The sequence below is a fragment of the Vigna unguiculata genome, chromosome 2, assembly GCF_004118075.2.
Source record: "Vigna unguiculata cultivar IT97K-499-35 chromosome 2, ASM411807v1, whole genome shotgun sequence".
In the NCBI taxonomy this organism is placed as follows: Eukaryota; Viridiplantae; Streptophyta; class Magnoliopsida; order Fabales; family Fabaceae; genus Vigna; species Vigna unguiculata.
Genome location: NC_040280.1, coordinates 7627657 through 7699745, shown reverse-complemented (window position 1 = coordinate 7699745; position 72089 = coordinate 7627657). Strand labels below are relative to the sequence as shown.

The window sequence follows — 72089 nt, the reverse complement described above, 5'->3', positions numbered from 1 at the left end:
CTAACCTTGTTTATTAAAAGAGTAGATGAGCATATTTTGCTAGTTCAGATTTATGTAGATGACATAATATTTTGGTCTACTGATAGTTCACTATGTAAGGGCTTCGCAAGTATAATGCAGGAAGAATTTGAAATGTCAATGATGGGACAATTGACATTCTTTTTGGGTCTACAAATTAAGCAAATGGAAAATGGAACTTTTATTTCTCAAACTAAGTACTGTAAAGAAGTACTTACGAAATTTGGAATGGATACTACTAAGGAAGCAAGTACTCCTATGGGAACCTCCTGCTATCTAGACAAAGATGAATCAGGAATAGAGGTAAATCAGACTATGTTTAGAGGCATGATAGGTTCTTTGCTATATCTTACTACAAATAGGCCTGACATTATGCAATTTGTATGTGTGTGTGCTTGTTTACAAGCCAATCCTAAAGAATCACATCTTATTGCTATGAAAAGAATCTTAAAATATTTAAAAGGAACTGCATGCTTTGGACTTTGGTATCCTTCAGGAGCATCTCCTAATTTGATAGGCTATTCAAATGCTGATTATGGTGGTTGTAAAATAGATAGAAAAAGTAACAGTGGTACTTTTCACCTCTTAGGAAGTTCATTAGTCTCTTGGCACTCTAAGAAACAAGCTTGTGTGGCTTTGTCAACTACAGAGGCTGAATACATAGCAGCTGGAAACTGTTGTGCTCAAATTCATTGGATGAAACAACAATTAGAAGACTATAATATCTTTCTAAATCATATACCTCTGAAATGTGATAATACCAGGGCTATTAACTTAACCAAAAATCCCATAATGCACTCTAGGAAAAAGCACATTGAAATAAGGCATCATTTCCTAAGAGATCATATAAATAAAGGGAACTGTGAGATAGAATACGTAGATACAAAGCATCAATTAGCTGATATCTTTACCAAACCTTTAGCTAAAGATAGATTTTATTAACTAAGAAGAGACTTAGGTATATTAGAGATCTCTTAAATTGCCAAAAACTCAATTTCCTTCAAAAATTCGAAAAATAGCGTCAATAATCGATTATGTGTGTCAATAATCGATTATTAGCCACCCTTAAAAATCCCAAACCATTCTGGAATAATCTATTATTTGGGGCAATAATCGATTATCCTTAATTTTGAGCCAAATATAAAAAACTCTTTGGAATAATCGATTATCTTAAATCATAATCAATTATCAACTCGTTAGGATTCATATTTTACATAGTTTTTGAAATAATAATCGATTATCACCTTGTAATAATCGATTATTACACGTCATTGGACCAAATAATTTCAAAAACTAGCCAATGTAACAGGTAGATTTGCATTAAAATGGGTGTATATGTGATGAAGGATTATCTTGTTTCTTTTTAAGATTATTGAATATGGCGTGAGTTGATTAAGAAAGCTAAGTGAAATCCCCACTGGACATTAAGATAGCAAGCTATCTAGATGTGAAGGTTCCTTTCACAAAGCTCAAAAGAAGAAGATGATGAATTGATTCAAAATGAAAAGGAAATGGAAAGCACATAAATCATAGAAAACCAAGAACAATTAAAGGAAGAAGAAAACATAAAATGGAAAGGAAAGAAATGGTAAAAATGTGAGAAGCACGCCACTACAAGGCTAGGCTAGAAGCCATGGCAACCTTGAAGATGAGTGGATGTGTGTCGCCACTTGCTATGCAAGATAAGGCTTAAAAGTTTCACTCCCAAGGGAGGAAACTCTCACAAATGGTTGAGACACAAGAGTGTTTTTACTTCAAAATCTTCAACCCTTTTACATGTCTAGGAGCACCCCTTATATAGAAGAGTTTAGGGGCCTCCAAGCAAATAAAAGATACCTAAGGATGTCTCTACAAAAACCTAACCCTAGCTTCTAGAAACTAGGTCAAATAAGGTTACAAAAATGAGAGACAAAAGAGCTAACTATGGTGTGTGCAAGGCTAATTTCGTTCTAGCACAAAAGGAGACAAGGAATGTGTCTCATATGTCTCTAGAAAGTGGCCATAGTGTGCTAAAAACAAAGGAGACCAAAGGTACATAGGTACACTTGCTTTATGCCTTTTTCTTTATGCTTTATGCCTTTGCTTTACTCTCTCATCCACATCATTTATGCTCCCCAATCACCATGTGCCACCTAGCATCGCTTTCTTACTCCTAATTAACCTACAAAGCAAATAAACATAGATTAGCATGTTGGCTTAAGTCAAGTCAACTATAGTCAACAAGTCAAACCTAGTCAAAGGTCAACAAGTCAACTAAAGTTGATTCAACTAAGTCAACTTAGGGAATCAAAAATAACAAACATAAATGAAAGGGATGAAGGATTAGTGAACTTCCTTTCTAAACATGCTTAGTCTTCTTAAGCATGTGCCTCCATCCTTGGTTGGGGTCAATCCTTCATCATTCTCTCCTCCTTGGAGAGAATTTGACCACAAATTCTTTAAGCCTTTGTAGATGGAGCTTGACTTGATTTGGGGGAGGATTTGCATCTCCCTTTTTTGAGCTCTTGTTCCATCCTTTCTAAGGATATTACCCTTAGCTTTGGTTAGGCCATCTTTATTTTCTAGAGTACTCTTCCTCTCTTGCTTGTGCTTTGGGCCTTCCTTTTTGGGTTGGGAAGAGAAGGAAGAGTGATGCACATCTTGCTTTGGAAGAATTTTTTTGTAGGCAAGTAACACCTTAGTGAAAGCTTGCCCATTTTCTTTTTCTTCTTTATCTTTTCTTATTATATTTCTATCCTTATTAACTTCTTGAGGTGATAGAGGTTGTAAAGTGGTCTTTTTCCCATTTATGAAGAAAATGTATTGGTTGGTATGACCATCATGTAAAGATTGTTTATCAAATTGCCATGGCCTACCTAGTAAGATATGTGTGACTTCCATGGGAACAACATCACATAACACCTCATCTTTATAGCTTCCTATAGAGAAGTTAATTAGGACTTGTTATTGACATCTATTTCTCCCTCTTTACTTATCCAAGCAAGCTTGTAGGGCTTAGCATGAGGAATGGTCTCTAAGCTAAGCTTTTCCACCAACCTTGTGCTAGCTACATTGGTACTACTTCCTCCATCAATAATTAGAGAGCAAACCCATTTGTTAATTTTGCATCTAGATTGAAAAAAGTTTTCTCTTTGAGTTGGCTCAAGCTCACTTTGATCTTGACCTATCATGCGCCTTAATAACATAGGGTCTTTCTCAAAAATTTTAGTTTTATTAGAGGAAGAAGATTCTTTTGAAAGAGAATGGGGAGATGAGTGTTCACTTTCAACATCATTACTCTTCTTTAAGACCATGGTCCTCTTGGTTGGGCAATTTAAAGCAATGTGATTATAACCCAAACATTTAAAACATTTAATGGAACTTGATCTTGAAGAAGTGGAATGGTGAATGTGATCAATTGGAGATTTACTTTTACTTGGTGGTTCTTGATGAGAGTTAGAAGGGAACTTATCATGTCTCTTTTTATCCTTTCCCTTCCATGAGTGACTAAAGTAGTGGTTGGGTGAGTAACTCTTCCTTGCCCTTCTTTTTCTTTTCAATTGAATTTCAATCCCAAGGGCAAGTGTGAAAACATTTTCAAGAGTGGAGTACTCATACAACTCTACTTGGTCTTGTATGTCTCTCCTAAGACCACTCACAAATCTTTTTATTTTCTCTTTGTTAGTTTCTTTTATTTCAACCCTATGTATTTGAGACTCTAATTCTTTAAAGTACTCACTCACACTGATAGAACCTTGGTGAAGCCTTTGGAGCTTCAAAAGAAGTTCCTTCCTATAGGAGGGAGGAACAAATCTAGCGCGCATAAGAGTTTTAATGTCCATCCAAGAAGCCGTGGGTGGCCCTTGGTCATAATTCTTACAAACTTTATGCCACCAAGTATTGGCATATTCCAAAAATCCTAAAACTACTAGATCAACTTGTGCTTGATCCTTTACATGATTTTCATTGAAAATTTGATCAACTTTAGCTTCCCAATCAAGGAAGATTTTGGGATCACTTCCTTCATAGAACTTAGGAATCTTTGGAGTTTGCTTCTCTTGTGATGGGTTGTGCCTAGAATGCCCTCTTTTCCTAGCCTCTCTTTCTTGCTCCCTAGCTTCAAGCCTTTGAATGTGCTCTTGGATTCTTAGGTCACTTTGCTCCTTGTCTTTTCTCAATTGTTCAAGGGCCTCCTTCCTAGACAACTCCAAATCCCGAAGCAATCTCATCAATGTATTGTTTTTGTTTGGTGTAGGTGCATTTGATGAACTTGCCATGATTCCTACAAAAAAACACTCAAATCCGAGACAAAATAAATGGATTAGAGGTTAGACAACATGAAAACCGAGACCAAATCCAACCCAAAATGTAACCCAAGTGTTTAGATCACTCTTCCAAAGTAACAAGACAAGGCTAGCACTCAAAATCCACCAAAGGAGTGAAGTAAACACTTTTAAAACTTGTTCAAAACCTTTCAAATGCAAAACAAGTGATTCGGCCACAACATCCCAAGAGTTTCAAAAAAAGAAAACTACTAAGACAAAACAAAGAACACCTAGTGACAAGCAAGAAAAGCACAAAAACAAGGAAAGCTAAACTCTAAAGAAGAAAAGTTTGAGACAAAATTTTTAACAAGACTAAAACAAGAAAAGCACATTTTAAAGACTCTATGGAAAGTACTTAACAAGCATCTTCAAGTCTTAAATCATGCATACACCAAGAAAGATCATAACCAAGTTAAAGCATGGAACTAATTAGCCAATATCACCCAATTCTCAAGTATGAAAACTAGTAAGCATAACACCTAGTGAAAAACACACTTTTAGTTCACCAAGGAGCAAGGTTGCTCTCAGTTTTTAGGCAAAAATTAGTGCAAATTTTTCTTCTTTCATAACTAGTTTCATAAAATGGTGAGAAAGAGTTTTAGGTGGCTTGGACACTTAGTTCCTCAAGTTTTAGGCCAAAATCAATTTCATGGAGCATACATCAAGCAAGACATAAAGTGAAAGCAAGATTCAAATACTTGGAAAAACAAGAATAAGAACACTTCAAGCTACCATATGACATATGACTCAAGCAAAAGTTAGGCACATTTAAAGACTCAAACATGTAGCTATCATGCATTTAAACTTTTGGAAATGAAGGTCAATGATTAAGCACACAAAGACATGTTGTCCAACAATATTTAGGAGTAAGAAGAATAACAAAAACAGTAGCCAAAACTGCCCAACATAACTTGAAAAACGTTGATTCGCGGTGATCTCGGCAGCTCTGACCTTTGCTTACTATTTCAATCATAACTCTCTCCACAGAACTCCAAATGCATTGGTTCTTTTTTTGTTAAAAACTAGACTAACAGAGCTTTCTTTGGACATCAAGAACGTAATTTTTGGACGACTGAGCAGGTGCAGTTTAATCTTTTAAAATCGTGAACAGTTTATGCCAGCATTGTTTTTATGTGGACCATTCAAAGATAGCTACACAAGACAAGGTTAGAACATGAAAACACCATATTCAAGGACAACCAATGCTCTAGATACCAAATGATGAAGGATTATCTTGTTTCTTTTTAAGATTATTGAATATGGTGTGAGTTGATTAAGAAAGCTAAGTGAAATCCCCACTGGACATTAAGATAGCAAGCTATCTAGATGTGAAGGTTCCATTCACAAAGCTCAAGAGAAGAAGATGATGAATTGATTCAAAATGAAAAGGAAATGGAAAGCACATAAATCATAGAAAACCAAGAACAATTAAAGGAAGAAGAAAACATAAAATGGAAAGGAAAGAAATGGTAAAAATGTGAGAAACACGCCACTACAAGGCTAGGCTAGAAGCCATGGCAACCTTGAAGATGAGTGGATGTGTGTCGCCACTTGCTATGCAAGATAAGGCTTAAAAGTTTCACTCCCAAGGGAGGAAACTCTCACAAATGGTTGAGACACAAGAGTGTTTTTACTTCAAAATCTTCAACCCTTTTACATGTCTAGGAGCACCCCTTATATAGAAGAGTTTAGGGGCCTCTAAGCAAATAAAAGATACCTAAGGATGTCTCTACAAAAACCTAACCCTAGCTTCTAGAAACTAGGTCAAATAAGGTTACAAAAATGAGAGACAAAAGAGCTAACTATGGTGTGTGCAAGGCTAATTTCGTTCTAGCACAAAAGGAGACCAAGAATGTGTCTCATATGTCTCTAGAAAGTGGTCACAGTGTGCTAAAAACAAAGGAGACCAAAGGTACATAGGTACACTTGCTTTATGCCTTTGCTTTACTCTCTCCTCCACATCATTTATGCTCCCCAATCACCATGTGCCACCTAGCATTGCTTTCTTACTCCTAATTAACCTACAAAGCAAATAAACATAGATTAGCATGTTGGCTTAAGTCAAGTCAACTATAGTCAACAAGTCAAACTTAGTCAAAGGTCAACAAGTCAACTAAAGTTGATTCAACTAAGTCAACTTAGGGAATCAAAAATAACAAACATAAATGAAAGGGATGAAGGATTAGTGAACTTCCTTTCTAAACATGCTTAGTCTTCTTAAGCATGTGCCTCCATCCTTGGTTGGGGTCAATCCTTCATCAATATGGCCGTTGGAGACATCCCTCTATAAATATCAGCTATTTTGGTCGTTGGTACACTCTTTTCTCACCTTCAACACTCAAGAACCTCTCATTTTCTCAAAAACTCTCAAAGTTTCCTTCTCCTTCACTTCAACAATGGTTGAACCTTCTCGTAGGAAGATTCCTACCCGTAGAAGAATTGCATCTCGTGCCCCTCAACCCTCAACTGCACCTAGGACTGCCTCCATTGAAGGTTGGATTTCAAATGAAGATAAAAGATCTGAATTCATCACATTGTGGAAAGACAAGCCCCTTATCACTCCGAAATTCATCAAATCTCAATGGTTTGTCAATCGACGTTTCACAATTCCTACTTTTCTTGCTAAACAAGGGGTCAAATTCTTCACAGAGATTCAAGGCACCTACTACCCCGATATGGTACGAGCCTTCTACTTCAACTATAAATTCAGAGATGGAGTGGGTTTTACAAAAGTAAAAGGCGTCGAAATCATTCTGGATGATGATATTTGGGAAAATGTTGCTCAATTTCCCATTCATGATGGCACATCTCCAATCCTCACTGCTGGCATTGAAGGGTTCAATAGAATATTCGCCTGTAGATCCTTTATGCAAAGACCAAATCAAGAAATAGGCCGACAATTGCTAGCAGGACCTCTCAAAGTTGATGAGCGTCTACTTCACTATCTTATTGTCTGGATTTTATGTCCACGTGGTACAAATCACGCACAGTGTAGTGAAGCAGATCTCATGATCATCTATGCTATGCTCAATTACATTCCTATTCATTGGCCAAGCATCATTCTTGACATAATGCTCAAAGCCAAGAGATTGCCTCAATATCCACTCTCGTATTCCCTACTAATATCTCGTATTTGTGAGTACAAAGGTGTCAATGTCTCTGATGAACAATCTCATAACACCATTGAGGCAAACAAAATTGCGGAAAACTCCTTGAAGCAGATGAAATTTATTCCTTTTGGGAATACTTAGATTCACAAGGATGATATGCCTCCCTCAGACCATGAAGAAGAAGAGAATCCTCCCACTGCTCATATTCCTCCTGTTGACACAAATATTGGATCATCCAATGGTGTTGGTGGCTCATCCTCTTCTTTAGAGGATCACATTTTAAACTTAAACAAGAGACTTGAAGAATTCTTTCTCCTCTCCACTCACCGACATGAAGAAGTCACTGGCTTAATTAGAGGATTAGATACTAAAATTTCTAATTTAGAACATAAGTTTGATAAATATGATGAAGATGATGACATGAGTCAAGCATTTTAAATGTCTACATCATTGTTATTTTTTATTGCCTATTGTAAAGTGCTTTCTATTGTTATTATTTCTTAATAAAAATCCATTTTATTTACCACTGTCTAATTGAGGGGGAGCTTTTCTATTAAAACTTTTTTCAAATGATCAAAACAGGGGGAGAAAAAGTTTAAAAGTTTAAACCAAACAGTGCTACTAACAAATCTACTTGTAAGATATTTTGATTGCAGATACTTTAAACATATTGTTTTGATCATCATCAAAAAGGGGGAGATTGTTGGCAAAAACAATACAAGTCTAAATGTTGAAGCAAGATTTTGATGATGATAAAAGAAGCCTGAAAGCCATTTGGAAGTCAATATGAAGAACATGTGTTGTTATGTTTAAAGCTATCTTGTAAAGTGTAATTAGAATAGTTAGAATCAATATGCAAAAAGAAAATTCTAGTATTTCTCGAAAAATCAAAGTGATAATCGATTATCACTTAGGATAATCGATTATCCTAAGCTAAACCAATTTTTTCAAGAAAGCACTGGAATAATCGATTGATAATCGATTATCCTGATCAGTTGGGTGCGACTGTTTAGTTTTTTACCTAATTTTCTGGAACCCCTATTTAAGGAACATCAGAGTTACTTCTCACTTACCTTTTTAAGAAGCTAGAGTGCTAGTGTTGTGACTGCAAGAGAGTTCTCTGAGTGTTCCCAAAAGAAGCTTTGAAAAACCTAGTGTGGGTAGATCGATAACTTTTCCTGAGAGGTGTTCTAGGAGATTGAGTGCTGTTGTTGTTGCTAGGAAAGCTAAGGTCAAGGTTCTCTGTGTGATTCAGAGAAAGGTGTTCATCTCTTGTGTGTTCAAGAGAGGTGTTTTCTTTCCTTACTCTTTTATTATCTGATTGTAATATGTTATTTGTTAGTGATTTAGTTAATCTCGTTTTTGAGAGATTAACAACTGGACGTAGGGTCTTTTGATCCGAACTAGTATAAATACTTGTGTTCAATCTTCTTCTTTATCTCTTTATTTCATCTATTATTGTGTTTAAAGAAATTAATATTTGATTTAATCGATAAATTTTGGAAAATTTTGAAGTTTTAATTTTATTACTTAAAACCAATTCACCCCCCTCTTGGTTTTTATCAAAATGATTAAACATTCCGCTGCGCGATACCAACACTCATTTTCGTCAAATTATGGTCAATTTGATCCTTTTCACTAACAGTGTTTAAATAGTTAACGTTTTTGAATAGTACATGCCACGTGTCAGCTCCTGGTTTTTTTATTTGTTTTTAATTTGTTTTTATTTTTTTAAAATTTTTTTAATTTCAAAAAAAATTGTCCACATGTCAAGTCACAATTGTGCCACGTGTCAATGCGAGTGCCACATGTCAGTTTATGGTTGTATTATTTCTTTTTGTTCAATTTAGTCCCGATATTCGTTATTTTTGTTCAATTCAATCCCTATATTCGTTATTTTTGTTTAATTTAGTCCCAAATTTTGTTAAAATAGAACCATTTAACTTTTAAAATTGACATTATTATTAGTTATTTTTTAAATTCAATTATAAATTATAATATTTAATTATAAATTCAATATAATTCTTAAATTCAATTGTTAAATAGAATATAATTATCTAAATATTATTAAAATATAATTATTAAAATTTGTAAAATTCACATTTAAATTTAAAATATTTAATATTTTTATTTAATTTTAGATATTAAAATCTAAAACATTTTATATTTAAATGTTAATTTTACAAATATTAGTTTACTTTTCTAAACTATTTTGAATATTTAAAATATTTTTATATATCAATATTAAAAGTATTTTAGAATATAAATATTAGAAAAAAAATTAATAATTATATTCTTATAATTTAATGTCAATTTGAAAGGGACAAAATTGATTTATTTTAATAAAAAATGAGACTAAATTGAACAAAAATAACGAATATATGGACTAAATTGAACAAAAAATAATAATACTACCACAAACTAACACGTGGCACTAGTATTGACATGTGGCACAATTGTGACTTGACACGTGGACAATTTTTTTGAAATTAAAAAAATTTAAAAAAAATTAAAAAAAATAAAATAAAAAACTAGGAGCTAACACGTGGCATGTACTGTTAAAAAACGTTAACTATTTAAACACCATTAGTGAGAATGACCAAATTGACCATAATTTAACGAAAATGAGGACATAATTGAACACAAAACGAAAATAGGAATCAAATTAAATAAAACAACAAAAATAGAGACCAAATATATATTTAAGCCAAAATTGAATTTTTAAATGGGAAGTTGAGATAATTGATTAAGAAGATGACATGTGTTAGGATTTTGCGATTTTTGTTTTCTTTTATATTTTTTATTTTATAAATATTATAAAAGGTAAAAAAATTTGTATTTTAAAATGAAAAGTTGAGATGGTTGATAAAAAGATGACATGTGATAGGATTTTGCTATTTGTATTTTCTCTTTTCTATTTTTTATAGATATTATAGGTTTCTTTTATCTGAGGACACTTGTTTCCAACGTTGAAACAAAGTTGACTACAAAGACCGAAAGGCCAGAAAAGAAAATACGGAGGCATAATTGTTAAACCGAAGTGGGAAATAAAAAAGAAAGAAAGAAAATATCGGTAACAAGTTTATTGAAAAATATATTGCATTTTCCTCTTCTCTTTCATGTCATCTATCACTGTAATTTAAACAAACACATAATAAAAATCATTAATCTTAAAATAAATATAAGAAAAACTATTTAGTGTAATCGAAGATATTAATAAAGTTTATTTAATAATTTTGATTCCGAAAAATAAAAATGTTACTAAATTACTCTCAACTCTATTTATTACATGTGATGTAGAAGTATTATTAAAGTAATGAAATTAATTGTGATTGACTCAGATTAAATTTTATATTTAAGTTAATTAATGTAAAATATAAATTTAAATAAATTAAATATTGTTAAAAATATGTAATAGAAATATCACTTGTAACATTCCAATTTTAGTAGCTTAAAACTAATAAAAATATGGAGTTTCATCGTAGTTCCAAAACAGATAATCCAGTGTACACAATATATTAATACAATCTTACAAACGATATGACTATAAAAATATATCACTTATACACTTAAACTAAACTAATAAACTCTATACTTAAACTGACCACTGCTAAAGCTTCCATTGGAAACCTCTTCATCAACCTAAAATGATGGCTTTTCATCCTCCAGAAGCGCCTTTGACGCTGCAATCACATCTGCTCTCACTGAATAGGTGATCATCGCAAAAGAAAAACATACAACACGAGATAGACACACAGAAAGTAAGGGTAAGCTAATCTGATTAAAGGAATCATACACTTCAATTATAAACAGAAATCATGCAATCTTTCTCATTTTCACCAGAATCACATAGACCACCCCAAACACAATGCAGATATATTACTCTAGACTCGATAACCGGATTGTGTAAGCGACATTGGATCTTTGGGTGGCTTGCACCTGTGAAGGTTTCCAAACTCTACAGAGTTTGGACACAAGGGGTTATCACCCAACCACTCCCAAGGTAAGTCCCCTTCGCATCTGTGACTGAATCGGGTCCACAGACTAGGACCTCCTGCTACTTCTCACGACATAATTCATTACACTCTACATGAGCCTTAATGATTATTGGAGCGTCAGGATACCAACCCATACGGAGTCCTCATGTCCTTACACACACTAACATACTCTTTTGAATTTCCCTTGAAATTCTAATTCAACCACTTCTTCTCATATTCCAACTTCATGCAATTTCACCACACATATTACCAGTCATAACAATTCATGCATATCATAACTAAGTTCACATTTTAACATTTAAACATAGCTTCATCCATTAGAAATAGAGAAATAACACTCAGCTGCAGAGGTTCTCGCCCAAGCTAGAGGGTCTCGCCCAGGCGAAAAGGGCTATCTCGCTTAGGCGAGTCATTCTCGCCTGAGCGAGGCTCGAAACAGAGAACAACCCAAACTCTGGGCGAATTCTCACTCAGGCTAAGCTGTCTCGCTTAGATGAGAGTGACTCTCACTCAAGCGAGACTGACTCGCCTAGGCGAGATCTCGTGCAGAGATAGGGGATGAGTTTCTGGTGTTTTCGCTCAGGCAAGAGCTGCTCGCTTAGGCAAAAATACCAGATTCCTAATCTGTTCTCACATGCAACAGTCCATGAATCTAGCACAATCCAATCATACACTCAATTACACATTTTAAGCACTCATACAACACTCAATCATGCAATTCAAAGTCATCAGAATGATTTCTATACGAAATTCAAGCAAAACAGTTAGCTTTCCTTACTTGTTATCCTGTTTAGACAGCTTTACAAACGTCAACGCCTTAAAAATGTCAACACCTCTAACTCCACAGGATGCTCTATCTACACATAGAAACATCACAAGAACGATCAGGACATACCGTTATGATCACTGATCAGCAAAGACTCATACTGATGATTAAAACGTCGCATGCAAGCAAAAGAAGGCTCGCATGCAATAGAAAACAGAAAAAGACTAAAAAAGAGAGCGAAAACTCAACTTACACGAACAAAGCAACTGATCGGTCCAATTTGAAGAGCTCCTATGGTCTCGGTTCTTCAATCAGACGACCAGAGAGATAGAACCTCTAGAGAGAAGTTAGAGAACTCTAGAAAAGTGGTTTCTAGAGAGATGGTGTGTTTTAAAATAATGAACCTTGTTTATAACAATTCTATTTATACTAAAACCTTTTAATATTAAAATAATTGAGTCTCACTATTTTTAAACCACTATCACTTTTAAAACGTCATTTTCTAGGGTCTTACATCACTTGTAATAAAAGTATCATCATAACATTTATATAAAAATTAAATTTGGTTTAAATTTGGAGTGCTTGAAATTGAAAATTTTTAAAAAAATTTGGACTAAAATCAAATCAAATTAACGAATATGAGGATCAAATTGAGATTCATACACTAATTTGATACGTGTCACCATATTAGATTGACACATGACACACTATAGACATGACATGTGGCATAAATATTTTTTAAAATAAAATTAAAAAATTTTGAAAAAAAATTAAAAATTTAAAAAAAATTCAAAAAAAAATTCAAAAAAGCGAAGAGTTGACATGTGGCACCTACTTAACGATGTTAGTTTTATACTAATAGAAAGAACATAATTGGTACTGATTTACAAAAATGTGGACCTAAATGAGACTAATAAAAATACGAAGATCAAATTGAGATTTTGGTAAAAAAATGAAGACGAACGAAATATTTTAACCTAAATAAAATGTATCTTATTAATAAATTTAAATAAAATTTATGTAAAAAAATACTACATAAGACGATTGTTTTCTTCCAAAAGTAGCATTGAAAAACTAAGGTTAAAATACTCCCTTGATCCATGTTTTTGTTGAAAAATCTCAAATAGGTCCTAAGATTTTTTTTAGTCTCACTTAGGTCCATATTTTTGAAAATGTGTAACAATTAGGCCCATTCCGTTAGTATAGAGTTAACGGTGTTAAGGATATGCCACGTGTCAGCTTCTCATTTTTTTGAATTTTTGAATTTTTTTTGAATTTTTTTAATTTTTTTAGAAAATTATTCATGCCACATGTCACATCAATATTGTGTCACGTGTCAAGTCAGTAAGGTGACACGTGTCAAGTCATTGTTTGAATCTCAATTTGGTCCATATATTTGTTATTTTAATTATATTTCAGTCCATTTTTTTTTTAATTTTCAATTTCATCCTTTCCAAATTGAGAAGAAATTAAACTTTTATATAAATTTTATAATGATATTTTTATTAGACATTTTAATAATATTAAGTTTATTTTATATTTTGTTTTAAAATTTTAAAATATTTATTTTAACTTGTTACAAAATTGTTTTAAATAATTTATATACAAATGTTATAGTTGGTTTAAAATTAACAATTTTATAAATTTAAATATAAAATTTTAAAACAATTTTGTAAAAATTTAAAATAAATATATTTAAAAAATTTTAAAAAAATGGACTGAAATGTAATAAAAATAATAAATATATGGACCAAATTGAGATTCAGACAATGATTTGACACGTGTCACCTTACTGACTTGACACGTGGCACAATACTTACGTGACACGTGGCATGAATAATTTTTTAAAAAAAAAATTCAAAAAATTCAAAAAAGAATTCAAAAAAAATTAAAAAAATTTAAAAAAAATTTAAAAAATTCAAAAAAATGTGGAGCTGACAGGTGGCACATCTTTAACACCGTTAACGCTATACTAACGGAATAGGCCTAATTGTTACACATTTTCAAAAATATGGACCTAATTGAGACTAAAAAAATCATAAGACCTATTTGAAATTTTTCAACAAAAACATGGACCAAAGGAGTATTTTAACCAAAAACTAAAGAACCGTAATAAATTCACCTGAAAAAAATGAGATATTTTCCCGCCATAGTCCTCGTGGTACATAAGCTTCCCACTACCCCCACCAACCTATTTTTGTGCATGTAGGGAGAACAAAAATCCTTCGTCAAGATGAACTTAATGGGTTTAACTTGTTCTCCACTCGATGAACTTTCTGGGTAAGTAAAAGTTCATAGCTTTTTCCCATTTTCTCAATGATAGAGTAACTTCAGTGACCTTTTTAACCATTTGTTTTTGTACCACAGTAGTTCAAATCAAGAGGCACAAAAGGGGGATACAGACTTTGTTTTGGTAACTTCATGGTTATGATTAAGACTTTGTTTTGGTGAAGTTTAGAAAAACGTTCTAAAGTTAAAATGATGAGCTAAGTAATGGTTTTTGTTGGTGTGGCAATGGTTATCCAGGGGACACAATGTGGTCGGTGAGAAATTAGATGGCTTAGTCTTTACCATGAATGCAGCAAAGGATTGCGCTCAGGTTTGGAGCTATCTATCTATCTTTCTTTCTTTTACCAGTAAAGTGCATATTTTAATAATCATTGGCCTCAGAAATACAAAGTTATTGATGAAGTTACATTTGTCGGTGATACTATAAATTGCTCCAATCCAACAAAGTCGAACACCCCAGAATTGCTTAAGCATGTTGATAAGGATTTGATTCTGGTCATGTTTACTAGAAATATTTTCTTGGAAGGATGAAATTTAGTAGTATATTTGTACACCGAGCCATTTTTGTTTGAGTGTGACATTTACTCTTGAAATTGATAACATCAGTTAACTAAATGATTGATAAATGATAAAATGGTTAAGTATCTTTTTAGTCCTTGAACTTTGACGCAAAATTAAAATTTGTTCGTATTCGAAATTTTGATACATGTTGGTCTTCAACCTCTAAAAATGAATAGACGTAGTCTCCTTAATCCAATTACATTAATATTTTTTTTACATATCAAATGTGTTTTCCAGTTTCTATTGAAATAAAAATGTGTTAAACGGTTAAACAATTTAAATGTTAGCATGAAACGTGTTTAACACAAAAAAAGAATTAACGTAATTTAGTTAAAAAAACTATATCTATTTATTTTTTCAAGTTTTGATACTAAAATGTATCAACGTTTTGGTTTTGGATACGGAGGAATTTTAATTTTATGTCGATGTTCAGATATTAAAAAAATATCTAACCCTTGATAGAATTAAAAATTTAGTGGTCCTTATGATTTCATGTACTAAAATGACGTGTGATTGTTATTTTTAGGAACTTGTGTTAAATGTTGGATGGTATAAATCATGTCTTCTAGAATTGATATTGATATCGATGTTACAGGGCCTAGCAGCTCGTTTTGGTGAACTAGAACAGTCATCACACGTTATTTGCACCTCTTTGGCCAAGTTTGAATCAGCCCTAAACACAGACTCATCAGGAAAACTTGGGCACCCTGCTAAGTTACTTGAGCCACAAAATCCTCACGACTCTGCCACGTGCAGGGGAATTCAAAAGAGTCTAACAAATCAGACTCGTGACAAAATTCCCAGAGCACAAATGTCAAACCTTCAAATGACCCCAATCATATTTTTCACGGGAATGTCAAGACTAAGCCATTTCCCTTGAATGACTCAATGGACTCCTTTAAGGTACAAAACTATCTATTTTTACTAGTAAAGTTCTGATTTTATGACAGTTAACCTTGGAAATATAATGATTTAATAAAGTTATGGATAGCATTTTTAAATATAATCACAAGATTGAATGGTACACGTACACGTATCCAATTTGTTTTTTAAGTGTTAACTACAAATAGTATAATTGATAAATCAAGTGATTTTTACTGACAAGTAACCTATATTTACCGGTTAATTACAGTGTGATTGAATGGGAGAGATAATTACAATTCTAACATTAGAAAAACAAAACTAAAGAAATTTTTTATAGTTTTTATAAAAGATTTGCAAAGATATAAAGTAGTGTATATATATTTATATCATATTGAAATGAAAAGAAAACTATAGACTCAAGATTTATTGCATCTAAACCCATAAATGGAAATTAGCTACTCCAAGACATTTGGAGGATTTTAGCAAACAAAATTGATGAGTCTTTATGATTTCGTAGACAAGAATGACATGTCATTTTAATGTTAGGAAACTTTATGCTACATGTGTGATGTTACGAATCAAAACCTGATGGTTTTGATACTGATTTTGATGTTACAGGATGTAGCAACTCATTCTGATGAACTTAAAAAATCATCACGCTTTGTTTTCAATTCCCTGGTCAAGTTGGAATCGGCTCACAATACTCGCACATCAACAAAAATTAGGCAACATGCTAGGATATTTTGGCCACAAAATCATTTCAAAACCAGCAAGAGAATCCAGAATAGTACACTAAGTCGTGATCAAATTCCCAACAAAAGGGTCAAACTTTCATATGGGCGCAATAATTTCTCTGATGACGATGACTACACTAATCTTTTTGACCATGACTCCAAGGGTATTAAGCCTTTCAATGATTTCCTGCATTCCAGGTCAATGCAGATGATGAAGTGCAAAATTAATACAAAGGATTATTCAAATAAAATGCAGATTTGCATAAGCAACTTCAAGAGAGTGAAACAATCAAAAGTAGTACCAATGGTTTGTACACCTTGATAAATAGATGTTTTTAATGTTAATTCATTACACCTTGTAATAATTAGTCACTCAAATGTAACAACAGGGTCTTGGCAACTTCAATTCAGTACCAAGGTTAACTAATGTTCTTATAGAACAATTTCCAGCTCCATTGGCCACGTACCGAACAATGAAGACCCCAACACTCAAGTCACATACCATTTTGTCATACAAGGATGTGACGAGAAAGTCCCTGTCTGTAATAGAAAGGGAATATCTATGGTATAATGTCTAATATGATGAGAGTTGCATTGGTTAATTAAGTTCAATTGATATTAATATTTATCTAATCATTAATCTGTTGTCAGTTCATCAGGTCCAAGTTTCCTCCTTCACCTGAGATGCTATAACTCCTGCTGAGATTAAAGTATGTGCATATATGTTTAATCCAGAGAATCATCTCAGGTAACAAGATTAATTCTTGGTTAAGTTTCTAGTTTGATTAAGTGATTACTTAATGTTTGTTGAAAAGCTTCACACATATGCACCTAACTGAACACATGGGTACACTCTGGCAGGGAGGTTGTACTAAGGATTGGAAACAAGTTTGCTACCACAGAAGACATTCAGTGTCTTTGTCCAGGCAGGGAGATTGAAGATAAGGTTAGGCATAGATTCTATTCTATGCCAAATGGGATGTGCTATGTTCGTATAATGGTTATTTGAATGTTGTGTTTTATGTTCTTGACAACAGATTATTAATATTATGGCCTTGAAAACTACCTTGATGCAACTTCATCAACTAACTGACCAAACTGTTTGGTCATTACCATCCTCGTTTGCGGTATGTGCATTTTTTGTTCTTACTGATTTGATCTGATCTAATCAGAAGCAAAACATGTTGGCCTGACATATATGTTTGGTTATAGGATGATGTTCTTCAAGGACAATCAGTTAACCGACTCACAACGACTTATGCAATACATTTGATGCCACCCTTCTCTAGTCTTAAATGTGTAAAGTGATAACACCATTGAAGTAACATTTTATTTGATATAATGTTTATAGAAAGGTTGCTCATGTTCTATCTCGCACAATTTACAGATTTACTTACCGGTTAAAGATGGGGGACATTGGTATTTGGTGGTTGTTTCATTGGAGGAGTGAATTGTTCATCACCTAGACTCATGCTTACATGTGGGACAAGGTAGACACATACACAATTTCATAAGGACAATGGTACTTACACAAATTGCTAGCAACACACCTTACACTTCCTCTTAGTGTGCATCCTCTAGCACTAATTTAGGAATGAAATCCACAAAATGAAGAATGCTTCACTAGTTTATTTTCTTCTTTTGAAAGAACTTGTAGAAAAGTTTATTTGTTGCACAGTAATCTAAAAGAAAGCAGGTTTTTATTCTATTGATTCATTTAAAACAGGACATCATCGATCTCTATATATTAAGAACTTTGATAATTACAAAGAGATTTCTAGAACTTCTAACAACTTTTAACAACTTTTAGTAGAACACTTAGAATCCTATCAACAACCAAGTGCATGCCTGGTTGTGTTTTGAACACCCACTTCATCGATGCAGTGTTCAGTCTTGGCTCAAATGATATCTTCAGAATACTTTCCGCATGAATATCTGAGTAGCATACACAAAATCAGGTGGCGGGAGATCGTGGACACAAAGGGAATATCAAACTGTGAACAAAGGTGAGCAAGTTAAATTATAGTACACAAGTTATATTTCCCACTCCTACATGTGTTAGTTGGCCCTATGTGTTGATCCCCCACCTTTCTTGACCCTTAAAACCTCCTTTGTTTTTTTTTTTTTTGGAATATAATTTGATCATATTGATAATGAAATAACATGATCGATCCAATAACATAAGGCTAAAATTTAATATTATTTTAGAAAGTAATTATGCAACTAACTTGAATGCAATGGGAAAATTTATGGTAGAAGTATGAACTAAATTTTATACCTTACAATTGTTTATATTATAGTTTTAAATGTTTTAATTTCTTACCATTATTATTTCTTCTATTTTAGTTTCTTAGTAAGATTTAAATTTTTAACATTGTATAAATGTTGTTTTTGTGTTCTTCTCACTTATGATTTTAACATGAAAAAAAAATACTAATTAACATAATTAAGATAACAAAAAATACTTTAGATTAAGATAATTAGATTTCTTAATTATGGTTTTAGCATGAACATTAAATAGTTTTAGTTAACATAATTAAGACAAAAATGATTTTATGTTAAGATAATTTGGTTTTATAGTGAATAGATGGTAAAATGTGTTACTCGATCTAAATTTTCAATTTTTTTTTTTAAATGAATAGTTCATATTGATAGGTTTATTCTTATTCTGTTTTATAGAAATAGAAATATTTGTGTACCGGTACACCCAATAAGTCTCACATCACTGAAGGTCAAGGGAAGTTTAAATACTCCTACCTTTTTCTACCCTCCGAGTCGTCTGCAGAGCTCACACGTTCTAAAACGGATAATATCTCGGGGACGCGGTGGTCATTCCTAATGAATGATGGTTGCCGAACAAATTTGGATCGGAATCAGAACATTTAGTTAAATGTGCTCGAACATAAAGGACCTATATATTTTCTTCCATTTTCTTTATTATATATATATATATATATATAAATAAGTTTATTAAAAATGATACGAAGATAAATATATTGCATTTCTCTCTCCTTTATTGTGGGTGCAGTTTTTTTTTCTACTCTTAAAAGCTTATCCTATGTGCTTCTTTCAAAAGTAATTGTAATACTCTTTGAAGCATACATATAAAAGTGATTGAGGAACTAAAACATGAGTATGTTGACTCCTATGAGAAAAATTTTCGTCAATCACGAATTAAATAAAGAGCATCAACAGAGAAATTTAAACATCTTCTCATAATTAGTCCAAATATTTCAAATACAGTCAAATGTAATAAGTAAGAGAGACATTTAGTTGGAATTCCTTCATGTTATACTTTTTTATGATAAGAATTAAACATACTTAATAAAGTTTAAAATTAAGTTAAACTCGTTTAAAACTTATTATTTCTGGAAGAAACAAATTGTTGGTTACCAACATTTTCTTTTCCTTTTAAACTATTTAATACTTTTTAAAGGTTTTTATTTTCATTTACCTACTGTTTCAAATTTTAAAATAATATTAATTATGCCCTTGTTTATAGTCTAAACTTTAATTACATTTATAGCACTCTTCTTTGCAAGGTACTTTCATTTATCATTAAAGTTTAAAAAGTGACTTTTTTTCCATGGAAAATATTGTGTGCACTGCAAGAACGAACCCAAAGATTTTTCAAAATAATAATAAAAATGAGAATACGTAAATGAAAATTGTCAGAAAGTCAATAATGGGTCAACACGAACAAAACAACACGCCTCCACTATAAATTATCAATTCGCAATGCGGAAAACTTTTTCCTTCATTCATACGAGAAAAGCTTCGTTCCATTGCCAAACACTTTCATCTTTTCCAGCTCCCAAATTCGCATCTCTCACTGTTTCGTTCGAAAATTTTCCTTTGTCTGTGTTTCATGGGCTCATTTTTTATGCGTAGAGCGCGATGACCAAACCCAACACGTTCTTTCACAATCTCATCAAGCCCTTCAAATTCAGTTCCAGTAAAGGTAAAGGTAAAAAAAATCCAGTTCCTTTTTTTTTTCTTCTTAAATAACTTTTTGAATCTGTTTTCCGATCATAAAGAAATTGTACACTTTTTGTGCATGATTAGAGGAACATAGCGAAGATGATATGCAGAACTTAGCTGCACAGGAGAATAAGGTCTTCTCTTACGAAACATTGGTCGCTGCTACAAACAAATTTAGCATTCTTAACAAACTTGGTGAAGGAGGATTTGGACCCGTCTTTAAGGTAATTCAATTGTCAATCTTTACTGATTTTTCGTGTTTGAGTTGATTAAGATTAAATTGTCTGAAAGAGAAAACTTAGGTATAAAAATACTATTTGGGTTGTTCTTCGATTAGAATCCAAGTTTCATTTCGCTCATTTTTCATGACCTTTTAACATAAATCTGTATTGTTTAAGTGAATTAAAGTACATGTTTGATTCTGATTCGCGAAAATAAAAGTATATGATTTTTTTTTTTTGACTCGATTTCCACATGAAACATAGAAGCTTCATATGCTTGTTTCAGAGTAATGGACGAGCGTCTAGACACACAAAAGTGATGTTTGCTTTAAAATTTGAAAAGCATTTTTGTGAATTCCAACTCATAATTATGAGTTTCAATGCGTAAATGAAGAAGAGCAAATTGTTTCTTTGAAGGAAAAAGGGAGAAATACGTCCTGTTAAACTGAAATTGAGTTCATCAAGCAGTAACACGACTAAAATGATTTTTGGTTCGTCGTACAGCAAATATGCGTACACTTGCACAATTAGCATTTGTTTTGTTAGATGAACAAAATTTGGACTGAGAAATATCCTCATGAAATTTCTGAATTTCAGGTGATGTAAGGGTTATGTGGCCTCTTTGCCAAATGGTATATAATATATTGCTTTTCCCTGGTAAAAAAAAGTGACCCTTTGCGGTGAACGCATGCTTAGATGGGTTAAAACGGATTTCCAAACTAAGGCTAAATGCTTCTGCAAAATGATTTTTTAATTTTCTGTTCCAGAAAGGTGTAGAGATTGGAATTAGAATAATTTTGGAGAAAGTTCAATTCAACACGGAATAATAAAAACTAGTTTTTGATTTTAATTGGTATACAAAAAATGTTAGACTTATTCTAATGTTTGTGTAATTTTGAAGGGGAAATTGAGTGACGGGAGAGAGATTGCAGTGAAGAGGTTATCGCGTAGATCGAATCAAGGGAAGACCCAGTTCATCAACGAGGCCAAGTTGTTGGGTCGTGTGCAGCACCGAAATGTGGTGAATCTGATCGGTTACTGCGCTCATGCCTCCGAGAAGCTTCTTGTTTATGAGTATGTCCCTCACAAGAGCCTTGACAAGTTTCTCTTCAGTGAGTCTTTCTTTCTAAACCACCCTCTTCATTTACATGCATTATTTTCTTTTACAGAAGAAATTTTGGTAAGAAAAATTTACCTTCAGCAGTTTTCTGCTGGTTTTGGGAAGCGAAAGAAAAACCGAGGAATGGCCAGTAATAAACTTTCATTAACATGATAGGTTTTCCCTTCAGTTGACATTTCATTGTTTCTCAATAAACTTGTTCTGTTTCTAGACATTTTTTTTTGTGTGTGGCTTCCATTGGCTAGATTCAGTTTTTTTAATCATTATTGCAACCAAACCTATGGGTCCCAAAACATCCTTCTTTTTCATCCCTTCTCATATAAAGTATTTATTGTCATGAGCCTGTGGACACTGGAAAGAGACAGCACTAAATCATCTTGACCTTCACAAGCATAAAATTATTAATTTATTTGACAAACACGTAACTTTCTAATAAATTATATAGGCACACAACTTGCAACTGGAAAGCTTCCAGATTGCAGCACACCTCCACCTTCGAAGAAGAATCAAAGAAACTTCCCCATGACGGAAGTCATTTTTCTTTTACCAGGGCAAAAAATATTTTACCCAATAAAAAATTAGACTAATCATCAAGTGTTTTTCTATATTTTCCCCTAATTAAAGATTTGAAATAAAAGAAACTGATTTTTTACTTCTTTACATTAATTGATGCAGAAACGGGGAAGAAAGAAGAGCTAAACTGGAAATGTAGATTTGACATCATCAATGGGGTGGGAAGGGGTCTGCTTTATCTTCACGAAGACTCTCACAACTGCATAATCCATCGCGACATAAAGGCCAGTAACATCTTACTGGATGAAAAATGGGGGCCTAAGATAGCAGATTTTGGTCTCGCCAGACTCTTCCCCGAAGACCAAACCCACGTCAACACCCGTGTGGCTGGAACCAAGTAAGTTTGCATCACTTTTCATCCTTAACCAACTTTTCTACCAACCGCATTCCCAAAAGTCTAAACTCTAAACTCAGTATCATACTATTCAAAACTCAATCAATGAAGGAAACTTGAAAAATCATTTAGTGTATGTCTCTTTAATGGTACAATAATAATGATGATGAAGAAGAAATAACTTAGGAAATATGATTTTATATGCAGCGGGTATTTGGCTCCAGAATATTTAATGTATGGCCATTTATCTGTGAAGGCTGACGTATTTAGCTATGGAGTTTTGGTGTTGGAATTGGTCACTGGCCGGAGAAATTCCTCCTTTGATGCCAACTCGAGTGCGCAGAATCTCCTCGACTGGGTAAAAACTTTTTCTTTTTCTAAATTATTATCTCCTGCCTCTTAGTTTCTTCGTTTTACATTAACTATCATAAAAAATCATATCTATAATAAATCTATAATGATTTTTAACAATAAAATATGAAAAATACGTCTAGACAATCGTTAAGAATAATTCATTTGCATCGGTTGTTGAAATAATTATATTAATTAAGATAGTATAAATTTATATAACAAATTTTATAAGGACAAAAACAGTCTTTTAAAGCTTTAGACAATAATTTACTGATGATGTAATGACTTTGGAATTTTTAAATTTTCTACTAAAATATTTTATTTTTGTTTCTTTTTTATAAATTTTGTAGATATTTAACACTATTTTTTAATGGTTGTATTGTTAATTTAAATTTCTTTATATTTAATTTTTAACAACACTAAAATATAATTATTTTATTATTTAATTATTTTTTTAACTTTTATTAATAAATGTTAAATAAAATATGAAACATACATGTATAACAATTATAGACATTTCTGTCTTTTAAATAAAATAAAATTATATTAATAATGATTAGGTCAGATTTAATTTAATATCACACTTATGTATTTTTTATAAAATCTAATACATATTAATTCCCTTAAACAGTGCTTTCAGCCACCGGTAAGCAAGACCATAAAATATTTTTGAACTTCTTAACAAACATTTTTGTTGTAAGATTCTTAAGATCTTAAAATTATTTGTATTTCCAATTTGGCTATAATTTACAAGTTAAAAATAATATAGAAACAATGAAGATTGTACGCTTAAAATACCATACGAGCAATAATATACATATTCTTTGATTTTATCTACATTTATGACACGCGTATTCTTCTTTCTATTGACCTTTTTTATCACATCATATCATTTATAAATTTATCATTCTTGTTTTATCTCTAAGTATATATTAAACATTAATGCAACTTTTTAGTGGAATACGAAAATGCATATTTGTCAATAGTTTTTTTTTTCTTTTTTATAATCAGAACTGTCAAAAGTTTGACTTGATCCAACAAATTAAAATATGATGAGTCATGTCAAACTAGTCTAATTTCACGTGGATTACTACATGTTGGTCATTTCTTGTTAAGGTCGAAAATTTTTACTTTGGTATTCATATTTTCTAATACTTCCACTTTGCAACCCTTTTAATAATAAAATATTGTATTTAATAAATAAAAATAAACATACACAAAAATATTGAAATAAAATAACAATATTAAAGATCTCAACCCAACCCTTATAAAGCATTTTTTACAGCTGTAAGATAAAGTACTTCTAGTAATAAATAAATAAATAAATAAATGCAGATGATTCGGTCTCCTCCTAGAACCCATAACATGCTATATTCAAACATTTGTGTTCTGTTGACATTCATTATAAACAGAAAACTTTAAAATCATCTTTAGCATAAACGAGTCCAAAGTTGTGTACATTTAATGTAGTTGGCTTCATTACTCTGTTGATGGTCCTTTGATCTTATAGGCATACTGGCTATACAAGAAGGGGAGGGCCTTGGAAATGGTGGACCCTGCATTGGGGTCTTCAGTGATAACAGAACAAGTAGAAATGTGCATTAAACTGGGTCTGTTGTGCACCCAAGGTGATCCAAACCAGCGTCCAACCATGGGACGTGTGGTGGTGATGCTGTCAAAGAAATCGAACCACATGGAAGAACCGACAAGACCAGGAATGGCTGGTTCCAGATTCAGAAGAGTGCCTCACAGACCCTCTGCAACGTTTTCTTCTGGGCTTGATGATGACTCTCATTCGCACACCGGTGATTCAAGCACCTATGGCACTAATAATAATACCACTTCTGCAACATCATCAACAACACCAAGCTCCAGTGCTACTGCAGAAGTAGACCCCAGAGGGAAACGACCAATGCAAGGTTAGCCGCATGCTAATCAGTTTTTTTCATTCAGGGCATTTATCATTTTCATTTTTCGTATCATTAATTTTGTGATGTAAGTAAATATTATCATGTAAATGTCACCAGGAGTAGTAGAGTAATTTTTTTTTCCACTGTCACTGGAGTAGGTCCTTTTATCCCCTTTCATCACTGTATATAAAACCCTTTTCAAAAAATTTTATAAGACCATTTTCTAATGGTATTTTACCTTAATGATTTCTTCTTAAAATACTTTTAATTAATTAATCGAACGTTATTTAAGTAAATCAGAAACAATTAAATAAACCAAGCGATGATTAATTTTCAAAATATTAGAGATAACTTTGAAAGAATAATATAAATGTTAATAAATTCAACGTAACTAATTAAATTAATTAATTTAAAAAAAATATGAATTAGTTTGAAAATATTTTATGTATAGAAGTACTCTATATATGATTGTAAAAGAGTAAAAAGACTTGTAATGAGAATTATTTATTGTTTAGGAATAAAACTATGATTTTAGCGTAAGTTTTATAATTTTAAGAAAAATCATATTTAAAACATCTGTATTAAAGTAATATTTTTATTTGTACATAATACTATTTTTTCGCTCATAATGTCTGAGAGCAAGAGTTAAAAGTTAAAAGCGTAAATATGGATCATTTAACCTTGTAAATTTTAGTATATTACTACTATAAATAAGGTGTTAAATCTTGATAAATAGTTTAAATGAAAGGAATATTAAATATCAAAGTGTTAATTTTCATTAATCTTAAAAGTATAAAAGAAAGAAAAACAAAACAAAAGTGATCAAATGAACCTTAATTTTTGTGTGCAAGTTCTTCTTATAAGTTTGAAAAAAATAAAAAGTTATTTTCAAAATCAAATTGATTATGGATATTGATTAAGATTTAATAGTCGATTAAAGCTTATATGAATCAATAATAATAAATATAATATCATAATTCAATATCTAATGAGTTGGAGTTATCTCTCACACACATTATTGTTGTAATATTAAAATATTGAAAGTTATGTATAGTCCTAATTAATATGTATATAGCTATAGACAAAGTTACAGTTACTTGTATATTCTTATTTTAAGTAAAATTTAATAGGTAAAAAGTTTATGACTCTTCCCACCTTATTCTTCTTCTATCCAAAAAAAACAGAAGTTGACAGAGACATCACTACACTAGAGTGGACTCTAGAAGCAACACAAAAATGGTGAGCATAACGACCACTACCACCACCGTCGCTACCACCGTCATCCCTCCCTCTTCCCTTCTCCAAAAACCAAAATCACATTTTCTAACGCCTTCCAATTTCAAATTCCAACCCTTCCCTCTATCCATTTCCTCAAAATTCCACACCCAACTCCCCATTCCCAAATCCCTCCCCTCCTCCGCTGCCGCTGCCGTCTCCCCGCTCAACCTCAAGTCCCGCCTACGCAACGGCGACACCCTCTACGGTCTCTTCCTCCTCTCCTTCTCCCCCACCCTCGCCGAGATCGCCGCCCTCGCCGGCTACGACTTCGTTGTCGTCGACATGGAGCACGGCCCCGGCGGCATCCGCGACGCGCTCCCTTGCCTCCACGCGCTCGCTGCCGCTGACACCGCCGCCATCCTCCGCGTCCCGGAGTCCACCGCCGCGTGGGCCAAGAAAGCCCTCGACCTCGGCCCACAGGGCATAATGTTCCCCATGATCGACACCGCCCAATCGGCCCACCAAGCCGTCTCCTTTTGCCGCTTCCCCCCCGCCGGTATCCGCGGCGCCGCCCACCCCATCGTCCGTGCCTCGAAATACGGCTTCGACGATGGGTACATCGGTAATTACCTGGATGAGCTTCTGATCATGTGCCAGGTAGAGTCCGAGGAGGGAGCGGCCAACGCCGGCGAGATCGCGGCCGTTGACGGCGTGGACTGCGTGCAAATGGGGCCGTTGGATCTGAGCGCTAGTTTGGGGTACTTGTGGGACCCGGGGAACAAGAGGGTGAGGGAAGTGTTAAGGGAGACCGAGAGAAAGGTGTTGGAGAGCCGAAACGACGACGTCGATAGCGGGGCTTACCTTGCGGGCTTCGCCACGGCGTTTGATGGGGCGAGGGATATGAGGTCACGTGGGTATCACATGGTGAGTGGCGCCGTGGATATCGGGTTGTTTCGGAGCGCCGCGGCGGAGGATGTGATTGCTTTCAAGACGAGTGTATCGGAGAGTGAGGAGGAAGAGGAGAAAGAGGTTGAAGAGAAGTACTGGAGTGAATGAATGACAGAACAAGAGATCTTTCCATTTTTTCTTAAATTCAGGTCACGTAGTAGTTTATTAATGTGTTTTTTACCTTTCAAATGAAAATGACTCGTTGATTTCATGTTTTTCATTGTTATTTCTGAGACAATCTGTGCTGATGAGTTTGGTATTTTGGCTTCTCCATTCTTTGTGTGGCTTGATTCTTTGTGTCACTCTACCATGGTTTAGCCTGTGATCCAGAACTATGGTGTTGTGCTTTTGGTTAAATCCTCGATGTGGCTGCTTTAACTGAATGTGTCTGCAATTTTACTAGTGACAAATGGAATTGTAACTGCTGCATTTGAAACCGTGGCTCTACCAATTGAAAATAATTATTGATGTGCAGATATAATTTCGAGAGGTTTCACATGCTGGTTTAGATGTCAGCATCAGAATGGAATTCTGTTTGTAGAGTTATTTGTTTTCATTTGGGTTTTGGGGAATTGGCTATTGGACCTGTATAAGATTGTAATTAGTACTCTGTCCGTGGGTTTACTTTGTCTTGTTGACAAGACATGTTTAATTTGGTTGTTTATGGTGTTTTGGCTTCTACTTTTCCTATGGGTAAACGAGGGAGGTAAAACATGTTTTCTGTTGAAATTGTGGAATGTGTATGCTTGTACCTGTAAGACGCAGTCTTGATTTGTACCTCGTTGAATGACACTATTATTAAGGTTTTATTGTGGAGTGTGCAACCGCTGTATCATGTTTTTTGATGTCTATGCAATCACACCAGAGTCATTCACTTAACACAATGGGGCTGCAACCACAGTTTAAGACCTTTTAAAGGCTAATTTATGAATGATATCTTGATCAATGGGGTGTGTAAGCATGGCTTGGTATAACAGACTAGGGGGATGAAGTGGAAAATAGAAACATGGAATCGGAGCTTGTTGTTACAACAGGTCCTTTTCTTACGGGATTGAAGGAGAACAAAAGGAATCGGAAAGAGAAACACTTATTTACGAGACTTGACTGTGTGGAATGACGAAGGCATGCATGTTGGTATGAACTTTCTTGTTGATAATTTTTTTCTGTGCTCTTCTTCTGCTCTCTGGAACTCTATTCTTACTTTCTCTTATTAATCACTTTCAGGTGTGGTGTATTAGTATAACTGCTGGAGTTGGACGTCATTTATAGCAATTTCTTTTAACTATATTTTGCATTGTTGTTTTTTACTTTTAAGAACTTATTGGAGAAAACAGCGATTGTTCTTCATCACTATTATAATAATACAAAGGAACTACTGTTATATTGGCTATTGTGTGTTAGTCTTTTTTAGCATTAGCAATATATGGTGATTAAGAAAGCTCTAAGAAGATGTCCACATTAAGATAATCTTGATGTGAATATTCACTTCTAATAGCTCAAGAGAAGAAGAGAGGTTCACTTAACAAGAAAATCAAAATAAGGACACAAATACATGATATATGCAAATTAAAATCAACATAAAAGGAAGAAAGATGATAAAAGATGGAAGACATGGAAGAGGAGGGAAAGCTACTCACTTGAGTTGCTATCTAAATATAAGACTAGTGAAGAACACATTCCAAGGAGAATATATCAAAAGGTAAAACAAAGAGATTATTTTACTACGTTTGCAATAGTCTAGGAGAATCCCTCTTATAAATGTGGAAAAGGGTCCCTTTCAAAAATATAAAGCTAAGGATAAATGTGCAATAACACAAAATTAAGTTCTAAAAACTAGGTCTAAAGAAGGTGTCATGAAAAGGAGACAACCTTAGCTTGATCTCCAAGCCTTCATATGTAGCATCTTTGACCTCCTAAAAGAGATGGTCAAACTTGCTCTTCAAGCTCTCCAAAAGAGATTCCTAGCATATGTGGTTTCAAGTGCAAGCCTTTCCTTTACTCCGAGTAGTGTTATCCTTCTTCAAGTTGGGTCTAGCTTATTCCTACAAAACAAACAACCAAAGAGTCAATATGTTAACTTAAGCCAAGTCAACTCAACCAAAGTCAAGTCAACATGAATCAACTTTAGTGATGAAGGATTATCTTGTTCCTTTTTAAGATTATTGAATATGGTGTGAGTTGATTAAGAAAGCTAAGTGAAATCCCCACTGGACATTAAGATAGCAAGCTATCTAGATGTGAAGGTTCCTTTGACAAAGCTCAAGAGAAGAAGATGATGGATTGATTCAAAACAAAAAGGAAATGGAAAGCACATAAACCATAGAAAACCAAGAACAATTAAAGGAAGAAGAAAACATAAAATGGAAAGAAAAGAAATGGTAAAAATGTGAGAAGCACGCCACTACAAGGCTAGGCTAGAAGCCATGACAACCTTGAAGATGAGTGGATGTGTGCCGCCACTTGCTATGCAAGATAAGGCTTAGAAGTATTCACTCCCAAAGGAGGAAACTCTCACAAATGGTTGAGACACAAGAGTGTATTTACTTCAAAATGTTCAACCCTTTTACATGTCTAGGAGCACCCCTTATATAAAAGAGTTTAGGGGCCTCTAAGCAAATAAAAGATACCTAAGGATGTCTTTACAAAAACCTAACCCTAGCTTCTAGAAACTAGGTCAAATAAGGTTACAAAAAATGAGAGACAAAAGAGCTAGCTATGGTGTGTGCAATGCTAATTTCGTTCTAGCACAAAAGGAGACAAAGAATGTGTCTCATATGTCTCCAAAAAGTGGCCAAAGAGTGCTAAAAACAAAGGAGACCAAAGGTACATAGGTACACTTGCTTCATGCCTTTTACTTTATGCTTTATGCTTTATGCCTTTGCTTTACTCTCTCTTCCACATCATTTATGCTCCCCAATCACCATGCGCCACCTAGCATTGCTTTCTTACTCCTAATTAACCTACAAAGCAAATAAACATAGATTAGCATGTTGGCTTAAGTCAAGTCAACTATAGTCAATAAGTCAAACCTAGTCAAAGGTCAACAAGTCAACTAAAGTTGATTCAACTAAGTCAACTTTGGGAATCAAAAATAATAAACACAAATGAAAAGGAATGAAGGATTAGTGAACTTCCTTTCTAAACATGCTTAGTCTTCTTAAGCGTGTACCTTCATCCTTGGTTGGGGTCAATGTTTCATCATTTAAGAAAGTCAAGATAAAACTAAATCAAAAGAAGGTGAAGAAACTCCTCTTCTAAATATGTTTATTCTCTTTAAGCATGTGCCATGTACCTTCATCCTTGGTAGGGGTTATGGGCTCATCATTCTCTCTTTTTGGAAAGAATTTGACTCCAAAGTCTTGAAGCTCTTGTTGATTGAGTTTAACTTCATTTGAGGAAGTAATTTTTCCTTCCTTCCATGAGGTTTTTTCTAATCTTTACTAAAGATTTAACTCCTTGCTTTGGAGAAGCCATCCTTCCTTTCTTGATAACGCTTATGTTCTTCCCTTTTGACTTTGGAAAAAGAAGGAAGAATGGTGGTGTATATCATGCTTTGGGATGCTATTTTTGTAGGCATTTCTTGACCGCCTTACTAGAGCTCAGCCATGAATTTTGGAGCTCAGCTACATCATTTTTAATTCTTCAAAAAATTGCTACAAAATCATAAAAATATCATCAATTTCTTATTTTTCTTCTTTTTAGTACCTTATTTTGTAATTATAAGCTAAAATGGGTTATTTACTTACAATATATAATCAATTAAAGCATGATAAGTGTCAAGTTTATATGAAATTTTTACGTATTTTAAACACTTATAATATATGAAATCATTAAGGAAGAATTACATAACATTCAATAGAAAACAACCAAAATTAATGAGCTCCCTCCAAATAAACTGATCCATTATAATCTATAATTCTTGCTATAGAGAGGACATTTAAAATTAGAAAAAATTACATTTAAAAAACATATAAAAACTAAAATAACAACACCAAAGAGTAATTATATATTTTTTTAAAATATATAAAAAACTTCTTACGGATTATTTTATAAAATATATTAGTAGAAAAATGTACTTACAAAATCAATTTTCTAGAAAAAAATAGTTGGGAATTTCTTTCTCAAGAAATTACTTAAAATTTGTAAGAAATTTATTTGCGGATTTTAAATTAGAAGAAAAAGTACTTATTATTTTTTAAATTGAATTTTTTTCACAGGAAATATTATTACAAAATATTTTTGGTAAAAAAATTTGCAACGAATACTTTTTATAAAATAATTTGCAACGAATAATTTTTTATTAAAAAAATTATAAGAAATTTTCTGCAAATTTTAAATTTTAGGGTAATTAATTATCTACGAAGGTATTATTTATCGATAAGATTTGTAGAAAAAATAGTATGAAATCCTTTTCTTGTAAATATTTTGGAAGAAATCTTCAAGAAAATTTTCGTGAAATATGAAAATTGTAGTTTATGTTGGTTATTTTGGTGATGATCATTTTTAAATTAGTTTGTATCATTTAATAGTCAAACAATATTGTAAAGTGATTTTTTGTTCTCTTTGCTTCCATCTCCAAAACCCACCAAATGAAGCCAAAAAGTTTCAATCTTTCATTTGGTTTTAAACTATGCACCATCAATATCATCATCTTCTTCCATGGGCTTGCTGCTTCAGCGTGTCTTCTTCCCCTTTCCAATGTTAAATCGACATTTCCAAATGTATAGAAGCATTTTCCAGACGAATGGCCATGGCTAATCTCAAAGCCCATCACGAAATTGGTCAACTTTTTTTTATCTCACTACTCATATCATAAAGACAAAATGAATCTTTTTTGGAAAGTTTTGCTATTTGTTCAACTTGGTGTGTTTCCCTAGTTTTAGTATTCTTGTTTCAGAATCAAACTTAAAAGGCAGTGTGCTGATAAATTGAAAACTCATGTTTTAATATTTGCAGCTAAATTCAAGTTTGAGCTTCACGCCATAATTTCTACATGTTAATTGATACGTGATGTTGTAATTATCAAGGATGTGAGTGTCACTAGAAAAATAAAATGGAGGAATATTGTCGTGCAATTCTACATTCGTATTGTAGATGTTGTGTTTATATAAACACGATACAGTACAATTAATAATATCTGCAATAAAGTCATCATTGAATACAAGAAATAATGTAAGAAATAATTAATAATGATGGTTGCACACAAATGGACAAAATATCAGAGATACTGGAATAATATTATTGACATAATATCTCTGACATTGATTCTAATAATTAGAATCACAACTTTCTCTAATTCCTTCTCTCAAACTAAGGTAACTCAGTCATTCCAAGTTTGTCTCTCAAGATGTTGAATCTTGTGTGTGTGAGAGATTTGGTTAAACATTCTGCAATTTGATCTGCCGTAGGCACATAGGCTATTGTGACTTGATTTTGAAGCACTTGATCACGAATGTAGTGAACATCTATCTCAATATGTTTAGACCGAGTATGCATCACTGGATTGGTTGCCAGTGCCTTAGCACTCAAGTTATCACACCACAAAACCGACTTTCTAGGCATAGGAAATTTCAGCTCATCTAGAAGTGATATGATCCAAGTTACTTCTGCTGCTAGGTTAGCTAAAGCTTTGTATTCTGACTCAGTACTTGATCGTGACACCACTTTTTGTTTTCATGAGGCCCATGAGATTAATGTCTCTCTAAGGAAAATACACTGCCCTGCTATGGATTTCCTATCATCTATCCTAGTGGCCCAATCATAAAAGAATCTAGCTATATCAAGATTAGTTGAGGGTTTGATATGAAGACAAAAATTTGTTGTGCCATAGAGATTAGAGATGGCAAATAAACCCGTCCCCGTGGGTATTGTCCGAACCCGTCCCCGTTTTGACGAAGAATCCCCGCATTGACTGGGTATGGGTATGGGGAATCCCCGACTTTTTCAGTTGGGTATGGGGATGGGTATGGGGATGTACATATAACCGCTATAATACTCGTCCCCGCCATATCTCCATTCTCGTTTAAATTATTAAAATATTCACAATTTAATCAAGTAACTCATATATATATATATATATATATATATATATATTTTTTTTTTTCTTTTAATTATTTCATTTGTCATGAAACTCATTCTCATCTCCAATATATTTTTTATCTTATCATAACCTTTATGTAATTATGTTAAAATGATGTATGTTAATAAAAAAAAATATTATGCCTCACATTTGAATATTTATATTATTTTTTAATATTTTTATTTATTATAAATTTTCCTTTCACATGAGAATGTTTATACTCTCAATTTAAGGTAATATAAAAAAAATTCTTTACTTATTATTATTATTATTATTAATTTTTGTTTAATTTGAAGAACTCTTTTGTTTCATTAAAATAATTTTCGTTATTTTTCAACCATTAAGTATATATGTTGATATTTGAAAAGTTTTCTTAGTTCTCTAAGATATTTTTCGTCTTATCATACCTTAGTTATACATTTGATTTCCTTTGTGTGATTTTTTTCGATAATCTCTCAAATTATTTCTAAAACACACATTTGTTAGTTTTTTAATATTTTTATTTATTGTTTTTATTTTTATCATGTAGAATAATATTTCGATATATTCTATCTAATTATTTTTTATTTTATAACTCATTATTAATCATAATGTAATTTTTTCACTTTAAATTCTGTTTGAAGTGGTTAAAATTATATATATATATATATATAATGATATTTAGGAATAGTATATGATAATTCACTACAAGAAAAACATGAAATGGTGACTGATTTAGTCAGTAACCCATATCAGTCACTATTTTTCGTCATTGGTGGTAGTAGTTGATTTATTGTCTGAATCAATGACTAAATTAGTGACTGATTCAATGATCGAATCGATATTTGATTTAGTGACCAATTTAATTACTAATTTATTTGTAATTTAATGACAAATTTTTTGGTCACTAATGATATTTCTATTTAATTTTAACCACTTCAAACGTAATTTAATAATTAGTTCTCTAAGGTATTTTTCATTTTATCATACCTTAATTATACATTTGATTTCCTTTGTGCGATTTCTTTCGATAGTCTCTCAAATTATTTCTAAAACACACATTTGTTAGTTTTTTAATATTTTTATTTATTGTTTATTTTCATCATGTAGAATAATATTTCGATATATTCTATCTAATTATTTGTTATTTTATAACTCACTATTAATCATACTGTAATTTTTTTCACTTTAATTCTATAAATAACTTTTATTTACTACAATATAAAAATTTAATGTAATTGCTATGAATATTTTTTTGTCACTATCCAACATATATTGAAGTTCAAAAGATACAAAATTTATGTCAAAATTTTATTATTATGTTTATTATTTGTTCTTTGTGTCATTTTGATCAAGTGATGTATTATAACTTTTATTAGTGTATAAAAAAGAGATTTATTATAATTTAAAAAATTGAAGTAAACAAACATTTAAAATATATTTTAATTTGAATATTTGTTTTCCTTTTATTATTATGTTTATTATTTGTTCTATGTGTCATTTTGATCAAGTGATATATTATAACTTTTATTAGTCTATAAAAAAAAGATTCATTAGAATTTAAAAAATTAAAGTAAACAAACATTTAAAATATATTTTAATTTGAATATTTGTTTTCCTTTTATATTTTTTTGAAATATTTTTTAATTTTATCAACTAAGTTCATCAATGTTGTAGTTTGCAAATTTAATAAATGGTTTGGTTCACATGAAATTTTATTTGGTATTCTAATATAAAATGTAAACAATTATAATTTATTTTAAGGTATTTGGCATCGAAGAAAATCCTCCTAATATTGAATATTTCATAATATTATGTTTTCTTTACCGTGATTTTTTTTCTTTTATAAAAATTAATATTGAAGTAGTTAGAACACGGGTACGGGTATGAGTACGAGATTATACCCGTTACCCGGTGGGGATGGGGATGGGAAAAAAATTTGATACCCGTTGGGTTTGGGTATGGGGATGGGGATGAATTTTTTATGCGGGGATGGGTATGGGATAGCGAAACCCGTCCCCGCCCCGCCCCGTTGCCATCCCTAATAGAGATATCTCAATATTTTTTTTATTCCTTGACAGTGATCCATGGTTGGGGAAGTCATATATTGGCTGAGTTTATTGATAGAAAATGTTATGTCTGGTCAAGTGTTGGTCAGATATTGTAATGCACCTATAGCCTGTCTATATAGTGTAGGGTTAATAATAAGTTCTCCTTTAGCAGTGAATTATTTCCCTGTTACCATTGGTATAGGGCAAGATGAAGCTTTTTCCATATTAAACTTCTTGAGTACATTTCTAATGTACTTTGTTTGTTTAAGGTACATTCCACCAACATCTTTGTGTACTTCAATTCCCAAGAAGTAGTGTAGAAGGTCAAGGTCTTTGAGAGAGAAAGCAATGTTTAATTGAGTAGTGAAAGTCTCTAAAGACTTATTATTGCTCCTTGTAATTATTATGTCATCAACATATATGAGAAGGAGTATGATATGACCATTTTCTCTAAGAACAAACAATGACGAACCACTCTTGGTGTTTTGAAAGCCCCATCTCAATAAAGTGTCTTTCAACTTGTCATACCAAGCCCCTGGGGCTTGCTTCAGTCCGTAAATTGCCTTGTTTAATTTGCATATGTGACTAGGCTTGGTTGAATCTGTATATCCTTCAGGTTGATGCATGAAAACATTTTCTTTGAGATTGCCATTCAAGAATGCATTATATCTAATTGCCCAACCTCCCAATTTACATGTACTACAATGAATATGACAATTCTTACCGTGCTGGACTTGACCACTAGACTAAAGGTTTCATCAAAGTCGAGACCTGCAGTTTGTTTAAAACCTTTGACAACCGATCTTGCTTTCCTTCGTTCAATTAAGCCATTTGTCTTGTATTTAGTTTTAAAGACCCACTTGGAGTCTATGATGTTATTCTTCCCTTGAAATAGTACCAAAGTCCAAGTATGATTAACTGCTAGAGCCTTAAATTCTGTATCCATGGCTGCTGTAGAGCATCATTAACATTTCGGGTTCCTTGTCTTTTGTGTCTGTTTCTAACAGCCCTTTATAGGGAAGTTTTGGCTTGTAGATCCATGTCTTGCTTCTGGTTTGTATCAGTATGTGTTGTCCTGTTGAGTCTGTTGGTTATTTTCTTCTGGTGTGTCATTTACATGTGAGGTTGCCTCATCTGCATGAATAGAGATATCATTGAGTGTTGTTGATCATCATTGACAACTAAGTCACCGAGAGTTGGTTGCTCTTCATTGGAAACTAAGTAACCTTCTTGATGATTTACATCCCTGTGAGTTGATTCAACTGTGTGGCTTGTAGTGGTACATGCAAGACAAGAAGGAAGAACAATAGGGATTGTTCTAGTTAATGGTTTTAATGACTTTCTTGTGTTAAGAAAGCCATCATTGAAAGGAAAGTGATTCTCATTAAAGACCACATGTCTTAAGATGAAAATTCTGCCATGAGAATTGAGGCACTTATAACCCTTATGAGATTTGTTGTATCCCAAGAATACACACTGTGTAGTGTGGAATTGAAGTTTGTGTTGATTGTATGGTTTAACACAAGGCTAGCCGGCACAACTGAACGACTTTAGAGCATCATAATCAAGTTTCTTTTCAAATAACAATGAAAAAGGACTTTCATTTGGGTTAACTAATGAAGACAATTTGTTGATGAGATAAACTGAGGTAGAGAAAGCTTCCTACCAGTAGTGTAAAGGCATTTTAGCCTGTGCCAAAAGTGTGAGCCCTAGTTCAGTCACATGTTTGTGTTTCCTTCAACATTACCATTTTGTTGAGAGGTATACATGCAAGACATTCTAAATTGAATTCCCGATTCGATGGCTATTTTTTGGACATGTTTAAACTCACCTCCACCGTCACATTGAAGAACTTTTATCTTCTTGTTAAATTGGTTTTTAACCAAGCTTTTGAATTGAGTGAAAGCATGTATTGCTTCTGATTTTTGTTTTAAAGGAAAAATCCAAGTGAACCTATTGTAATCATCAATGAAAAGAACATAGTACTTAAACTTAGAGGGAGATAAAATTGGGGCAGGTCCCCATACATCACTGTGAATCAATTCTAAAGGTTCCTTAACATGAGAAGAAGAAGATTTAAACGGTAACAAGTGAAGTTTTCCAAATTGACAAGCTTCACAAAATGAAAATTGATCACATGATGATGTCTTGACATTGCAATTCTTCAGCACCTTTTCTAAGACTTTATTGTTGGGGTGCTCAAGCTTTCTATGCCAATTCTCCTTTAACGACATGTACATATGGATCTTTATTGACTTGAGAGTTGACACTTGAAAGTTGGTATAATCCATCTCTAAGTTTCCCTCTTAGTAGTATTTTCCATGTCAATTTATCCTTCACATAACAGTAGTTTGCATCAAATTCAACAAGAGCATTATTGTCAACAATTAGCTTAGATACACTCAACACATTTTTTGTTATTTCTGGAACATATAGAACATTATGCAAGTTGAGGTTATTCAATGTGGTTGTCCCTCCAATTACCTTGTGTACTTGATTTGTTGCTTCTGAAATTAGTTTTGGTTGTAAGGTTTGCTGAAGTATTCATTGAAAGATTATTAAAATTGTTCAGTTGTTCTATTCTGCTTTCAAAAGCCAATAGTTGGGCTTGTAGATCTACCCAACTAAGATTGATTTGATCAGATAATTTGACCACCACCGGATTGTAATCAGCATCCAGTCCATTCAGCATTTGAATCATCAAATCTGAGTTGGAGATTGGTGATCCTGCCAGCTTTAATTTATCAGCCAAGTTCTTCATTTTGAGAAGATATTGATCCATCTTCATTTCTCCTTTGCGAGTGTTGTGAAATTATGACTTGAGGTAGATTGTCCTTGATTTTGTGTGTGCACCTGCTAGGCTTTGGGCTTCATCCCAAAGTTCCTTATAGGTTTCACAATGTAGCAACTGTGAATATCAATGGCCATTGAATTTCTTAGCCACCCTAGGAGATCTCGATCTTGTGCAATCCACTCTTCGTAGTCAGGATTGGTTTTCTTAGTTTTGTCACTTGTAGTGACAATCTGTTCTGGGCATTCTTTTTTTATTCCTAGTATGTAGCCATCAACTTTGCAACCTCTTATCAATGGAAGAACTAATGACTTCCTAGGAGATAGTTATCTCTGTCCAACCTGACAGAAACAATTGTGGGTAGGTCATTTTTGTGATTTGTGTTGGCTGCGAAAGCATAGCTCTAAAACCAAGAAAAATAAAATGGAGGAATATTGTCGTGCAATTTTGTACATTCGTATTGTAGATGTTGTGTTTATATAAACACAATACATTAGAATCATAATCTTTGTAATAAAGCTATCATTGAATACAATAAATAATATAGGAAATAATTGATAATGATGGCTGCACACACACGGACAAAATATAAGGGATATTGGAATAATATTATTGACATAATATCTCTGGTATTAATTCTAATAATTAGAATCACAACTTTCTCTAACTTCACTTCACTTCTTATTTCATTCATTGCTTATTCGAATAACACTTGAAGTTAAGTATTGAATACTTAAATATCATGTCGATGTTTGCATGAAAAATAATACATATAAGCCCCTTGTCTGTTTGATGCTTAAGTTATATTAATCTAATGGCCATCAAATTTACTAATGGACTATGTTCGAACATTTCCATGAAAAAGTATATTTGCTTCCATCAAAGTGTTTTCCTAAAAAACTTGCAAAATTTTATCGCATATTTCCTTTACAATTTACAAGTTTATCTACATATCTAATTAATTTCACATTTTTTTACTTCTCATTTTGTCTTCAATAATCATGAAGAACTCTATCATAGCATCATGTTATTACCTTTGTCCATATCCTACTTATAGAGGATCTAAGTTTCTGGTTTGCTTGTGCTATCGCAAATAGGTTACTTTTTTTATTTTAATTCAAATATTTTTAGGTGGCTAAATTTGTGGCCAATTTTATTTACATAATTTGGCATTCTTTCAGACAATATTTTTACATGTTTGTAAATAATATTTTAACATGCAATAAATACTACAAGTTTAATTAACTCTCACTTCATCTTCTTCAGGTTTGTTCCAACCTCTACTCTACTACATTTTTATGGTGTAATGGAAATAACAACGTCGTTGAATGTTTGTAACACCCTTAATGGATATTACTAGATAAAGCATATATCATAAAATTTCTTTTGGAATTAAAATATTATTTAAAGTTCCCAAGCGCGGGAAAATTTAAAACTTATCTCGCTACAATTCAATCACACTGCTTCATCTTTATTACACATTCATAATAAAGAGAAAAGCATCATGAAATTTATTACAAAATGCATGAAATAAAACATAGAGAAAAATTCCCCATCGTCTGCCCCACTCCGTCACTATGCATCGACGTTCTCACCTAGATTCACGTCTGCTCCCGCGTGACAAGTCACACGATCATCTCCAAACACAAATAAAAAGGGTGAGTTGAAAAAGAAAAATAATACAATCAATACATAGTAAGAATTAACCTTCACCCAATCTATCTTAGCTGATTTTAGTTTGTTGACTTCTTTATAACGTTCCACTCCAATCTCATAGAAAGGTCCATTCACAACCTTGGTCCTTAAGGATTATCATGCTTCCACGAACCTACCCGTTTATGGTCCAACTCTACGGACCTCCTCGCTCGTAGTCTAACTTTACGAACCTACTCGCTCGTAGTCCAACATGCATGAACACCTACTATGAACCTCCTCGCTCATAGCAGCCTCAAGTGTGAGCACGAAACATACGAACCTCCCCGCCCTTGTCAATCAAATCATGCATGTCAAATCTCCTTTATGAACCTCCCCGCCCATAACTAATCCAGCATATCCTTAACCAAGCCATCAAACTCATCCATACAAATCCATCTGCAATAGACCCTTGCCTCTGCATTATCACCTAACGCTGCCTAAACGCCGCCAAGCGAAATTTTACTCCAAACCGCCTAGCGGTCTTAACATGCCGTCAGGCGCCACAAATTCCAAGATTCAAAATTTATAATTATTCTACTGCCGAGTAAATAAAGAAAAAGACAGATTATGAAATTAAGCCACATTAAAATATGCTAAGTATTTTAATATCGGGAATATATTTCTAAGAAATATATATATATATATATATATATATATATATATATATATATATATATATATATATATATATATATATATATATATATATATATATATATATATATATATATATATATCAAACGATTATACATATAATCGAATGTGATGTTAAAAAATTCTATAAATATAATAATATTAAAAGTTATTTCCATGTATCTATTCAAACTCGGAAGTTTAATATACCATTATCTTATATTTAAGCAAAGAAAACATTTCCGCTACTTCAAGTTTTCCCTAAAATTGCCAAACTTATAAAATATAAATAGAAATTTATAAATGCCAAACTATAATAAAGAATTTAACAAGACACCAAGCCTTTCACTCCAATCACAGAACCTTTTTCTTTATCTCAAATGCACAATTCCTAAAAAAATTACCCATCATTAACAAGAAAGAAAAAACCAAAACCAAACAATCACCTAAAAATGTTAAACATTTCAGTTAAAATAAAATTAAAGAGACTCTGCCAATTTTCAACCTAAATAACTTTTATATCCAACTCATTCCTATAAAATATAAAACTGACAATCGTCAAACATCAAAACTTTATATCATAAATATTACCTAAAAATCAAAACAGAATATCATCAATCAAGATATAAATAATATTCATATAAAACTAGGTAATAATGTATATATTATACAATATAATAATACCCAACACGTAACTAATTTAGTATATTAATATTTTATTATATCAATACTCCTTATTTTAATTTCTTCAATGTAGACATATTTCTATAAACGTGATATATTATCATGATATCATCTACAAACTTCCTAAAATTTCAGACTAAATACGTAAGTGCAAAACCAAAACGAAAGCCTCTTTTAGTTTTTAAAATCACCGATCATCATAACCCCACCGTATCCAAACTTTATCTATAAAAAAACTACTTTTCATACTTATATGACATCTCACACACGAAGTCTAGTTTATATGTAATATATAGTATTATTATTATAATGGATCACCTAAAAGAAAGCCATCATTGCCAATGAAAAACTCAACTCTAACCCTTTTGCATCCAACACACTTCTGTTACCACCAAAGAAAAAAAAAAACAAAGATGACATGTTGTATGTATAATAATAACCACTGTCAAAAACCCGTGCATGGTATATTTTTAATCAAGGCAACAATCACCATGAAAATCAATCTTTATTTTTACCATCTAACATAGAAACAAAATGTAATATTCTTTTATAATCCTCCCATCACAACATTTGAATCACACATCAAACCAATTCATCATAATACTCACAGAAAGGAAACAAAATAAAAGTTCAGAAACAAGGTTCATGCCATAGAAATCATGTGTCCACATCACAATTTTGCCATCCAACTTGGTCATAGGTGCAACGAACCACCAAGCACAAGGAAGCACAAGGAACACAAAAATACACCATGAAACCCACCAAAGAGAAGACAACCAACAAAGATGAGCACGAAAATACAACTCCCCTTACCTGGTTTCCTTACTCCTAGTGTACTCTTACTGATCCTTTCTTGTCCCCAACGCTTCAACCTTTGTTCTGACTCTGAAAACTCCTTTCCAACACTCCCTTTTCTCTCCCTCAATTGTAAATTTCGTTTCTCTCTGCCTTTCCTTGCTGCCACACTTTATGAATCTCTGCTTTCTCACTCACTCTCTTCTCCCTCTCAATTTCCAGCCCCAAAATAAATAAATAAAAATACTAAAACGAAAATTAATTAATAGCTAAGGTTAGTGGCTATTAACTTGTGCTTTTACTTCCCCAGCGGCCTCTACGTTGCCCTTTTGGTTTCTCAGAGGAGCTCTATAGTTTCTAGGTTTTTCCTTCTTTAGCAAAAATATTAAACATGAAAAAGAATAACTCATGCTAACCAAGACTCAAACTCACACCCTTCCACCCACCAAGTCTATGCACAACCAACAAGCTATCACATTATTCATGTCAATTTTTACGTACATACAAGCTTAAGTCATGCTTCCACATTCACAATATATTTGCAAAATAAAACAAAATTAAATAAACATACTAATGACATATACAAGACTCAAACCCAAGTCCTTTCAACATAATCAAGTGCTCTCAACCACTTAAGCTAATACTATTCCTTGTCTAGCAGTGGCGGATCTTGACCAAGAGTTCTGGAGGGGCCAAAGTAATATAATGATTTGATCATTTGATTAGATCATTAGTATAACGCTTCAAATAATTACGCTTCTATAAAACAATGAAGAAGTATAATTTATCTCGTTTTCATTTTTCACATATAGTTTTTTTTATCTCATGAGCCTTTTATAACTTTTACAAAATGAATCTATTATCTTATTGTTCATCGATATAATTTTTTTTAATATATTAAAAAATAATTTACCATAATCTAATAAAAGATTGGGAGACATAATTATTAGAAAAAAAATATATTATAATCAAGTCACAATTAAAAATCGATTATAAAAAACACATAATACATATTTTTTTCTTCTATAATCATAAAAAATGAGTATACAAAAGGCTCATGAGATAAAAAATAATTTTAATAATTATTAAACTAATATTTCATTATCAAGTCAAACAAGAAAGACTTACATTTTTTTTTCGAGAAATGAAGGAAACAAATGAGAAATAAGAGAAAAATAATAAATATCTGTTTGACTTCATTTCTTCTTCAAAAAAAAAAAGAGAGTAAGAGATGAGTACAATTTTGTAAAAAATAAGAAGGCAATGGCAGAAAAAAATTAAAAAATATCTTAATAAATGTTTGATTTAATTACTTGGTTAGTGTTTCTAAAATGTCAAGTTAGCCCTCCAGTTTTTTTAGTCTCAATTTAATTCCATTTTTTAGTCGAAATTTGATATTTTTAGACGAAAACAGAAACCAAAAGAGTAATTAAACCTAAATATTTTTATTTTTTATTAAATTTGATTTTATGTTTTATTATTTATTAACATTAAATGTTGTATTTTATAAAAGAAATAAAAAGAGATAATTTAATTTATATCAATTTTTAAAATATTCTATCTATAATTTTAATTTCAAAATTTTAAAAAATTTCAAAATAATATATATAGTTTTAACAAAAATTAGAAAATATTGGGGGGCCATGGCCCCTCCCTGCTACACTAATGCTCCGCCACTGTTGTCTAGGGTTTATCAAGGAACTCCCTTAGGGTATTCTCAACCCACCATTACTTGTACTTTATTAATTATTATTTTTATGAATTTCCTGGGTCTTACAATGTTCATTTTGTGGAAAATTGGATGACGAGAATGAGTACTGCCAATCATGTGTTGGTTAGATGACATGAGATCTGAATCCAGTCATGGTCGCATGCAAATCCCATAGAGGTGTAAGCACACACATAGTCGAGAGAGAACAAGGGTCGTTATTGTAAGACCCGAAAAAATTAAATAAATATTAATTTACAATAACTGTGAATTAGAAGTATATCTAAAATAATTATGTTGTCAAGTTATAACAAGGAATAATGGTAGCTTAAGTGGTTGAGAGTACTTAGTTGTGTTGGGAGGTCTTGGTTTCAAATTTTGAATGTATGCCATTAGTGTGATTAATTATTTATTAGAGGAGTAGGATGTTTTGATGGAAATTAACCTTATTTTCGTTTTAATTATTTTATGAATTTATTTTATAGCGGAAAAATAAATGAATGAGGGACTTAGTGAAGGGGGAAGATGTATTTTCGTGTGGCTGTTAGGGGATAATTTTTAGAACACCAAAAGGAGACTTAAGGAGAACTGAGAGGGTGAAGAAGGGCCTTAGGGTTAGAGTTGAAGGTGGAAGTTTGTTTTGGGCAAGAAGAAGCATCTAGGATGTCATCTTTAGCGTGAACAAAGGCGGAGTAGCGGGGAATGAGGCAAGGAGAGTTGTATTTTTGTTTCCTTTATGAGCATGATGTTTGGTGTCCATGTGTTGCATAAAAAAATTGTATGTATGTGTTTTGATGGAGCCAATCGAGGATGTATGGATGTTGGAAGCATGATTAGTTTTTTTTTTTTTTTTTTATGAATTTGCATGAGTGGGTCGTATATTTGGGGCTTGGGCATTTTCGCAAGTGGAGAAAATGAGTTTTTGTACATGAACCTCGGGTGCACCATCGAGCGACAGTTTGGAACTACTAGGCGGCACCCAATGCGTAGCTGAGTTCGCTCTTGGTTGTTGTGTGATGGCACATTGTCGTTTCTGTTTGAACATGCACCTTTGATTGCGTGTTATATTGATATAAAAGGGGATAAAGTGTTGTTGTTTTGGGGAGTTGGTATATAAAAAAGTGTGTTATATGCATGATTGATGGTACTTGAATTGTTTCTCTTTTCCTTGCATTTTCCTTGCATTTAGTGTATGCACTGTTTTGTTGATGTGAGTATTGCACGGACTATACCATGAGGTAAGGATTTAATTGGTCATGTGGATATTAAATAAACAATATTTTTTAGTGACTGTTTTAATAACTACTAACTTTTTACTTTGTAAATTGGTATCTAAATTAGTTAGTATAATGATTAACAATTTTTAGTCACTAAAATTAGTTAATAATAAAACATTTTCTTGTAGTACGTATAAGAAATTTTTTATAGAAATAAAGAAATGTAATCTTATATCATTTTAAATGAGATGTAATAAGATATTTCGAATTTAATATATATATATATATAATATTTATCTTTTTATAAATATTTGATATATAGAGAAAATATATAAAAGAATAGATGAGTGAACTACACGTAAATTTTTTTTTTATAAAAATAACAAAATTTAACCTTATATAATTTTAAATTGCATATAATGATATATTTTGGAATATATATATATATATATATATATATATATATATATATATATATATATATTTAATCAGTTTTAAATATTTTGTTTTTGTTTAAAAATAACACAATACAGTTTAAGGACTTTAAAATTTTAAATAATGTTGTATGATTTTCATCTAATAATTAAGAAAAATAATGACACAATAAAATCATGCCTAAGAGTGTGAATGTTTAAATTGAATGAATGAAAAAAAAGGAAGAAGATGAAAGATTTTGATATACTTTTAGTTGTAGAACCGCACAGAACCAGTTAGCTTGAATAAGAAACACTTCAAAAAAAAAAAAAAAAATCAAAGCATATTTTATGATTCAAAAGTTTGTATATAGGCAACATTATGATCGTCATAAAAATATAAATTAACACCAAGCTAGGGTTTTTCTTTAATTAAAACCATAGAAATTTTTGCCACTACCGAAACTTCCTTTCGCATGGCCATGAAGCTTCCATCATTGGCAATGGTTGCTACATTTTGCGGACCACCTAGATGTGGTGGTAAGGGAACACCATTGTTGTTAACAATCACTCTTCTATCACCATTAATAAAATAGTGTGCATAATCCTAAACAAGAAGACCGGACTTAATTGCACTGTCATACAAGTAAACTTTAATATCCGTAACTCCTTCACATGCATTAATATTCTTTTCTATCTTCGTCCACGCAATCGAACCCTAAAACTTAAAGTCGATCGTATGAATGAAACCAGTTTCGATTTTGTATATCTGTAGCCTTAAGCTTTCCTTATCTGAACATATTTTGCTGTCATGGAATAATGAGAACTCCTGAGAAATTAACATACATGAAATAGGAATTCACTGTAACTAGATTCATTAGTAAAAGAGAACTCTTGAGAAATTAACTAGAGTCAGTCATTGTATAGTAAAAGAGAACTCTCGAGAAATTAACATATCGTGGCAAGAGAAGATGAATTATAATGAATTGTTGTGAATTGAAGGCTAAGAGAATTTAGAGAGAGATGAGTTGATTGTGATACATATGATTGCTCTCCTCTCACCAAATCTACAGCAATGACAAAATGCAATTAAAAGCAAACATTTATACGAGATAGTGTATACTTAGGAGGAGATAAAAAAAAAGTTAAAAGTTCTTAAAACTAAAATTTTGTAAATGTCCATTTGTTTGATATCATTGAAAAAGGAGAAATATAAAATCAGTTTAATTTTTTCTACTAAATGAGTTTCGTACATAACCCCACATTATTGTTTACATTAATATGAGTTATTAATTGAGTCCCATCAACTTTCTTATACAAAAGATTTAAATACAGAGTTGTAAAGTATGCTATGTGGTGGATGGAGAACCAGCAAAAAATACAATACCTTTTCTGGTGAACAACGTAAAAGATATGTGGGTTACATAACATAAGAGATATCCTTTTGGGTATTTTAATTGTATTTGTTAAAAGTAAACATAACCATTCAATTTTTGTGGAATAAAATAGAATCTTTCAAAATAATAAACTTGTGAGATTTCTTTGTTAATACTTTTTTTCCTCCGAAAAGTAAATATGGTAAACTACACAAAACCAGCTAAGTATACTTATATAACAATCTCTTTTTTCCAAAAATAAGATATGTGAGATAAGTGTTTTATTAGAAAAGATAAATGTAATTAATTAATAGGGTACCAGTAATAACTAAAGAAAACAATCTATAAATAGATGAATTGTAACTAATACTGTGTCCTCGTTGAGGAGCAAGGTCAAGGTCAGTTGAGATAATCATATCACAATTGCTTTAGTAAATCATGATTTAAAGATTAGTTAGATCATTATGAAACATCCACTAGAACTCTCCACGAAGAGAATATATATTTAATTTGCAAAAAGAGAATAAAAAAAATAACGTTACAAAAATAAAAGATTGAAAAAAAGTATCATATGAATACACAGTATAATTAACTCAGAAATTTCTTATAATTCACACTAATTTGAAAAAAATTGCGTTTATCTTTTGTGGCTTACTCTTTGATCTAAATCATGTAGTTCAAATATATGCATCCTAACAGAGAGAGAATGACATTAGAGACTTTTCAAAGAAATGTCCTCCCAGTAGAGTTGGTAGACATGTGTTGGATTACATGCTAGACAAATCTAATTGATGTTGTAGTCTGAAATTTGATATTAAGAGAGAGAATGAATGTCAGAAAAAAAAATTAAAGATTAACTCGTTATCGTCACTCAAATTGAATGTTTTAGTCAAAAGCATAAAGAATTATTCATACACACCCGAAGATTTTAATTTAACATGAGATTTTGAAGATATATATGAAGCACTCAAAAATTATCTGAACCTCATGATAACTAGCAATATGACCGATAAGAATCCACAGTTTCAGCACTCATGATGCTAACATTGACTTATAAAGCGAACCTAAAACAAACCATATAACAAGTCTTACAGTGGAATAGGGTGTTGTTTCAACTTCATCACTGCTGATATTCTCAGCTACAAATCAAAATTAATGAATTCTCTCCATAACACGTATCTCCAATCCAACTAATAGCAGACAAGCTTCTTCTATCATCTAATTAATCACTTCCTTAATAGTTTATACTATACATAAAATTTAGACGGGAAAATGTTAAAAAAAAAACATATTATCAGTTTTATAGAAAGGAGAACTAATTACCTGATGAAGTGGATTCAGCCACAGGCCTTCTCTGTTGTTACTATTTTTCAAAGAGAATTTATGCTGTTTTTGATGATATTCATAGAGAAATGATAGTTAGGATAGGTGAATTCAAACATGACATAGATGTGTGTATGAACTTGATGTGGGCTAAGTTAAATGTGTTAAATCCTTCACAATTAATTGATTAGAATGCTAATCTAATCTATTAGGCCATGTTTGGTGTGTGCGATGTTTAAATTTGTTGTCTTGCTGTTGTGCTAGTTGATTAGGATATTAATTTAGTCAACTAGATTAAGTGTGAAATATGGTCTTTAGCACTGTGAACAAATTAATCGATTAGGTAGATAACCTAGTCAATTAAATACACCAGTCATTGTCCTTGTTTTTAAAACCCAAATCAGTGCATCTCTTGGGTGACGTTTTTGAAGCACAAGGTTTGAGAAAAAAATTGTTGAAGGGTTCATGGAGAATTTTACAATTGTTCTTTATTGTTCATCCAAGTTGTTCATCAAGAATTCAAGAAGAGTGTGTGATTGTAATACCAAGCTTTACATTGATTCAGGTGTTGTTGTTCCATCACAAGTTCATCTTCAACATATCAATGTTGTTGTTGTTTACTGTATTTTCTGATTTTTTGGTTTTGGAACTATGTATTTCTATCACTGTGATTGTGATAGGTATTAGTAATTGCATGTAGCATTACTACTTTTCATTTCTTGAAGGATTGTTCCAAGAGTGTGTATCTAGGGTGTAGGAAGTACATAGGTGGATCTTATATTGTCCTAACTCTGATGTTATAGTGAAATTTTTAGTGTAAATAGCTAGAGACTGGATGTAGATTCAATTGAATCGAACCAGTATAAAACTTGGTGTCTCTTGTGCTCTCTTTTCTTTATATTTTAAATTTTGCTATGTATAAAGGTTAAACAATATGCATTCTTAACATTTTGTAAAATTGTTAAAGATTTCTTTAAAATTGGTTTCAAAGTGAAAAGAATGACAAAAGATTTGCGAAACCAATTTATCCCCTCTTGGTTGTGAAATATTGGTGCATCAAAACTAAGATTCTCTCATATTCTCCAACAAAAACTTTGATGAAGTGGATCACCAACTTGATATATTCGAGCTCATTTTCAGATAAAGGCACATTATAGAGAAGTTTGGCCTAAGATGAAAGATTAAGCCTTTAATTTTACTCAAAATGAAGGTTTTAATTAAAGAATTATACAAGAAATCAAGAGAAATTCTAAAGAAGGAAAGAAGGAACTAATTCAAAATTTGATGAAACAAAAGCATTGTCCACTCGTTGCTTTTGGCCCATTAGTTACTTCTGAATGTAGTAAAATACACATGCATACATACATATATAAGTTTATTTTATATAATGAAGTTTTGAAACAAGTTCCTAGGCTTAAAAGTAACGCTACATATCTTTTATGCATTAACTGTCATGTTGTGGTTGGGCTTCAATCAATCAAGTTTCAAACCATACTTTGGAAGAACATCCAAATTGCAAAATGTAATGAATAGGGTGACCTTCAACTTACAGATAACACATTGTTTAATTGAATCTATGTAGGAACATCATGCAGGACAAATATCCCTACCTTTTTTTTTTCAAATGTCAATAAAGAACTTGCTACTACTTAAGATGTTGGTGTTGGAGACATTCAAAAAGCTTCTGAGTCCAATATTGCCCTTTTTGAGACTACAAATTCTCTAGGTTATGTATGATTCTTGTATTTATAATTCTTTTTTTTTTTTTCTGGCATATGTGATGGTATTTTTATTGCTTTATCTTCTGATACATGCTTAGTTACCCTCTCCTAGCATACCTTTCATCCCCATTTAAAGGTATTTTTCATTTATGTTTGTTATGATACTTGAAACTTTTTTTTTTTTAAATTTCAGAGAGCCTTTCTCACATCACTGAAGATTCAACTTTCACTTATGTTATCACAGAGCTTGAAACGAAATTATTGTGAAACATCCTTCGGTTCCTTTAACAGATAAACTCACACAAACATGTACACCGCACATTAAAACAAAATTTAAGGTTGAAACAAAAGAAGGATTTAGGGTTTATAGATTAAAACAAAGAAATTTTGTGAAAAAATGGAGTTAAAGATTGCGGATAGTACCTTCAATGCCCTCGACGACGGTGGGCTAGACGCAGACGACGCAAACGATAATAAAGGTGACGCGAACGACGGTGTGGATGATGCAGATGGTGACGCGGATGGTGATGACGCGAACAAACGTGAGTGGAGTGAAGTTGAAAGTGGGTGAGTTGAGAGTCGATTTTACAGCAGTTGGTGAATGAAATTCAAATGGGGTTGAGTTCAGAAAGAACTTCGTGAGAGTTGAGTATGATTTCTTAGAGGAGGACTCAACGTTAGCGCGTTTTAAATTTTTTTTAATAAGAAATAGACAGGGGTTCGTTAATTAAAGGTTTAAATAACTTTTTCTTTCTCGTAGTCTTTGTTTGTTGTGGATGATACTCATCTTGACAGAATATTTAAAATGATACTTATTTTTATCGAATGTTTAAAATAGTCCTCATTTCCGCAATTTATATTGACGTCGTTTAAATCAGTATTTGAGCACGAATATAAGAAATAGCGAGAATTCTTGATTTCTCTCATTATCTCTCTCAATTCGAAAATCCAGGATTTGAATTGATGTCCTTTCCTCGAATCCTCCTAATTGCATTGATTTATCCGAAAGATTTCACTTCAATTGGAATTTGGTTATTCACCATGTACGAGGATTCCTGCTAAGCATCCATGGCTGAATGGTTAAAGCGCCCAACTCATAACTGTACAAGTAATACTGTTTGTATTACATTACATTGGAGGTGTGTTACATGTATTGTACATGTGTGGTAATTTAAAAATGCAGAACATCACAATCATCCAAGCACAAACAAACTCTAAAATAGAATTACTCGATGATGATTAACTAGAAAATTGAAATGAAGAGTGCGACTGTAATCCAATGATAAAATGACTGACAAGTATTAGCGGCTTTCTCTAGATATTTTTAATAACAAATAAGATATTTTTATTGGTCTCTCTCATGATTTTTATTTATTTTTTATATATGAATCACATATAGATAGTGTTTTTTTGGATGAAGCGTTATTTATGTATATAAACTTTTATATTGCTTATTTTATAAAATTTTGATTTCATGTTTTAATTTATATCGTTTAATCAAATAAGTACTGTCCAAATAGTGGTATTTATTGTCCATTTTGGGGTATTATCCCATTTGTGAATCATAGATATAGTGATGTTGATGGTTCATATGTTGTCGGTTGAAGATGGGATGAAAAGGAAAGACTCCCTCTATGACGCTGAAAACAAGCAGCGATGTTGGTTCACATCTTTTTGTGTGTAAAATAGATGTAGAACAACACAAATGTTGGACAGAATAAGTTGAAGAAGGTAATGCAAAGTTAGTTACTCAGAACAATAATAACAAGAAACTAAACTAACTTTGTATACATCGTGTTCTTTGGTAAACATGGATGGGATGTTCACATGTCAAAACTATATATACACTAATTATAGAATCATATTTTCGGTCTCATCTTAAGGGAAGCGTTGTTCAACAACTTATTAATAAGTGGCTTAAATACCTATTTGGTCCTCATTTTCGTAGTGTTTGTTGCGGATGGTCCTCATTTTGACAGAATGTTTAAAATGGTTCTCATTTTTACCGAATGTTTAAAATGGTCATCATTTTCGCAATTCGTGTTATATTTGGTCCTTTTCTGTAACGCCGTTTAAATCATTAACGGAGCATTGTACAGGTGACACGATTTGTATTAGGGTCTGTTACGTGTACCGTACATGTGTGGTAATTAGATATTTGGTGATAAATAAGTGAGTTAGGGTTTTGGTAATGAATGTTTGGACAGTTGGTGAGTTTTGGCAACCTTGTTCCTCCATTCCCAATTGGTGTTGATGCAATCTTCTTCTTCCTGCAATCCCATTATATAAGTATATTACGGTCGCAATCTTCTTCTTCCTTGCAGCACCACTACCAACACCTGAAGAACCATCTCAACAGTTTAGAATGAAATTACAGATTAGGAGGAGGCCATGATAGCAGCTACAAACGTCTTAGTTATTTTTTGGAATTTATGATGTAGAATTCATTATTGATGTACTGCATTTTGACTTTCCTTAAACTTCATTCAATTTCACTTTTGACAAACATTGATGTAGTGCATTTTGATGGGATGGATTAATGTTATGAATTTAACTTCTTCCAGACTTAGATCAATTTAATTTTTCCCAAGCTTAAATCAATATCACTCACTTCAATGCTCAGATTAAGATGCCAGTTTGAACATGTTGGGACTAATATCAACATAATCAAACTAATTCATTTCTTCATTTAACAATAGTACAAAACAGATTGGACTTTAAAAGATTACACACAATAACCGTACGAATAATACAATAACAACACAAGTGAACCCTATTACTAATTGCAGTCTCTTCTCAGCAACCTTTAATGACTTCTCCAAATCATTAATCTGCCTCATTTGTGTCATGATGATGACATTCTTTTCATCAACACCACCATTTGAAAATGTTGCAGCCCACATTATTGGAACCACCACTTTGTAAATTAATAAACCAAAAATTAAAACCAATTTATTATTAACACAAAAATAAAAACAGATTGTACCCAAAATTTTCTACCAATATTCTTTGGAGTTCTTGCCATCCTCAAAGCTGTCATCTTTCTGCAGCTACAAATCGGGGTTAATCCATTTCTCATTGAACCACCAACAGTGCACGAAGTGATACAACACGGTTGCCTCCAACGATTACAACCAGAGGTAAGGAAGAAGATTGGGACCGTAACATACCTATATAATGGGATTTCAAGAAGAAGAAGATTGTAGCAATACCAATTGGGAATGGAGGAACAAGATTGTCAAAACTCACCAACTCCCCAGACATTCCTTACCAAAACCCTAGCTCACTTATTTATCTCCAAATATCTAATTACCACACTTGTACAGTACATGTAACACACCCTAATACAAATCGTGCCACCTGTAAATGCTCCGTTAATGATTTAAACGGCGTTACAGAAAATGACCAAATAAAACACGAATTACAAAAATGAGGATCATTTTAAACATTCGGAAAAAATGAGGACCATTTTAAACATTCTGTCAAAATGAGGAACATTCACAACAAACACTACGAAAATGAGGACCAAAAAGTTATTTAAGCCTTAATAAGTCAATGACATGTAATTCTCTGTCTTCTTTTTCCAAACCACTTTTTTTATTTTTAGTGTTTATGCTTTTTTCTGTTTCTTCTACTTGCTTGAGTTTTACCTTGTGTTTGGATGAAGCATTTCAACAAGTCTAAGAAATTGGAATACATTGCATTTGAAATTCTTGCAATTGAATTCCTTTCATTTTCTAAATAATATGTTTGGATAAAGTAATTGAAATACCTTACATTTCAATCTCTTATTTGGATAAAATAATTGAATTTCTCTTATGAGATAAAATTTAATTTTAATAATATTTATTTAATATATAATTTTTGAAATTAAATTTAACAAATATAATTGTAACCTTAAAATATTTAAATTCGACCAAATTTTGATCAACTTGACTTGACCAAATTCGGTCAAATTTTGGCTGATGTAAACTCAGTCTAATTTGGCAAAATTTAGGTCGGAGCTAACTCAGTCACATTCCGCCAAATTTTGGCCAGTGCAGACTAAACCAAATTTTTCAAAATTTTGGTCAAGCTCAACTCGGCCAAATTTGGATGAATTTCAAAATTTGGATGGCATGGTCCTTATGGGTTATCGGGATCAGTTAGTTCATCAGGCCCCCAACTTGTTTGAGTCATCAAGCCTACTTGACCTGTCTTGGTTTTCGAGCTCGTCCAACCTATTTGGGATGTCGAGCCTACCTGACTCGTTTTGGTACTTGGGCCCGTCATGCCCGTTTGTGTCGTTGGGCCTGCTTTGTCTATTTGGATCATCTGGTCAGCTTGGCCCATATAGGTTGTCGGACCGGCCCGACCTGTCTAGTTCATCTAGGTCATCTAAGCTCAATTGACACTTCTAATATTGAACAATGAAAAATTCCACAAATTGTGAAATTTCAATTTCCTTCATTTTTGAGTGAATTTCAAATTTCAATTCCCTTTAGTTTGAAATTTCAGGTAGGCTCAACATCCCAAATACGTCGGACGAGCTCGACAACCAAGACAGGTTAAGTAGGCCTGATGACTCAAACGGGTTGGGGGCCTGATGAACCAGCTGATCCCGATAACCCATAAGCACCATGCCATCCAAATTGTGAAATATCTTCTTAAAATTCCTCAATTTCAATTCCCTTTTAATTTCCTCATCCAAACAAGTCATTTTACTCCAAAAAAAATTCAAATTCTTCAAAAAATTAATTACTCTCTTAAATTGCTTCATCCAAACACACCATTAATTCATCTACTTTTTGATTCTATTATGCAAAGTTGGTTTCTTTCTTTAACATTAGAGTTTCCAAAGCAGTTTGGGGGTGGTTTTCAGCACAACTCAATTTTAGTTTTAAAGTCACTTTTTAAACAAGTGAAAGAATAACAAGTGGAAGAATCAAACAAGTGAAAGAATAAAGAATAATAAAGATGATGTTGATCTTGATCTTATGGAAGAAAAAAACATAGTGAAGATGATCTCGATCTTGCTAGAGCAATATGCGTGGCACACTATTTTGTTTGCAGTGGCGGAGCAATGGCTGTAAATGATTGACAAATCAATTGATTTTGGTTTTGTGTAGTGTTTGGAATTTATATTTCAAGATGCTTCTTGTACTGTATGCCCCATCGGGCCATCGGTAAGGCACAGTCCTTCGATCCATCGAACAAGGCTGGGAGGGCTTGCAAATAAAACAGGACAATCGGTCGATCGGTCCCATAGATGAACTATATAGCACCGCTGGTCGATCGGTCCAACAAACATCACAAACTACCCCAAAAGGGACCATCGATCGATCGGTCCCACAGATGAATCGCGTGTTTCCTCACAAGAGACTATCTGTCGATCGGCCCTATGTGCGAATCACGTGTTACCCTTTATAGGACCATCGGTCGATCGGTCCTACGTGTGAACCACACGTCATTCTTTAAGGGTCCATCGGTCGATCGGCCCCACAGACGGACCACACGGTAACTTGTAAAGGACAATCGGTTGATCGGTCCCCAGGTCGATCACACATCTACCCATGGAGGCCCATCGGCCGATCAGTCTCATAGGTGATTCGTATACACCCTACGTCGGAACATCGGTCGATCGACCATGTAGACTAATTATTCGCTTAAGGTTGATTAAATTCAGAAGATAACCAGCCTAGTCAAGCGGCCATCGATCGATCGGCCAAATGAAACAGTCAGCTGAATTAATTAGCATTAAACAAGTCAGTAATTTTGATTAGAAGATCATTGGGCCGTGATTAAGGAACCCTAATCACAGGCCCACACCGGAAACTATAAATAGGGTCCAAAGGTAGGTTGGTGAGGATCTTAATTTCGCATTTATTACGGTAGTTACACATATACACCGATCGGGCCATAAATTGACTTAAGCATCAGAGCCTTTTAGACAGGTACCCCGATCGTCCGTTCGACCGATCGAGCGAGGAGAAAGATTTCTTGGAGAAGAAGCCACCGCAGTTGTGAAGAGAGGAGATTTTAAGAAGAAAGGAGTACAATTGAAGTGGTTCTTAGTAAGTGTTTGGTCCCTACACCCGAAACACTTCTATACCTTTTTGGCTCCGGATTTCAACAAAATCAAAGCACCCCACTAGAGGATAGTTATCTCAGATGATCCGTGTCTATTGAATAGAGTTTTCAGTTTTTTCAATGAGGAAGCGTCTCATGAAACACAAAATGTTGGAATGAATTAGTTGAAGAAGGTGTGAATGTAGTGAATGTGCAGTTATTAAAAAAATAATGGTAAACTCAACTAAATTAGGTAATGTGCAGTTATTCAATATATATTGTGTTCTGTGGCGAGCATGGTTGGGATGTTCACATGCCAAAACTACACTGATTATTGAATCATATTTTCACTCACTGTAAGTATGCGTTGTTCTTCAGCTTATTGTTATAATTGAATAGCATATAATTCTCTGTCATATTTTTCCAAACCACTTTTCTCTTTCTAGTGTTTATGCTTTTTTTATTTTCCCACTTGCTTGATTCTTGATTAATCTACTTTTCGATTCCTTTATATGAGACTTCACGTTTACACTTTTACTTAAAAAAAAAAAAAAGTCAATATATTCGTTCATCACCCACATTAGATATAAAAGTCGAATATGTGTGGTTATGATCATAAGGCTACCTAAATGCGTGTAGCAAGTGGAAAATTAAAGAATATTAGATAAGAAAGCGAATATTAGATACTATTAAGTTGTTAAATCGAGAGTGCAAAAACACGTAATCTTTGAGTCTGAGGCACTACCTACTACTTTGCTGACAGTATCGGAACAACTTTTGAACAAGTGAAAGAATAAGGAATAATAAAGATGATATTAATCTTGATCTTGTAAAAAATTAAAGCATAGTAAAGATGATCTTGATCTTTCTAGTGCAATGTGCGTGGCACACTATTTTGTTAGCAGTGGCGGAGCAATAGCTGTTAAATGATTGACAAAAACAATTGATTTTTGGTTTTGTGTAGTGCTTGGACTTTATATTACAAATGTTTCTATACCTTTTTCGCCCCGGATTTCAACAAAACCAAAGCACCCCATCAGAGGATCCGTGACTATTGAATCGAGTTTTCAACGGTTTGTGTTTGAATCTTTGATATAAACCTATATTATCAGGTTTTATGTAGTTTTTCAACTATCCCTTCCTATATTATCAGTATTGAATAGGTTTTCCTATACCTTGCCATTATGGATATTTGATGTTTTCAATGGAGAGGAAGCGTCTCATGCATTTCTAAGAACGTTATCTCTGATCTTTTTTTGTTTTTTTTCCTTTCACTTCTCTTTCCATCTCCGGTGAGGAATCTGGTCAAGCTCTCTCTCTGTTATAGCAACATCTTGTCTAAACCTGTTTTTGATTTTCACTCATGGAGCAGATGTGTCATCACTGACAAACTTTCAAGTTAAAAGTGTAATTTGTTCTCAAAGGTCTGGTTTTACGTGTGAGGGAGGTCCTCTTTTACCTGATTTAGTGTAATTGGTAGAAGTAATGAAACCCACTTCCATTGTTCAGTTTTATAATGTTATTTGAAGTTGTGATTGAATTGTTGACAGGTTGCAGATTTCGGTCTTGCTTAGTTTTCTCATGATGTTAATACTCATGTACACGAGTGACGGGGACTTTTTGGTAGGGACACACTTCTTCTTTTTATCTTTTTACGAACCTTTGTTGCATCATTAATATATAACCTGATTTTAATGAATGAATTAACTTATTATGCTATTCTTTAATGACACGAGACATGGTAAAGAGAGTACACCACACAGCTCAAAAATCTCAAACTAACTTATTTTTCGTCTCTGTGTGCCATGTCATGTGTGATTGTTGTCAGTTTTCATCGGTCTCATTGTTGTCAAGTGTCAACAACAGTTTATAAGAAAAACCAAGAACCATAATCTGGAACAAATATTTTGTTGTTTGGCGCTACGTTTCAATCTCATGAGTCGTGCTTCAATAATTACTTACATGTATATGGCTCCAGGATATGCATCTAGTGGAAAACTCAGACAATTCAGATGTTTTCTCCTATGGAATCATGCTTCTTTAGTTATAACTCGACGGCGCCCAGTAGATAAAACTCAAACATTAAAGACTGGGTAAGTATTATGGCTTTCATCGATTCTGAGCCCAATTATTACTTTTAACTAAGAAATTAACTGTGTATACATTTATGAATTCATATGAATTGTGGGCTGCTTCTTCCTCCAGCTCACCTCTCTTTTTTCTTCCTTCACCTCCATAGTCTCAATGAAACTACAATAATACCTCTTTTCCACTATGCCTAGCCCGCTGGACCTCCTTCGGTATCTGTGTAAAACTTAACTTATATCTCCTCCGCCGAGCTAAGCGCTTGTTTTTCGCTAAGCCGTTTACAAATACGTTTTCTTTTGCTGTATATATGCCATTCTCCCTGGCTTTAGTAGCCACTTGTATTACCTTCATACAATCAATATATTTCTCTTCCCTTTTTCTTTCATCCGTCACGATTGCTTTTTCTCTCTTTCTGTTTCTTTAAAGTCTTTCGCAAACCAAAACGTTTCTTTGCTTTCTTTGATGCTTGAGTAAGAATTGTGATATGGTATCGGCGGCAATCTTTGACTGATCACTCTGCTGCAACTGCTCTGATCTCTCTTGTTTTCTACATCTTTGTTCCTTTCTTTCTTTTCTACCTTTTTTTTCCTCATTTTCTGGCCTTTACCATGACAGAAGAAAGCACGGCCAAAGAATATCTTTACCTTCACCCAAAAGAAATGTTAGGTTTATAGAGAAGGAGGTTTCACTGGGGAGATACAACACCAATAAGACCTGAGTCCAATCACATAAGGTATTGACATCACTCTCAACCCAAAACCTTAAGGCAATGAATTTATGGGTCTTTATCCTTATATAGTGCTCTACTTTCTCATTTCTAGCCAATGTGGGACTTATCCTCACACTTGGATTCTCTTAATTGTGAGAATAGAAGTCCCACATCAATGGGAACTTTACTTTGGGGCTTACTTTTAATGTTATAAAAGGAGCCCAGTGTTTCCTTAGGAAATCATCCCAAAGTCTCTCCCTTACTATTCCTTTTGTTTTATTTTCTTGAGAGAAGAATTAAGAGAGAATGTTAGTTTCTCCTTACAGTTCTCCTTGTATTAGTTTTTCCTATTTCCAAGAGAGGGGGGTGTCATTGTTTTCTCCTTGGGATTAGAGAGAATGGTATGCAATTTTTCCTTTCCTTGAATAAATTATATTTGTTGCCTATTATCTGTTTTTGTGTTCCTTTATTTTTATCTTTTATTTTAGTTGAGTACTTGTGCTAGTACTCTGATACCCAACAGTGGTATCAGAGCTGTTGGTTCGTGTGATTATATTCCACTGCTATTGTCATTAGAATAGTGTTGTGATAGTCGATAAAGTGTGGTAGTGTGAAAGTGCATGTCTAGGAAAATTCTGGCTAGGAAAGAATTGGTACTTAAGTGTGTCTATTAGTGACCCATCTCTCTTTCCTGGAAATTACTTGGTGCACTGGTTCACAATCTGCCTGCATTGTTCCAGTAGACAGTATTGTTCATAGTGAGAAGTGCATAAGTCGGTTTTAAAGCCATGACAACAAGATACGAGATAGAGAAGTTTAATGCGAAAAATTTCTCATTGTGGAACCTGAAGATGAAGGCAATTTTGAGAAAGGACAATTGTCTAGCGACAATTGAAGAAAAATCTATGGGCATTACAGATCAAAAGTGGAAGGAAAATGATAATAATGCTATAGCAAATTTGCACTTAGCATTGGCAGATACGGTTTTATCCAGCATTGCGGAGAAGACTACAACAAAGGAGATTTGGGATACTCTCACAAGCTTGTACGATGTTAAGTCACTTCACACAAGAATATTCTTGAAGAGAAAACTCTATACTCTTCGAATGAGTGAGTCTACATCGGTATCGGTGACAAACCACATCAAAAATCTAAATACATTGTTTGCCCAACTTTTAGCAACAGATTTCAACATAATTGAAAATGAACGTGCGAAGCTTCTACTATAGAGTTTACTTTATTCGTATGATCAGCTCGTCATCAACATTACAAATTACAACGTTGTTGACCTCCTACACTTTGAGGATGTTGCCGGAGTTGTTCTTGAAGAAGACTCCAAGCGAAAGAACAAAGAGGATATGGTGGAAAATGCAAAGCAAGCAGAGGCTTTGACAATGACGAGAGAAAGATAAAAAAAACATGGATCTAGTGGGAGTCGATCTCATGATAGATGTCAAAGTAAGAAGCATCTCAAATGCTACCATTGCGGCAAAAGAGGGCATGTGAAGAAAGATTGTTGGCATTTGAAGAATGGAGGAAAGAACTCTGAGGCATCAACCTCACAAGGTTGTACGGCAAGTACCTCGGAGGACGAAGATATTTTGTGAAGAAGAGGAGAGATTTGGTAAGTCATGAAAGCTTAGAAGATCATGGTAGATGTGTATGTGCTTTTGGGAGATACGTTGCAGGATGCTAATGCAATGATTGCATCGACGAGTCAAGAATAAGCAATGTTGACGTGACATCGTAAACTTGGGTATAAGTCAGAGCGAAGTTTGCAAATCCAAACAGAACGTAATCTCTTACTCGGGCTCAAGAAGGTTGTTTTACCTTTACGCGAGCATTGTGTGGTAAGTCAACAAACATAGTCATAGATCGCAGATTGCTAGTTTGACTACCAAGAAAAAGGAAAACACAAGAAGACTTGGTTTATTCTGATGTAAGGGAATTACCGAAGTTATCACTAGGAGAATCAAAGTTTACTCTAGGAGATTGTGGGTGTACTACGTCAATAGGAAGTCAAATGTGTTATTACCAGTTCAAGGAATTCAAAGCACGAGTAGATCTTGAAACTAGGAAAAATTAAGTGCTTGGGCTATGCTAACAATGTAAAGGGTACCACCTGTAGGTCCCACTACCCACAAGGTTATTTTTAAGCAGAAATGAAATGATGCTCCAACCAGAAGGCATTAAAGAGCAAGAAAACTTGGTTTGCATGGTTGAACAAATCTTAGTACAGTTTAAAGAGAGTGCTCAGGAGTTCGTACAAGAAGACTCCAAACAAAGTTCAAATCCAGGAATTGAAGGCACAATTGGCTAGGAAGTATGAGAAGAAGGACTTGGAACCAATAAACAAGGATTTCAAGGATGCAAATTCACTGAGACAAAAAAGATAGGAAGGTTTGGCTTTCTCAAAAGAAATACTTACTGATAATCTTGCAGCGCTTCAACATGCAAGATTGCAAGCCAATTTCTACCCTATTTTCTATTAGTTGTTGCTCATGTATGAGTCTTAACAATGAAGCAAAAAGGATGGAGAAGTCCTGAGTACCGAGTGCACACGTGCATCCTTGGTGGACAACCTTATGAATGCTATGATGTGTACAAGACCAAACATTGCACAAGCAGTGGGAGTGGTTAATAGGTTCATAGCAGGTTTGGTGGAGAATAATGAAGTATTTACAAGACGTCCTTGGAAGGAACCTCAAGTGTTGCATTGCGTTTCGGAGGATCAGAATTATGTGTCAATGAAGTCTATGTGGATTCGATCCTACTGAAGTCTATCAGAAGAACAAGCAACATGAAGGCGGAGAATAAAGCATGGTGTGAAGATTTGATTAATTTCATCAAAATCTTCAAGTGGGAGATTGTGATAATAGAAGTCCTACATCAATAGGAACTTACTTTGGGTCTTACTTTTAATGTTATAAAAGGAGCCCAATGTTTCCTTAAGAAATTATCCCAAAGTCTCTCCCTTTCTATTCCTTTTGCTTATTTTCTTGAGAGAAGAATTAAGAGAGAATATTAGTTTCTCCTCTAAGAGAGAATGTTAGTTTCTCCTTTAAGGTTCTCCTTGTATTAGTTTTTCCTATTTCCAAGAGAAGGGAGTTGTCATTGTTTTCTCCTTGGGATTACAGAGAATGGTATGCAATTTTCCCTTTCCTTGAATAAATTATATTTGTTGTCTATTATCTGTTTTTGTGTTCCTTTATTTTCATCTTTTATTTTAGTTGTGAGTACTTGTGCTAGTACTCTGATACCTAACATGAAAACCCGGGTGCAACGCTTGTTTCCCCAGTTCTTGATGCCACCAATAATCAACCGTGGATTCATTATGTTTCTCCTCCTACTATCCGTCAAAGCATAATCTGGATGGATAATGCCAACAATATCTGGAATAATTTACAGAACCGATACTCACAAGGCGATCTTCTTCGCATTTCTGAACATCAGATGGACGTTGCTTCTTTATGCTATGGTGAACACACTATTTTTGAGTATTTTTACAAAACTCAAGGTGATATGGGATGAGGTCAACAATTTCAGACTAGAACCTGTGTGCATGAGCAAGCCAAAATGTGTCTGTCAAGTCTCTACCAGTCTTGATCAAAGAAAGCATGAAAACCGGGTTATGCAATTTCTCCATGGTATAAATAATCAATATAATAAGGGTGTTGGGTTTTTTAATAAACTTAAATATATTAGCAGTGGTGAGTAACTAGCCATTGTAAGAAACTAGCCATTGTAGGTAGTAAATGTACTAGCCGTTAATGTCTATGTAGTTAATGAGTTAGCCGTTTATAGCCGTTTTGAGCACAACGGTCAGAAATTTTTTAGCATGTATTGTTGATGGCATGAATAGCACATAACATAAGAGTTGAATAAAGTTTTTTTCACAAGTGATGTTTATTGTCTACAAAGTGGTATCAAGAGCCAGTTAGCTTGAGTATATGAGGGAAAAAGAGCTAGAGAGCTTGAGTGTTTGAAAAAAAGAGAGAGCTAGAGAGCTCAAGTGTTTTAGTGTTTGAAAAAAAGAGAGTGAAATGGTTAGTTGACAAAGGCTGTCAACTATGAAAATTAGGGTCTAAAAATGAAGGCTCTTCTTGGCTCCCAAGAAAATTGGGAGGTGGTTGAAGATGGTTTCGATGAACCATCCAACACTATAGGTTGGTCAAATGCCTAGTTGAAAGTGCTGAAAGACGCATGTGTGAAGGACAAGACAACTTTGTACATCTTGTACCAAGTTGTGGACGAGTCCGGCTTTGAGAAGATTGCAAGTGCCAAATCTTCAAAAGAAGCATGGGACATATTGGATAAGGCGTATAAGAGAGATGATCGAGTGAAGTAGGTGCAACTTCAAACACTTAGATGCGAATTGGAGAGCATGAAGATGAAAGAGACAAAAGGAGTAGCTGAGTACATATCTCGGGTTGAAACTGTGGCAAATCAACTTAGTAGAAACATAGAGACATTGTCCGCTAGCCGAATTGTTGAAAAGATTTTGAGGTCTCTGACAGATGACTTTGAGAACGTGGTGTGTGCCATTGAAGAGTCCAAAGACTTGTCAATGCTCACGGTAGAAGAGCTTGTCGGATCTCTCGAGGCACACGAGAAAAGAAAGAAGAAGAAGGCAGAGTCCCTTGAACATGCACTCCAAAAATGGTCACAATTAAGAAGAATGCTTTTTATACTCAGAACACTCAAAGTAGAGGAAGAGGTCAGGGAAGTAGAGGAAACAGTCGCGGTGGCCGAGGTCGAGGCAGACAGGAAGTAGAGAGAGAATATATCAGCAACCAAAATTGGCGCGAAGAGGATGCGGTTCATGGAGAGGAGGTCGGTTGAGCAACTCAAATGTTGAGTGCTACAAATGTGGCAAGTATGGTCACTATGCAAAGGATTGTAACTCGGATATGTGTTACAATTGTGGTAAGGTTGGACATTTTGCAAAATAGTGCTGATCTGAAAATAAGAAGGAAGTGACAACCAATTTTCTCATAGAAGATGTTGAAGAGAAAGAGGGGTTGTTGATGATGTCAAGAGTCGAGGATATGCAATTAAACAACTCGACAGGACAACAAAGCAGTTTAACTAACTCGGTGTGGTACCTTGACACGGGTTCAAGTAACCACATGTGCGGAGACGAGCACTTCTTCAAAGACTTAACTAAAGTAGAAGTTGGAGATGTGTCTTTTGGAGATGATTCAAAGGTTACGGTAAAAGGTCGATGAACGATCTGGTACTTGTAGAAGGATGGTTGAGTTGGGGAAATTCGAGATGTGTACTATGTACCTGATCTCAAAAGTAACATTTTGAGCATGGGACAGTTAATGGAAAATGGTTACCCAGTTTTAATGAAAGATTAAGTACTAGACTTGAAGGACAAAATTGGACATTTGATTGCCCGTGTAGAGATGAAGAAAAATTGGATGTATAAGTTGGGCTTAAAGATCATACAAGAGAAGTGTTTGAAACTTGATGTCCAGGATGAGACAATGATGTGGCACTTTCGGTTTGGTCACTTACATTTTGATGGATTGATGGAACTGGTGAAGAAAGGTATGGTGCATGGACTGCCAAGCTTGGAATTCAAAAGTAAATTGTGTGAAGAATGTGTACTTAGCAAACAGTCGAGAACTTCGTTTCTGAGAAATTCCAAGTACAAAGCAAAGGAACAACTCGACCTAATTCATACCGATGTGTGTGGAGCAATTATTCCTGAATCTTTCAATGGTAAGAGATACTTTATTTATTTTGTAGATGATTTTTCATGAAAGACATGGGCATACTTCTTGAAATAAAAGTTTGAGGTGTTCAAGGTGTTCAAGAAGTTTAGAGTGATGGTGGAGAAGGAGACGGGCAAATACATTAAGGTTGTTCCATCTGATAGGGGAGGCGAGTTAACATAAACAGAGTTCATGAAGTACTATGAGGAGCACGACATAAGAAGATTTTTTTACAACCTCATACTCACCACAATTGTTATACCACTGGCTATAGAAAAGTTTGAAACCACTAACAATGAAAATGAACCCTGACGGCCCAAAATACGAACCGTGCAAGAATTGTATGAGTCTACTGAACAGGTACATGTTGTTTGTCTTTTGGCAGGTTTTGAGAACATAACCTTTGAGGATGCGGTGCAAGATAAGAAGTGGAGACTTGCAATGGATTAGAAGATTGATGCAATTTAGCGCAATAACATGTGGGAGTTGTCCAATCTCCTAAAAGGAGCTCAACCCATTGGTGTAAAATGAGTATACAAGAAGAAGATGAATGTTCAAGGGTAAATAGAGTGATACAAAGCCCGACTTGTTGCTAAGGGCTATAAACAAAATGAGGGAATTGACTATGTTGAAGTGTTTGCGCCAGTCTCTAGAATGGAGACAGTTCAGCTACTAATTTTAATGGTAACTCAACACAAATGGTAGATCTATCAGATGGACGTGAAGTCAATGTTCTTGAATGGAGTCTGTAACATCCCGTCAGGATATTACGAATTTAATAAAATAGAATAAAGTAATTAATTACATTACATTTAATAATACCCCATTTCCCAAAAACACGGGAAATTTAAAACTTTATTGATTCACTAAAACGTCCATAAATACAAAACTGCAAGTATAACCAAAATGTTACATGAGCCTTTACATCCCATTTCAAATAAAATAAAGAAAATATAAATTTAAGGATCCCATGATAAACCCCCCTTCGCATCTAAGCCTCACCAGCTCCACCTGCATCATCACCTGCTCACGTGTACCGCGTAAACGATCATCGCCAAACACAAGCAGATAGGGTGAACTAAAAGATAAAACAACATATAAATATACCAAACACACATATACATGTATAATCGATAAAAATAATGCATCAATAACACAAAACTCTTCCCTTATACCGCATGACCACAACCAAATATAATATCCTTTCATTTCCCACATAACTTACTCCATTTCTATCACATGGCCACTACTATGTATACTGATGCACCTCCTGGAAGACTCGTTACCTTCCTTCCACATGGCCACAACCATGTATATTAATGTTCATCAAGGAGACTCGTTCCAGTTCTTCCACATGGCCACAACTATGTTAGCAGTTTTCTACATCTTCTATTAAGTATCTCAAGGCGCCCTGCTGCTACACCTATCGGCCACAACCGATAGAGAACGTGCGAAAACCATGCTACGGATCACACATCGTAACACTAGGTGGAGTTCCCAGATACGAACATAGTTCGTAACGTCCCAGGACTACCAAACTCGTCAGCGAAACACTGAGGAGGGCAATCCATCTGGACCCATCCTTACTAGTCACAACCAGCACACTCACACCGGCAACACTCACCAACCCGAGCCACAACTCAAAGGTTCCTCGTGTTCATCCGCTATCCCGTGCCACAACTTAAGGGAAGTCATTCCGGGCCACAACCCATAGAATGCCACATGCTTATCCCCTATTCTGGGCTACAACCCAAGGATACGTTCCGGGCCATAACCCATGGAACACCAGCAAGCCCACCATTAAGATACCCTAGAAGCATGATAGTTCACACATTCCCAAGTCCACCACCAATCAGTTTAATATCACATATTCATATGCATTTAAACACATAATCCTACCATCCTTTGTTAATGTTCAAGCCTTTGCCTAAGCAGTCCAGTCCATCTCGCTTAAGCTAGATTACCTCGCCTAAGCGAGCACCACACACATAACCATCCTCGAACTCTCGCTTAGGTGAGTTACACTCGCCTGGACGAGATTACATTTCGCCCAAGAATCAAGCCTCTCGCCTGGGCTGCGAGTTAAGCTACCATCAAAACATTCTTCGCGTTCTCGCTTAGGCGAGAGACTCTCGCCTGAGCGAGATACTCTTTCGCTCAAAACAATGGGATTTCCCACCTGAGCGGAATGCCCAAGCCAAATCGCCCAACCCTCTCGAGTTCTCGCTTAGGCGAGACTCACTCGCCTAAGCGAGATGACCTTTCGTCCAAACCAAACATCCTCCGCCTGAGCGATAGCCTCGAGCAGACAAAAGGGTACGAGTCCCTATATATCTCGCCTAGGCGAGCCTTGCTCGCCAAAGCGAGAATTGCAGGTTCTGGCACTGATTCACGCACACAAACAATGCACTAGAGACTCAACACACAAACCAAAACATACCAATTCATTCAGTACAACTTCATTAGACATATGAGCATATTTGGACACGAAAATATGCCCCAACCACCCATCCTTGCATAACCACAGAATATATAGAACACAACCCCAATATATACATACATTTAGGTCAAATTCTAATGAAACAGTACCCAAAACCCTCAACCCCAAATTCCCTCATGTGCTTAGCTTCATCAAAATCAATAAAGACAATGCAACTAAGATAGAATTTCGGGTTCAGCTCCCCTAACCTAGAATTTTCCCTTGCTTAGAAAAATGCAAAATGTTGGAAATCCCTCCTTGATCACTAGGCAGTCTAACACCCTCCCTTCACTATACTCTCAATTGCCAAAACCCTCTCAATTTTCGCACCCTTACAAAGTCCTCAGAAAACAGCTTCTCCAAACCCCTCCTCTCTCTCAAAAATTGCCTTTTAAAGGTGCCTTAAAGGGATTTAATGCTTAAAACGAAAATTTAGTTTTAATAGTAAGTTTTATTGTTATTTATGGCCTTTAGTATTTGTTTTTCAGCCTTCCTAGTTGCCCCATTCTGCTAGGGTTCACTCCACCTTTTCCTATTCATGCCATACCAATCAGGCCAATTCATGTTTCATGCTAACTCACCCAATTCAAGTATGGTATCATACGAAACATGCTCCATCATATTATTAAAACAATAATAATTAAATAACACACAATTGGCATACATAGGACTCGAACCCAAGTCCTCTCACACAAACCAAGTACTCTCAGCCACATGAGCTAACACTTTTCCACGTCATACCTATCAAAATTTAATGCCAGAAATACACTACTTACCCGCATTAATTAATTAATTATGTATTTAATTAATTAAATTCCGTGGATCTTACATTCCCTCCACCTTGAAATTTTTCGTGCTCGAAAAAGAGAACTTACCAACAAAAAGGTGAGGATACGACTTCCTCATGAGGTCTTCCATCTCCCAAGTCATCTCTTGGGTTGCCCCGTCCCAGAGGACCTTCACAGTCCAAATCTCCTTCCCTCTAAGCTGTTTGACTTGAGAATCCAAAATCCTCACCGATCCAACCCCCATAGTCAGATCTTCGCACACCTGAACATCGTCCTGTTCCAGTACATGAGTAGGGTCTGTCACGTACTTCCTCAGTTGTGATAGATGGAAGACGTTGTGCAAATTTTCCAGATGAGGTGGCAAGGCAATCTCATAAGCTGCTGGTCCGATCCTCCTCGTAATTTGGTATGGCCCGATGATCTAGGAGTCAGCTGCCTCGACCTGAGAGCTCTCCCAATACATTCTGTCGGGGTAACCCGGAGGAATACATGATGTGAACCTCGGGTCTCTGTCCGACACAATATTCACAGGCATTCCATGTAGTCTGACCACTTCTCGGACATATAGATCTGCCAACTTGTCCATAGACATCTTCTGATTAATCGGCAGGAAGTGCGCACACTTCTTAAGTCTGTCTACAATAACCCAGATCGAGTCATGTCCTCTCACAGACCGTGGCAAGTGCGTGACAAAATCCATGGAAATGTTGTCCCATTTCCACTAGGGAATGTTAAGAGGCTCCAACGTGCCACCCGGCCTCTGGTGCTCAATCTTCGCCTTCTGGCATACTAAACAAGAAGCGACATAGTCGGTCACATCAGTCTTCATACCCATCCACCAGAAGGTGGCTTTCAAGTCCTTATACATCTTAGTCATACCTGGATGTATGCTAAGACGACTCTTATGCCCTTCATCCAAGAGCATCTTCCTTAAGACCCGACTGCGAGGTACACACACTCTCTCTCTGAATCTCAGGATACCATCTCTGCCCATCCTGAAGTCTTTTCTCTTCTCGGTGCCCAACTCACTCACTATCTGCTGTAGTTCTTGATCTTTACCATGTTCCTCCCTGACCTCATCTAAGAACTCATTAGTGATCTACAACATGATGCACCGTATATGATCAGCACCTGTGTATAGATTCAAGTTCATGTCTCGCAGTTTCTCTATAAGCTCCAACTCCTTCATCATCATAGCAGACATATGAACTCTCTTCTGACTCAAGGCGTCAGCAACTACATTGGCTTTACCTAGGTGGTATAGAAGCTCAAAATCATAGTCTTTCAAGTACTTCATCCAACGCCTCTGTCTCATATTCAACTCTTTCTGATCAAATAAGTACTTCAAACTTTTATGATCACTGAACACTTGAAACTACTAACCATACAAGTAGTGCCTCCACGTCTTGAGAGCAAAAGCTACCGTAGCCAATTTTAAGTCATGTGTAGGGTAGTTCTTCTTCTGTACCTTCAACTGGCGAGATGCATAAGCAACATGTCGTTTCTCCTGCATCAACACACAACCCAAGCCCTGGTATGAAGCATCACAGTACACCTCAAACGTCTTGGTTGTGTCTGGGATAGCTAATATAGGTGTAGTGGTCAGTCTCCTCTTCATATCCTCAAAACAGACTTCACACTCGTCTGTCCAAGAGAAAGGTTGGTCCTTCCTGGTGAGTTGAGTCAATGGACTCACCATCTTGGAGAACCTTTCCATAAAGCGCCTGTAATAACCTGCTAGGCCCAAGAAACTCCTCACCTCAGTCATAGTCTGTGGCCTTTCTCACTTCACCACTCTTTCAATCTTCGCTGGGTCCACTGCGATTCCTTGGGCTGAGATTACATGGCCTAAGAACTGAACCTCATCAAGCCAAAACTCACTTCGATAACTTCCCATAAAGTTTATGCTCTCTAAGTACTTCCAATACCACTCGTAGATGATCCGCGTGTTCTTCTCTACTCTCAGAATATGATGAAGGATTATCTTGTTGCTTTTTAAGATTATTGAATATGGTGTGAGTTGATTAAGAAAGCTAAGTGAAATCCCCACTGGACATTAAGATAGCAAGCTATCTAGATGTGAAGGTTCCTTTCACAAAGCTCAAGAGAAGAAGATGATGGATTGATTCAAAACAAAAAGGAAATGGAAAACACATAAACCATAGAAAACCAAGAATAATTAAAGGAAGAAGAAAACATAAAATGGAAAGGAAAGAAATGGTAAAAAAATGTGAGAAGCACGCCACTACAAGGGTAGGCTAGAAGCCATGGCAACCTTGAAGATGAGTGGATGTGTGCCGCCACTTGCTATGCAAGATAAGGCTTAAAAGTATTCACTCCCTAGGGAGGAAACTCTCACAAATGGTTGAGACACAAGAGTGTTTTTACTTCAAAATGTTCAACCCTTTTACATGTCTAGGAGCACCCCTTATATAGAAGAGTTTAGGGGCCTCTAAGCAAATAAAAGATACCAAAGGATGTCTCTACAAAAACCTAACCCTAGCTTCTAGAAACTAGGTCAAATAAGGTTACAAAAATGAGAGACAAAATAGCTAACTATGTTGTGTGCAAGGCTAATTTCGTTCTAGCACAAAAGGAGACAAAGAATGTGTCTCATATGTCTCCAAAATGTGGCCAAAGTGTGCAAAAAAACAAAGGAGACCAAAGGTACATAGGTACACTTGTTTTATGCCTTTTACTTTATGCTTTATGCCTTTGCTTTACTCTCTCCTCCATATCATTTATGCTCCCCAATCACCATGCGCCACCTAGCATTGCTTTCTTACTCCTAATTAACCTACAAAGCAAATAAACATAGATTAGCATGTTGGCTTAAGTCAAGTCAACTATAGTCAACAAGTCAAACCTAGTCAAAGGTCAACAAGTCAACTAAAGTTGATTCAACTAAGTCAACTTAGGGAATGAAAAATAACAAACACAAATGAAAGGGATGAAGGATTAATGAACTTCCTTTCTAAACATGCTTAGTCTTCTTAAGCATGTGCGTTCATCCTTGGTTGGGGTCAATCCTTCATCAGAATATATCAATATGTCGGCAATGAATACAACGACAAACTGATCCAGATACGATCAAAATATCCTATTCATGTAGTCCATGAATATAACAGGTGCATTCGTCACCCCAAACGGCATCACCACATACTCATAGTGGCCATAGCGAGATCTGAATGCTGTCTTCTGCACATCCTCTGGCTTGAATAAGATCTGATGATATCCAGACCTCAAGTCAATCTTAGAGAACACAACTGCTCCCCTCAATTGATCCAGCAAGTCATCAATCCTTGGCAGCGAGTACTTATTCTTGATTGTTAACTTATTCAACTGCCGGTAGTCAACACACAACCTGGAACTGCCATCCTTCTTTTTCACAAGTAATACTGGTGCTCCCCATGGTGATGCACTCAGTCGGATAAACTTCTTCTCAAGCAGATCCGCAATCTGCTTCTTCAACTCTGCCAACTCAGCTGGTGTCATCCGATATGGTGCCATAGATACTGGGCCAGCCCCAGGGATGAGATCAATGGTGAAATCCACATCCCTGCTTGGTGGTAATTCTAGGATTTCATCAGGGAAGACATCTACGTATTCATCAACCACTGGAATCATACTAATCTTCTCTGTAGTACTCTTCTTCTACGTCTGAGCTACTAACATAAAACATGTAGCTCCCACTTCAATCTCCTTCTCTGCTTGGTTGGATGATATCAATTCCAGTCCTTCTGCAACTGGGAATACCACCTTGCGTTGCTCGCAATCGATTACCACGTGGTTGTTGGCCAACCAATCCATACCCAGAATCATGTCCAACCCTTCCATTGGTAAGCAGATAAGATTCACTTTGAACCTGCGGCCTGCCACCTCCATAGGGCATCCCACACAAACAGACATGGTGGATACCTCTCCAAACGCTGGTGTCGCAACTATTAACTCGTACGCCAGCTCTCGCATCACTAGACTGAGCCTCCTCACACATTCATTGGATACGAATGAATGAGTAGCTCCTGAGTCACACAACACAACAATCTTGTGATCAAACAACAAACAAGTATTTTGTACTAAGTTACCTGACTGGGCTGCCTCGGTAGTCGTCAAGGCGAACACATGACCTAGGGCTCTAGGTCGATCCCCAACTGGTTTCTTCGCTGGTGCACCTCTAGCTGGTTTCTTATTCGGGCAGTGACGTGCGAAATGGCCTGTGTGGTCACAAACGTAGCACTTGCCAGTGCTATTATCACCACTAGAGTTGTCTGAGGGTTTTGGACAATCCCTCCTAAGATGCTCCCCACCACAATTGTAGCACTGTAGTTTCTTGACCGAACTTTGTGGCCTGTCATACGGCTTTTTCTGCTATCGGGAATCAGAGGTATTCTTCTGAGGTCGAGCCCCTCTGCTGGGCCCCATCTTTAACTGCTCAACAACTTTGGCCTGCTCCACCAAGACTGGGAACTCCCTGATTCTGAGAGGTACA

General features: G+C 34.3%; 2 protein-coding genes and 2 long non-coding RNA genes across 9 annotated transcripts; 3 read left to right on the top strand and 1 right to left on the bottom strand.

Moving 5' to 3' along the window:
• The first annotated feature begins 20370 nt into the window (after positions 1-20370).
• On the top strand, positions 20371-25277 carry LOC114168430 (putative receptor-like protein kinase At4g00960). 2 transcript variants are annotated; one of them, XM_028053233.1, is made up of 6 exons: positions 20371-20611; positions 20710-20849; positions 21748-21958; positions 22642-22876; positions 23081-23231; positions 24735-25277. In XM_028053233.1, exons 1-6 carry the CDS (start codon positions 20542-20544, stop codon positions 25146-25148), a joined length of 1221 nt encoding a protein of 406 aa, XP_027909034.1. In that variant the 5' UTR covers positions 20371-20541; the 3' UTR covers positions 25149-25277. The 2 variants fall into 2 exon arrangements, with proteins under 2 accessions (XP_027909034.1, XP_027909044.1); XM_028053243.1 differs by having other exon boundaries at positions 20388-20605.
• A 943-nt stretch (positions 25278-26220) lies between these two features.
• LOC114173935 (2-keto-3-deoxy-L-rhamnonate aldolase) lies at positions 26221-28690 on the top strand. 4 transcript variants are annotated; one of them, XM_028058629.1, is made up of 3 exons: positions 26221-27449; positions 28278-28434; positions 28525-28690. In XM_028058629.1, exon 1 carries the CDS (start codon positions 26371-26373, stop codon positions 27406-27408), a length of 1038 nt encoding a protein of 345 aa, XP_027914430.1. In that variant the 5' UTR covers positions 26221-26370; the 3' UTR covers positions 27409-27449; positions 28278-28434; positions 28525-28690. The 4 variants fall into 4 exon arrangements, with proteins under 4 accessions (XP_027914430.1, XP_027914429.1, XP_027914428.1 ...); XM_028058628.1 differs by having other exon boundaries at positions 28166-28434; XM_028058627.1 differs by having other exon boundaries at positions 27776-28434.
• A 17031-nt stretch (positions 28691-45721) lies between these two features.
• Positions 45722-50451, bottom strand: LOC114173212. Its single transcript, XR_003602470.1, has 3 exons — positions 50189-50451; positions 47814-48107; positions 45722-46151 (listed from the first exon to the last, which is right to left on the bottom strand). It is a non-coding gene; the product is annotated as an uncharacterized LOC114173212 (long non-coding RNA).
• A 6201-nt stretch (positions 50452-56652) lies between these two features.
• Positions 56653-65393, top strand: LOC114173732. 2 transcript variants are annotated; one of them, XR_003602552.1, is made up of 4 exons: positions 56653-56886; positions 57364-57436; positions 57792-57906; positions 64719-65393. It is a non-coding gene; the product is annotated as an uncharacterized LOC114173732 (long non-coding RNA). The 2 variants fall into 2 exon arrangements; XR_003602551.1 differs by lacking the exon at positions 64719-65393 and adding an exon at positions 58517-64711.
• Positions 65394-72089: the final 6696 nt, after the last annotated feature.

Excerpts from the sequence above, each read along its gene's own strand:
- LOC114168430 (XM_028053233.1), top strand. The coding sequence starts at position 20,542 with ATGACCAAACCCAACACGTTCTTTCACAATCTCATCAAGCCCTTCAAA. Across the intron at positions 20,850-21,747 it reads GATTTGGACCCGTCTTTAAG|GGGAAATTGAGTGACGGGAG; the intron begins GTAATTCAATTG and ends GTAATTTTGAAG. Across the intron at positions 23,232-24,734 it reads CGCAGAATCTCCTCGACTGG|GCATACTGGCTATACAAGAA; the intron begins GTAAAAACTTTT and ends TTGATCTTATAG.
- LOC114173935 (XM_028058629.1), top strand. The coding sequence starts at position 26,371 with ATGGTGAGCATAACGACCACTACCACCACCGTCGCTACCACCGTCATC.